The following is a 71,799-nucleotide window of genomic DNA, read 5'->3' on the forward strand; positions in this document are numbered from 1 at the left end:
AGTTGTGGTTCACCTCCCTGTACAGAGTTCTGGGCCATGGACTGAGAAATACAAGGGTGCATGAGGCTTATACCTTCTGTGTATCCAGAGAAGCACCCATCTTATTAGCCTCATGTGGGCTCTTGAGGTGAAAGCCAACATCAGCCAGAGCAGAGGCCACGAAGGAGCTAGCTAATATGGCTGACACAGCTCCTTCACAGACTTTGACAGTGCACCACAAATTCCATTGGTTAAAAGCTCGGGGGAACATTTACTCCTGACAGCAATCACACAACTGTCACCTCCAAACTTACAAAGATGGGAAGTTACAGGCAAGTCCACTGTGGGCTATTGAGAAATCTTCTTGGAACACAACAGGCTGAGGGAGCTGATAATCACCAATGAAGAAACTTCTCCCTCTACCTCATTAACACCTCAGTGTTTTGTAACAACCCTTTCTCATATCCTTCTGGTGCTGAGTACAGACAGCATTAAGGCATCCCCCACCACCCAACCCCAGGCTGGCAGAGGGAAGACCCCTGCAGGAGGTACACTGGATATTCTGTGTAGACCCCCTGAGTGATTTTTATTTTTTTGGCCACAGGTGGCACCTGATTTTGGCCTGGGCACTGTCCCTCAGCTCTTCAGCTCAAGGCTAGTGTTCTATCACTTGAGCCACAGTGCCATGTCCGGCTTTTTCTACTTATGTAGTGCTGAGGAATCGAACCAAGGGCCTCATGCATGAGAGGCAAGCACTCTACCACTGAGCCACCTTCCCAGCCCCATGAGTAATTCTTGTACACATTCAATATGTAATCTAGAATCCATGGAGGGACATACATGATGCCACAGAACACAGCACAGTAGTGTCAAATTCACCCTCTAATTATGGCTCTTCATGAAACAGCATGTACCTACCCAGGTTATAAAGAACAAAGCAATAAGAGGGAGAGAGACAAATTTCCTAGGTAGCAGGACAACACATCAGTCATCTCTCTGGTATTTCTGCCCCAAATGCAAAGCCCAAAACTAATTTGTGGAATAGGTCAGAAAATCTCAAACTATTTTCCATAATATAGTTGTCATATATTCTACAAAGATGTCACAGAAAGCAAATGAAGACTAAGGGGTTGTTCCCAATGACTGGAGACTAGAAAGTCATGCCAATAAACATAACATATAGCCCTGGATGGAATAATAGACTGTAGAAAAATTTAGAAGAAAAAGAAAAAACTCACTTGAGAAAATCAATTAAAGTGATGTTGGCCAGGTACTGGTGGCACACCTGTAATCCTTGCTACTCAGGAGGCTGACAGCTGAATATTGCAGTTCAAAGCCAGTCAGGGCAAGAAAGCCATGACACTCTTATCTCCAATTAACCCCAGAAAACCAGAAGTGGTACTGTGGGCTCAAAGTGGTAGAGTGCTAGCCTCGAGCAAAAAAAGCTCAGGGAAAGCGCACAGGCCCTGAGTTCAAGCCCCACAACTAAAAAAAAAAAAAAAATGTAATAAAATTAAAAAAATAATAAAGTGGTGTTGGTGTGCTAATGACATCTCTTTGCCAACAAACCCCCCAAATATACCTTCCTTTACATTCAAGGGTTAGTTCCCAAAATTGCCCAGTATCATTTAGTGCTTCTTTGAATTCTCACCCTACTATATCATTTCTGCATTCAATCAGATAATATACCCAGGAAGAAAATACCATAGAATTTTGAAGCAGCATGGCGACCATAAAGAATAGAGTTACCATGATATTCAAATTGGGAAAATGAAGAAAACCACCTAGAATCTTACATTAGAGGTTTCTCAAACCTGTAAGTGGATATTAAGTCTCAACCTCTCTTTCCTTCCATCATTACCACAGCATACCCCAAGGAGGGCAAAGCTAAGCTTCTGAGACCATCTGTCACCCAACAGTGACTGAGAACTAGATCACAAGCCATCACACAGTACTCAAGCCAAAGGATCTCTCACAGCTCAACCCTCTCTCACAAACCTTTAGGATATTTTTCATTCAGTAAACATTTCCTGAATGTCCCATGCACATAGAACAACCTGTTAGACCAACACATACTAAATTTTATGCTAACAATAAAATTACAATTGCCTGGGATCCAAGACTAGAGTCCCTCAAAGTTAATCTCATTGTAAAGCTTTTAATATGAACAAGTAACAATGCACTAATTTGGCTACTTCTCCAACAAGTGAAGAATGATTAACCTGGACTAGTGCTTCATGCCTCTGAATTCTAGCTCTTCAGAAAGCTGAGATCTGAGGATCATGGTTCAAAGCCAGCCCAGGCATGAAAGTCCATGTGACTCTTTATCTCCAACGAACCCCAAGAAAACCAGAAGTGGTGCTGTGGCTCAAAGTGGTAGCGTGCCTTTGAATTCAAGCCCCAAGATCCACAAAAAAACAAAATAATGTCATCTGACAAACCTTTCTTAAAGGACACACACACACACACACACACACACACACACACACACACACACACAGGGCCTTTCCCCAGAGCAGCTGTGCACCTGGAGGAAGATGCTTAACTTGACTATTGTGTTTAGAAGTGGAGTTGCTGGAAGAAGGGGATACTTGAAATAGCTAAGTATATCAAGGTAGAATGTTGGTGATTTTATAAGAAGAGGAGATCAAAAGACATCCAGTCAGGGTTTCCAGTGACCACGGAAAAGTTCCAGAAGATCAAAGCATTACTGTGGCTCCAAAGAAAGAAGGGCTTGTGTGGGTAGGGAGACCGGTGAGCTTTGGGTTCACGTCTGTCTCCAGTTTCAGGATGCATAATTAGAACAGAAATGATCCCCAGAGTTGCCCCTGATCTACAGGATGGATAATTAGCACATATACACCCTCAGCCACAGCAGCACCCCCAACCCTGAGAGAGCAAAAGGCCCTGGGAGAGGCAGGAGACCCAAGGGCCCAGATTTGCTCTGCTTCCAGAGTGAACTCAAAGACTCAACTTTGGGGTTGGCTGTGTGTGCTGCTTGGTTTCAAAGAAGTGGGAGCAGCCCAACCACTCAAGCATCAGGATAAAGCAGAGCGGCCTGGAAAGAGCCAAGATAAGATCAAGTTTCCACAGCTCACGTTTCCATAGCTCACTGAAGCCCTTGATGGCTGCTAAGAAAATAATATGCAATTATAGCTTAGAGACATAAATGACTGAGGCCATGGTGCCCTCCATGTGGATAACCACATGTGTAGAAGCCCCCACCCTACCCTGGCATGGTTAAAGATGCCTGCTTCACCCAAAGAAGCTGATGGGGAGGGGGAAAAAGAAGCAGGCTGGTCGAGGATGGGTACACAGGACAGGAATGGGGCTTGACCCAGAAATGCCTCTGTCCTCTGGAGCTCTGGTATTCTCACCTGCATGGTGTGCATATGCAGGTCTGTGAGCAGGAGGCAGATTGTCCTGAAGACCTCTGCTTTTCTCCTCCAGGGGCTCCTGTGGTCCAGGACACTGGGAAACAGCAGAGCCACACCAAGATGGTGACAGAGGCCTGTGGGAGAAGAGGACACCAGGACCTCAGATCTGACACAAACTCTGGCCCACAGCCTGAAGCTCTCCCCTGACACGGTGACAGTGGGCAGGGTGTGTCTTCAGCAAAAATGGGTAAAAAGGGCAGTCACATGGCAGGCAGGCAAGCTGGAGAGCAGAGAGGTGTGCCTGGCTCTCCTGGAAAGGCTCTCTATAATGGTCACAGAGCCTCATACCTGGGCATCAGTGCTTCCTTCTACAACCTTCACTGGCTCCACAGGACACAGGATACACCTGCCAGTCCTACAGACTGCTGGGAGTCACCAGCCATGAGTCTTGGAGCAAGTCAGCCTGACAAGGCATTTTGAGGAATAAGGATGGAGCACTAGGAAATCCTGGAAAGCTCCCAGGAGGAGACAACTGAGTGGCATGTCAGACACTAAGTGAAGTTGTGGGTCCCAGTTCTTCACTTAGAAAGGAAGCTGGTTTTCTTCTGCTAACCTGCTAAACTGCTTGCTACCTTCATGTGCTTTTTAGTTTTAAGTACAAGAGATCAAACTCAGAGCCTTGTGCTTGCTAAGCAGGTGCTCTACTGTTGAGCCATGCTTCTAAACCTTTTTGTGCTAATATTAAAATAGGGTCTTGCTTCCTTCCTGGGTGTATACCTGGGCCTCCATCCTCATATACTAGGATTCTCATTGTGACTGAGATGACAGCCACATACCACCACACCCAATGCTCACTTGAAAAGGGATCTTGTGAATGTTTCTGCCCAGGCTGGCAGAAACATGATCCTCCCAATCTGGCCCTCCCAAGTCACTAAGATTACAGGCATGAGCTGCAGTGTCCATCTGCATGACTTTTCTGCCCTTGCTGTATTTTTGCCATTAATATTCAATTCTCCCTGGCTTTACCCAACTAGAAATTCTGGGCTCCCCATACTGACTTGCTAGGGAACAGCCTGAATCTCAGCCTTACCACCACACTTCTAAGACAAACCTGGAGACAATCAAGGGAACAGAGAAGTTAAAGAGAGCCATCCCTCCCCGAGAAAAATTTTCCAGTTCTCCTGGGTCCTTCCAATCTCTGCAAGCAATTCCCTACTGCAGCAATTCTGAGCTGAGCTCAGCCTCCTGCTCCAGACAGTAAAACAGAGCAGAGCCTCCCTATCCCACTCCTCATCAGACTCCTCCTCCTCCTCCTCCCTCCCTGCCTGACCATCTCACCCCTACTCACAGAGAACTACTTCTCCCATAGAGGTGGCAAACTAAGAAGTAAAATATCTGAGATGCAGTCAGGGTGAGCCAAGGAGTCGGGAAACCTGCAGAAGGAAAGGATTAGAAAATAAATTAGAAGAAACTCAAAAGGTCTTAGAATGGATTCCTCAAGTGCAATGGAAGAAAATCCTGCCCAGAATTGGACACACAGGTCCAGCTTTAAACCCAGGCAGCATCAAGCTTGCACTGCTAAGACACTCCCTGGAGACTCACAATTCCTTGGGCCCATTTCTTGGTGATGCTTCTCAACGAGACTGATTAAAATCTGGTTCTTGTACATCTCATTGTTGCAATGGATCCACCTGTATCCCTATTTAAACTATTTGCTTTTTCCCTTTCCCTCCACAAATTATACTAACCTCAAATACAGTGAAAGCAGGGGTTATAACATGGGGGAGGGACATACAAAGCAACAAAAAAAAACCATCTTATAAATGTGTTAGAAACAATCACCTGAAAGAAACATTTGAATACATATCTTAGGGTTCATTTCCCTAACATCAACTTATCTGACCTTTTCTGCTTGACTCAGACATATACTAGTTATTGCAAATTAGGGAAACCATGGGACCTATGTTTCTTTGGACCTGGCTTACTTCACTTAATATAATTTTTTCCAAGTCTTTCCATTTCCTAGCAAATGGGACAATGTCATTCTTTCTGATGGAGGCATAGAATTCCATTGTGTATATATACCACGTTTTCTTGATCCATTCATCTACTCAGGGGCATCTGGGTTGGTTCCATATCTTAGCTATGGTAAATAATGCTGCAATAAACATAGTCGTGCTGGTGGCTTTAGTGTGGCCTTGTTTGTGATCATTTGGGCAAATGCCCAAAAGTGGGATTGCTGGGTCATAGGGGAGCTCTATGTGGAGTCTTTTGAGGAACCTCCATACTGCTTTCCAAAGTGGTTGAACAAGTTTACACTCCCACCAACAATGCAGAAAGGTTCCCTTCTGTCCACATCCCCTCCAGCATCAGTTGTTATTAAAGTTCTTGATTATAGCCATTCTAACTGGGGTGAGGTGGTATCTCAATGTTGTTTGCATTATCTTGCCCATGTAATTGTAACCCCTCTGTACAGTATTTTCACAATAAAAAAAATGTACTCATTACCTTGCTCATGTAATTGTAACTCCTCTGTGTAGTATTTTTCACAATAAAAAACATCAATAAAAAAGAAAAAACTCTGGGTTCTTGGCCAAAGCTTGCTTGGATGAAATTTGAGCCAACTTACTGTAAAAATGATATACACAACAGAAAATGGGATTCAGTGGCTGACAGTATTCTTTCTCTGCTGCTAACTACCTTCTGTTGGAAGTATAACTGCTTGAATGAGTGTAGATTGTGTGTCTGACACACTCCGCACCTATTTATCACCTAGCATATGGAAGAGTCTCATTCCCCCAAGTCAAAAGAGTTTAATAAGAAAGTGGTGACTTCCATAAATGGTCACAGAAAGAACTAGGCCGTGAATCCACTGGAAAAGTCTGGGCCATGGTGAGGCAGCATGGATCAGTGTGGGCAAGAGTCATGGAGAAACCATCTTTACCAAGTCCTATTGGAATTCACTTCTTGCTCAGCCAAAAAAGGTGCCATCTGCCCCAAACCTTTCAACTGGCTCTACCTCCCAAGCCACAGGATTCCTGAAGGGCCCAGGACAAGGCCACCTGTGGGTATACATTTAGGTTAAAGAGCCCCAACACACACACACACACACACACACACACACATACACACACACACACACACAAACACACACACACACACACATTATTTGGAATTGCATTACACTTCAAAATTTAAGCTTATTGTGTGTAGCAGCCTGGAAAAAAAAAAACTCACACAGGATTTCAGAGTCACTGAACCCCAGAACCCTAAACCCTGGAAATTTCAAACTGAAAATGAAAAGATTCAGAGGACTAAAGGAAGGGTAGAGGATTGGTATGGGGTTGTGACTTTTGAGGAGCCTGCTTGGGGAGGCTCAGCTAATCAACAGTCTAAGGATGCAGCTTAAGCCACCAAATTCAACAGCCAGAGAGAGAAGGTAAACAAAAGGCATGTCATTATATAAGAAAAGAGTCAATCTCAATCTCCAAAGGCAAACTGGGTAAAGATTTTATACAAAAGGTGGCCACTTGCTGGTGGCTTATACTTGTAATCCTAACTACTTAGGAAGGTGAGGTTGAGAATCACACTTCAAAGCCAGCCTGGACAGAATAGTCCATGAGACTCTTAGCTCCAATTAACAAGCAAAAAGCCAGGAGCCAGAGGTAAAGGTATTCCTCAAGTGGTAGAGCACCAGCCTTGAAAGAATAAAGCTCAAGCCCCAGTGTCAACCCAAAATAATTAATTAATTTAATTAAATGAAGTACACAAGTATCTCTAGGCTTCTGCTGCAATATTTTGGGGACACTAACCAAGTTCCAATATCCATTACTACCCAGCTAGCCAAGAGGACTTGAGAGACAGAGATAAAGGTGGCCCTTAAGTCACTGCCCCTGTCCTATACATGTCTTTCTTTTCCGACTCAGGCCACTAAGCCATGCTGGGCCAGTTACCCACCCTCCTCCATCCATCTTATTCTTAGCCTCTGAAGGCGGCTATCAACTCAGTCACCAGCACTCAGAATCCAAACCTTGTTAAAAAATAAGACTCAAACTCACCAGTCACCGCTTCTCCCTTCCACCATCATATAGGTAAGTAAGAGAAAGAAACAGGAAGGTTGAAATTGCAAAGCACTTAGGGAGTGTTAGGAAGACAATGAATAGCCTTTTAGGAGTGAAGAAAACTGGGGAGGAAATGTGAAGAACCTATGGAAAAATAAAGCAACACGAAGGGCAAAGCACCCAAGGAAAATTAAGTGAACACTAAGGGCAAATCCACCATGTGGGAATCTTCTATAGGGGAATCCTCCTTTTAGGCTCCTAAGAATGAAAGCGGAGCTTACACCTGCTGCAGAAAATCTAGATGCTCTGATATCACACAACTGCTCACTTCTTTTTTTTTTTTTTTGATAGAAACATTCTTTTCATTATTATTATTATCTTTAAGTAGTTGTACAAAGAAGTTTCCATTCTATAAAACAGTGTATGAGTACAAAGTGTCTGACAACAATGTCTCCCATCTCTCAATTAATTAATCTCTTAATTAATATGGTGACTGCTCAGCATAAAATAGGAAACAAAAGGCATGACAGAGTAACTTTCCAAAGATCTCCAAAGTTCTAAACTAGCACACAGATATACTTCTAAGTGCAGTAACTAAGTAATTCTGTATCACCACAGTGAAAAGCATGTCCTTGCATCTCTGATGCCTCCAGGAGGGTGATGTTTGGGCCTAGCACACTGCTGTGTTCCATAAGCAGACAGAAAAATCGGGAGGATCAAGGGTTCAGGTCAGCCCCAAGCCAAAAAGTTGTTGAGATCCCACCTCAACAGAAAATTCAGCAGGGAGCAGCAATGTGCACCTGCCAGCCTAGGACCAGCAGTCCATGCCAACAGGGATGAAAAGTGAGATGCTATCTCAAAAAATAACTACAGAAAATAAAGAAATAAGGGCCTGGGTCCCATGGTAGCATGCCTGCCTTGCAACACAAAGTGCTGACTTCAAACTCCAGTGTAGAAGAAAAAACTTGCCTCAAAAGAGGCATTTTTTAAAGTTAAGCCAATGACTGACACTTACTGCTGCTGCTTCAACCTTTAGAAATAGTGACTTTTACAGATTAAACCAACAGGACGTGGTCTACAGAACACAGCTATGTCTTTCTTATGTCAATATTCTCACAGAGTCACTACAAAGTTGATAAAAAAAAAAGTATAAATTCCTAGAAGTTCCTGGATTATTTTTTTTAAAAAGAGTTAAAAAAGCAGGGGCCTAGAATAAGGCTTTGTGGTACAGTGATTGCTAAGCATGCATGAAGCCCTGGGTTTGATTCCTCACTAACACATAAACAGAAAGAGCCAGAAGTGGTGCTGTGGCTCAAGTGGTAGATTAATTGCCTTCAACAAAAGAAGCTCAGTAACAGTGGGCAGGCCCTGAGGTCAAGCCCAAAGACTGGCCAAAAAAGTAAAGAAAAGAAAAGACACATTGCTGCTCTTACCTAAAATTCTAGCTGCTAAAGAGGCTGAGAGCTAAGAATCGAGGTCTGGAGCCAGCATTAGCAGACAAATTCCAAGCAATATCACAAGGCTCTGAGTTTAAATCCCAGCATGGTATTAAACACACACACACAAACACACACACACACACACACACACACACACACTCACACCACATATCAAGCCATACATTGGTCAGTAAGATGGAGTGAATGCACAGAGTGACACCAGGAGGATATTCTTAGGAGAGGGTCACAGAGGCTCAACAACTATGTACATCTGGTCATATAAAATAATATTTATCAAAATGAACTCCAGGAAAAATGTCTTTGTTGCTATTTTCATTTTCCTTTCCTCTTGTCTTGTTCATTTATCTGTCTTTGGGAGGGTAAGGTGGAACACCAAAATGGAGGGACAAAGAGTGAACAAACGCAGCAGAAGTATTCAATAGGCAATGTTGAAAATGGACTCTACAACTTATTGGGTGGGGACTAGAGGGAAAAGTGGGGAGAACGCAAGAGAAGGGATGACATTGTCCAAAAAGGAATGCACTCGTTACCTGACTTATGTAACTGTGACCCCTCTCTACATCACCTTTACGGTAATAATATTTTTTTAAAAAAACCTCAGTGTATATTTTGTGAAACAATTTCTCCTCTGCTCACCTCCACTGCAGGTTTTATCATTTGGTTTTCTTTGTTTATTGTGCCAGTACTGGGGCTTTAATTAGGTCCCAGGCCCTGTCCCTTGTGTTGGTGCTCTAACCCTTGAGAGCCACACCTCCACTTTAGGCTTTTTGATGTTTAATTGGAGATAAGGTTCTCTTGGATTCTCCTGCTTGTGCTGGCCTCAAACCTTTGTCCTCAGATCTCAGATCTCTCCTGAATAGTTAGAATTACAGACATGAATACCTATGCTGGGCCTACTACATGTGTTAGTCAAAGCTAGTCTGAACCAACCAAATTAGTATTATCACGTCACATACTCCTTAAGCTTGCAAGCCCTAGCCTAGTAGACAGAAGCCAGACTGAATGTGCCCAGCTGTCCCAAGCACCTTCTGCTCTGCAAGGTGGACCCATTGCAACAATGAGATGTACAAGTCGTCATGTCAAAAATGAACTTTACAATTTTAGTAGGGGAGGGGGAGGATTGGGTGGGGGGGGTGCAGGGAGAATGGGAAGGGATGGGAAGGGGAAACAAAGGAGGAGGCTACAATGCTTGATAAGAAATGTACTCATTACCTTGCCCATGTAATTCTAACCCCTCTATATGGTATTTTTACAAAAAAAAAAAAAAAAGGCAGCCAGGTTCAACAATTTCCAACCTTTTCCAATTTCAACAGGATGTCTGCTAAGACAAGCCATCTGCTTGGTGGTTGGGGACACTCAAATGTGGTTGCTGAGCTTCAGTCTACTCCAGGCTGCTGTTCTACCATATGAGACACACTTCCACTTCAGCTTTTTTCTGGCTAATTGGAGGTAAGAACCTCAAGGACTTTCTTCCTCAGGATACTTTTGAACTGAGATCCTCAGATTTTGGCCTCTCAAGTAGCTAGGATTGGAGGCATGAGCCACAGACACCTGACTTCTAGTAGCTGTTTTAGATGGAATGGTCAGAGAAACTTTGCAAACCCACAATTCAGCAGACTAAAGTAATGGAAATAAGAGAAAGCAACTCACGTGCAAATACAGAATGTGCAAAGGCCCTGGTGCCTTTGAACAAGAAAAATGGGATGTGCTCAGCATGGCTGTACTGGACACATGCCATCCAGCACTGCAGCCAGTAGCAGGTCCTGAGTTTCCCCAGACTGCGGCCTGAGCCTAGCCCTGGCTCACACCACCCACGAGTCTGGTTCCTACCTTTCCCCACAAGTCCAGCCCCAGCCCCAGCCCCACCTGGAGTCCTCATCCTTATTCTTTCACAGACTACCAGTTCACCTAATTAACAACAAGCACACCAGAAACTGAGGACATGTGTAATGGGAAAGGCAGCAGGCCACACGATCTGTTCAATCTACACTTCAATACATAGGACAGAGATTACTGAGGGTTAAAATTAAGTGTACTGAAGATCTGACCTGCTAACTTAGCAGGCTCCCCGGTTCTACAAATGATGCGACAAAAATCCTTGAAACAACCTTGGAACCATGCAAACCTGGAGCAGAGAAGGCCTCAATAGCTTCTGGCAGCCTTTGCAATCTCCAGGTGCAGAGAACTGGACCAGGCCCTCAGGTCCCTAAATTGCTCTCAGAGACTGCAGACTCGGTTACTCTTGTTTTCTAGCTATCTTCTTTCAATGCTCAAATTTTCCCACTGTCCCTAACCTCAAGTCACAGGCAGGAGCCTTTGCCTCTGGGCCACAACCCCCTCTCTAGGGTTCTGGGACATCCTACCCCTGACAGTGAGATCCAAGAGTCCCTAGCAGAGGTGGGAGGCCTGTGCAAGCTTAGGCCTGGGGAGCTGTCCAGGGTCCTGGGCTGGCCCTGCTGCAGGAAGGCCCTTTGGCAATAAGCCAGGGCTGCTCCTGAAACCAAAGGCTCCTGACCCTCCTGACCAACTTCCAGGGGCGACAGGATCAGTGGGAGGGGAGGCCCTGGCGGCAGAGCCCCCTGTGTGGTCAGCCAGCCTTGTGCACCCGCCTCCTAGCGCGCTCCTGCCAGGGCTCGGCCTCGGACCAGAGTCGTTATGTTTCTCAGCCCTCAAAGCCGCCCCAGGGTCACCAGGCCGCGCTTCTGCTCGGGCTCCGGGAACGCTAGCGCGGCGGCCTCGTCCTGCGGGGCGCGCCCGCCGGGTCCACGCCCACCCCGGACCAGGCCCCCTCCCGCCGCTCCCCAGACCCTGCCCCGCTCCAGTCCCTCCATTCCGCCTGGAGCCTCCAGCCCGCCATCCCGACCGGCCCACGCCGGTCCCCGCCCCTCGCACCCCGGAGCCCTCAGCGCCCAACCCCGGCCCCGGCCCCTCCTCGCCGGCCCCGGCAGCCGTCTCCCCTCCCCGCTGGCCCGAGGTCAGCGACCCCGCGCGGCGCCTCAGGGTCTCCGGACAGCGGCGGCGGCTGCGGAGGCGGAGGCGGGGCTCCCGGCATGCTGAGCCTAACGACTCCACGCGCAGTGAATTGCCAACTCGCGGCTCAGCGCGCCGGGAGGCCGGCGAATCGCTGCTCCCCGCCGGTCCTGCCGCTCCACTCTGCGGGTCGGGCAGCGCCGCGGTTCTCACCTCCCCTTCCTCGGCCGCAGCCTCCGTCTGCACCCGCGCAGAGCACCGCGCGCTCCCCGGCGAACTCCCGCCAACCGCCGGCCCCGCCCTCCCTCCCCGCGCTCGCGCCCCCGCCCGCAGCCCACCGCGCCGAGGGCGGGGCCCGACTTCCCCACGTCCCCACCTCACACAGAGGGAACCGCCACAGCCCGCGCCCAGACTGCGCGCACGCACCGAGGGCGCAGGGAGAAGGCCGGCCACCATCCACCTCCGACCCCGGGGCCGCCGGGGCCGCCTGGGCCACCAGCAGCGCCTGCAGCTCTGCACAGGCTTCCATTCAACCTCGCACTCGGAGACGACTGCGGGGCTTCACTCAGCTTCTCCCCTTCGGCAGAGCAGAAACAACACAGAGCCGGTTGCCCTGCGTGTGCTCAGTCACTGCAACCACCAGCATGTCCACCTGCCTGCCCTCCTGCCAGAAAAACACCGCTGGAACTAGCCAATCAGAGGGCAGCTGGAAAGTCGGGAAAGGACCAGATGTTCCCAATAGTTAACTTTGCGGTCAGGCAGACTAGGAGCCACCAATGGGAAGAGAGCATTATTTGTTTTGTAAATGTCAACCAATCCTGTATTTGCCAAACTGGAAACCCCCTTTACTTGTTTGTACCCCATTATAAAAAATCCTGTGTGAACTGAGCTCGGGGTCTTCGCCTTTGGCTGCATCCATGCTGGCGTTGGTCTGGGCTCAAGCTTGCTAGTAAAAGGCTCTTTGCTTTTGCAATGGACTTAACTACTCTGTGTCTTTGGGGGGTCTCAGATTTGGGTGTTACAATATGCTAAATTGAAACCCTTTTGCATAACTACTTGAAAGTGGTAATAGAGTCTAAAAAATGTAATAGAATAACTTTTAAAACAAATACAAAACCTAAGAATCCTTCCAACTTTACAATAAATGTTAACAAATAGACTGACCATCCATTCTTATCAGAGAAATTATGCAGAATATTTCAAGGCCCAGGTATTGGGGGGGGACACGGTGGAAATCCCACCTGCACTTGTAGCCAAGTGACATTGGACATCTTTTTAGGCTTTGTCTTTTCTTCTAAGCTCTAAGATGAGAGATGTTAGGATCCGAATGCTTCTCTCAGACAGTGCTGAGCTTATTTTAATTGCCCAACAGATGGAGCCAATGGGAAAATGTATTTATAATGGCTATTAATGTATTGTAGGAATACCCAGTAAAGATCTCAGTACTCCTTAGGCAGTATGTCTTTTGTAAAAAGTAGAGAAATAACTCACGGGAAGGGACTGGGGAAGAAACTGAAGGAAAGTGAAAGAAATAGTGACATTGTCTAAAAGAAGTGACATTGTCTAAAAAAAGAACATGTAACTAACCTGTTTCATTTGTAGCCACCTTGGGCTGCTTTCCAAAGGCCTGGTGTCCTGTAGTAACTTCTTCTAAGCCTGACAATCTGTTCTCGAATGAGTCTACAATTTCGGGCATGAGTGAGCCAAGTCAAGAGTAAGGAAAAATCACTAGGCTGTTTGTTTTCTGCCTGAAGGCAGAATACTTAAATAGCATATTATATCCATGAGCAAAGGGTTTTGTACACACACACACAAACACCGCCTCACACACACACAAAAAGAAGAGAGGCCTTCTTTTAGAAAACTACACTATGGATTTGAAAAGAAGAAAGAGGTAGATTACTTTAATGGCAAAGTTACATTATCTTAAATAATCATCATTTGCATATTCATTTATGGAAAATAGGAAAGTTTTGTAATATTTGGGAAAGATATTTCTGTAGTTTATGTCAAAGAGACTAATTATAAAGGAAAAGGAATTCAGCATCCAGGCAGGCAGTGTGTTGTGGCTATGTTGCTTTTTAATAAGGTAAATAATAATGAAACACTGCAGACACTAACATTCCTGTCTGAAACTTTACATCTGAAGATGTAAGAATGAAGTAAAGAAAAGGTTTCTTTTATTGAAGTCCAATTCCACAGCAACCCGAGGAAAGATCTTCCATTATACCCATTTTATAAATGAAATAGCCGAAGAGGTTAAGTGGCTTGCCCAAATGACAGTGTTATCAAGTGGCAGAATGAAAGTGAAGTCAGATTTCTCAGTTCCAAGCCAGTGACTCTCATGCTGCAATAGCGTCATACAGAAATGGACCCAGTCTCATGGAGACTGCAGAGTCTTCCAGCCAGAGACTGTCACATGACTAAACTGGACCTGGGGAAAAATCTTTCCTGTCATAGAAGAAAGCAGAATTGGCAAGTGACTGTAGATTATAGACACACAGATTACTGAACATGAACTAATTTGATATTAGTAGGTACATACTTAGTGTCATTTAGGAGCAGGGACTGTGCTTCAACAAGACAAGACCCCTGTTGTATTTTAGTACATTCCATATGGGAAGGAAACAAGGGAATTACATGTATTTATTTACTAAAACATCCGTTGAGTAAGGCTGGTCATCTTATTTGTGTGTGTATGGCCTGGGCACTGTCCCTCAGGTTTTGTGCTCAAGACTAGCATTCTACCACTTGAGTCACAGCTCCACTTTCAGAGGGTTTTTCAGGTGGTCTATTGGAGATAAGAGTCTCACTGACTGTGCTGCCCAGACTGGCTTCCAACCACACATCTTGGCTTCCTGAGTAGCTAGGATTACAGGTGTGATCCATGGGTGCCCAGCCACCTTACTTTTTCAGTAAAGCAAACCACCACTGTGGTAACAGTTTTGTAAGAATCACAGGGATGGGATAGGGTGTTTGGATGGGGTGCATCCCTCAAAGGCCGGTGTTCTGAAGGCTTGGTCAGCAGTCTGTGTTGCTATTGAGAGCCTCTGGGAGGTGTGGCCTCATGGAAGGAAGTTAGGTAATTGGGGGCGAGCCCTGAGGAACCCCAAGCCATCTGTGTGTGTGCCTCTCTCTGTCTCTGTCTTCCTATATCTCTCTGTCTGCCCTCTGTCTGTCTCTCTGTCTCTGTTTCTGTCTCTCTCTGTCTGTGTATCTCTCTCTCAATCCTCTTGTCCTCAGCTGCCACGAGATGAACAGCTTTGTTCCTCTATTCTACAAACCATTCTACAGTCCCTGAAACAGTAAAAGCCAAGCACATGGACAGAAGCCTCTGCACCCATGAGTCAAAATAAACCTTTTCCTCACTCATTTCAGGTAGGTTATCACAGCCACAAAAAGCTGACAGAGATGTTAGGTATGGATGAATGTGAAGGCGAAAGATTATACTCTGATTATACTACTTCTTGGCCTCTGCTTTCAGTGACATATATGAAGCCATCTCAGTGTTAATAAATGAAGTTTCATCTGAATTAATTACTTCACAGGATTTCATATCAGGAACTAATAAAAAAATTCTTCATTATCAATGATAATCCAATGAACATCTTTGCATATACAGCTTAAGCATTTTTCTATTATTTTATGTACATATTCTCTATTTTATCCCATTGTTTATTTCCAAAAATATCCTAAAATTCATTTGGGCTTTGGCTCAGTGATAGAGAACTTGTGTAGCATGAGAGGCCCCAGGTTCAATATCCAGAACCAAAACATTAACATGTTATTTAAAAAAACCAAAAACCTTCAGTGCTTGGCACTGGTGATTCACACTTGTAATCCTAGCTACTCAGGAGGCTAAGATCTGAGGATCACAGTTCAAAGCCAGACTGGGCAAGACAGTCCGTGAGACTCTTATCTCCAGTTAACCTCCAGAAAACCAGAAGTGGTGCTGTGGCTCAAGTGGTACAGTGTTAGCCTTGAGCAGAATAGCTCAGGGATACCACCCAGGCCCAGAGCTCAAGTCCCACAGCTAACAAAAACTAAACTAAACAAAGAAAACCTTTGGGGCTGGGAAGGTAGCTTAGTGGTAGAGTACTTGCCTAGCATGCATGAAGCGAGGGGTTCAATTCATCACTACCACATAAACAGAAAAGGCTGGAAGTGGCACTGTGGCTCAAGTGGTAGAGTGCTAGCTTGAGTAAACAAAGTTCAGAGACAGTGCCCAAGGCCTGAATTCAAGCCCCATGACTGACAAAAACAACAACAACACAAAAGCCCTTCAGACTGATTGTTGAGTCAAAACATGGATGTGTTGAATATGTTGCTACATATAATTGTCTATTGGCAATATAATAGCAATAAATTAATAAGTGAGCTTCCTATTCACATCTGTCTCTCTTTCTAAATTCCCATTGCACATTTTTAGGCCAATATTTCCTGTCAGTTATTGTATTAATTTCTAAAACTTTAAAAGTTACCCACTATCTACAAATGCTTCCAAGCACTGGCTAACACTCATTCCCTTCCAGTCCTAGGCCAGCCTGCCCCTTATGGCTTTAACTCTGGTTTTTCAGTATGATTGCACACTTTGGCTACATTGGCTTCCACACAGGTGTAACATTCTCAGTGCACCCACAGAATGAAATGTTAAACAGCTCTGAACAGAAGTCTGTCTGGATATTACTTGCTAAATGAAAAAAATATATACTCAGAGTATCAGAGCTCTCCATATGAATTGTGTTTGTTTGACTTCTATCCTTTGTAATTGAAATGGGCACATATTTTCTTTGAAAATTGAAAATGTCGTCTATAACACCTTGGCCATCAGCCTTTCTGGACATATCATTTTTCCTTTCAGTCTCCTCACTTCCTGTTTGAGTGTCTGTCACTCCAGTGGCACTTGGCAAATAAATTAATGCAACCAACTCCCCCATGAAAACCATAAATTCATGCACAGGTGCTTCTGTGCAATGCTATGTGATCCATAAAACCCCAAAATCATTTACCAGAAAAAATGACTATTTGTGTGGATGGTGGCTTGCCTGTCTGCCTGCCTACCTTAAACATTCTGCATGACTGAGTTGTCCCCTTTGCTCTCAGAATAGAACAGCTACTGTACACAGCTGAATGGCATTTGTCTTGCTTGAGGAGGCAACTGTTCTGGGCAGGCCTCATCTCCCAACTTCCTTTCTCTTTTCCCATTGAGTGCACATTGAGTGAGCTCTTAAGCAAAGGATGGATTTCAGCTTTTCTTATCAGAATTTGCCTTCAAGGCTGACGCAAGGGATTGCTCAAAGGTTAGTAAAATGTTCAAGGAACCCACTGGTACTTGTTTTGTTTTGTTTTAAGCCACTCCCACAGGCTATTCCAATAGGCACATTTTCATAAATCCAGTACGCAGGAATAGATGACTTGCACTTAGATACTTCCTTTTTGGACATCTTGAGCATAGAGTCAGAGACTATATTGAGAACATTTAGTCTAAAATATTCCAGATTCAGAGGAGGGTATTAACTATAGTTCTTCAGTACTCCTCCTACTTGCATGAAAAAAAATCACATGTAGGGCTGGGAAGGTGGCTCAGTGGTAGAGTGCTTGCCTTGTATGCATGAGGCCATGGGTGCCATTCCTTAGTACTACATAAACAGAAAAATCCAGAAGTGGCACTGTTGCTCAAGTAGTAGTGTGCTAACATTGAGCTGATGAGCTGAGGGATAGCGCCCAGGCCCACAGTTTAGGCACCACAACCAACAAAAATAAATAATCAATTAAATAAAATAAAATAGAAAATAAAATAATCATATGGAAGTGATGTGTTCTCAGCTATCAGCAAGATTATCTAAATTACTGGTAAAGGTTATCTAACATAGACATGTCTTTTGCTACCAAATCATTAGCAAAATGGGCATGGTTATGATTCTAATTTTTATACTGTCTCTTGCCCTTAGTTCTTATTTCTCCCCCCAAAGCTCTAACTAAATGTTTGACTTAAACTTATATGCTGGTGCATGTTTAATTCAGTCTGCATGTAATAAGAAAGGTTTCTCATAGTGAGTTTCATAGGGCAAACAACTGTGGCTCCTTGGGAGTTCGCTTACATCTCTTTTTTTTTAATTTGTGTATGCATTGTATTAAATTTTATTTTATGTTTTAAATGAATAAATATATGCTTACTGTAGAAAACATATTTTCAGGAATTTCAATTGAACAAATCTGTTTATAAATGCAGTGCATCTTGATCAATATCACCCCTTCCATCATTCTCCCCTCTCTCAATCCCATCCATATAAAAAATACTTATAAAAATTAGGACATTTTCTTTTTTCTTTTTTCTTTTTTTTTTTTGTCAGTCATGGGGCTTGAACTCTGGGCCTGGGCGCTGTCCCTATGCTCTTCAGCTCAAGGCGAGTGCTCTACTGCTTGAGCCACAGCACCACTTCCGGTTTTCTAGCAGTTTATTGGAGATAAGAGTCTCACGAACTTTCCTGCCCAGGCTGGCTTTGAACTGCGATCCTCAGATCTCAGCCTCCTGAGTAGCTAGGATTACAGGCATGAGCCACTGGCGCCCGGCTAATTAGGACATTTTCAATTAGATGTGTATGTGCTATTTTGTTTGTTTGTTTGTTTGCCAGTTCTGGGGCTTGAACTCAGGGCCTGGGCACTGTCCCTGAACTTATTTTGTTCAAGGCTAGCACTCTACCACTTGAGCCACAGTGCCACTTCTGGCTTTTTCTGGATACATAGTATGGAGGAATCAAATCCAGGGCTTCATGCATGCTAGGCAAGCACTTTACCACTAAGCCAGATTCCCATCCCTAGATGTGCTCATTAGATGAGTTTGAGAAAAAATTCATTTTAGCTCCAATACTCCTAAAACATTATTTTATAAATTATATTCAATGCCAGATTAATTACTGGGCCTTATTGTCCTCCCTTATTTTGGGTGTCAATAGCATTCATGACCATCTTAACCAAATGTAATCTAATAAGTCTCTTTCATAAACATCTGATTTACTTCAAGGTAAAACCTGTGCTTTTCTCACTCTGGTGCAGAGCAAATAGCCAGCATCCTTGAACATCTGTGTGAATTTCTGAACAGAATGATAAAAGGTATGAGTATTGAGATGTTGTGCTGTCAATACTCAAGTCTTGGGACTCCTAATAGTAGCTTTTAACCCCAAAGATTGCTTCTCTTTTCATTTGGCTGTAACCATGATTTCAAAATACTTGATTAACTAAAAGATTGCAGTTCCTGAGAGTTAAGTCATTTGGTAAACAAGAATAACGATGGTGATATGTTCCCCACATGGCAGAGAGGAGTAGACTGACAAAGGTGCTTGCAACCTGCTCTGGGAGGAGGTGAGTGGAGAGTGAAGTATGGTTAATGGTCATCGGCATGTGAGCTCTTCCTGCTCAGAGTTTGGCTCTCTTGGGTAAAGCATTATACATAGCTGGAAGGTAATCCAAAAGTCAGATCAAACAGAATGAGGGTACCTCTAGGCTCCTGGCATTCTGACTGAGCTCCATCCTCTGGCAATCAATAATGCAAAAGGAATCCCAGAACACCACAGAGCAGGGCAGTGATTTGTGACACATAATCCTCTACTTTCTGGGAATAATTTTATTTTCTTTATAAAGAAACTTCATCTGCCATCACTACAGCAATTCATTTCTACGAGAACATTAAAATCAGAAGATTTTTAAACCTTTACAACATATTGACAAAAGGTGCACTGAGTTATGTAAATAACTGGGGTTGTTCTTGAAATATCAACCTATGTGGAGATGGCAAATAATGCAAGAAAAGTTGTTGAAGGGGACAAACAAAAAAGCATTGTGCCAGGGACTTTGGACTGAAGATATGTTAGTCTGAGCACATTTATATGTCAGGGGATGGAGATGCACTGAAGGGAGGGGGTGGTAGCTCTGTTCAAACACTGTGAAAAGTAATAGAGCACTGTAAGCAGGATCTGTGTGTGAGCTGGGGTTGGCTTGGAGCAAACTGGCTTTGTGAGATGGAGCTGCACTGATGGATTGATGCATGAGAAGATGGATGTTGCTCAAACAGCATTGATCTGTAGCACCTGGTCAGAGTCATTCTGAATTCATTCCTCTTTAAGGAATATTTTTACTTGGTGCCCCAATGTCAATACCTACATTGACAACACCTCCTATACATACACCAAATAGTATTCATCGCCCAGAGTCCCATGTAGACGAGGGCAGGTATGTAAGCCCCTTTTAAAGATTTGGAGGACTTCTTGTTCCTCCCACTCTGATGTTGCCTTAACCTCTGTCTCCTTCCAGTCAAACCCTTACCTCTCCATTAAGCGTTACTCCAAATGCTTGGCGAAGCCCCTTGTGTTTCCATTTCAGTACAACTGACTTAAACCTATGACAGCTACTTTTATTTGGTGAGGTGAGCAAAGGCCTAAGAGGGACCTATACTAAATACTTCAGGTTTGTAAGCCACACATTAACAGCTGGAGCTAGTTGGCAGGATGGCTGTAGTGTGCAAAATCCCAAGAGCACTGGCTGTAATAAAATAAAGCTCTAACTTAGAACAAGTTGACTCCTGTACAGTACTAAAGACTAGATGACAACTTTAAAAACTGCAGAGCTGACATACCTGTGGCTCATACCTGAAATCCTAGCTACTCGGGAGGCTGAGATCTGAGGACTGCGGTTCAAAGCCAGCCCACATAGAAAGTTTTGTGAGACTCTTATCTCTAATTAACCACTACAAAAACAAGCCAGAAGTGGAACTGTGGCTCAAGTGATAGAGCACTAGCCTTAAGCCAAAGAGCTCAGAAACAGCACCCAGGATTCGAGTTCCAGGATTGGCATCAAAAACAAAACAGCAAAACATACCAAAACAACTAATTGCAGTATAATAGAGGGAAATACACACCTGGGTTTGAAAAAATTCTGGAGGTACCAGCACTTCTCCCCTAGAGTTTTCATTTAAAATTTAGCCCTAGGGGCTGGGAAGGTGGCTCAGTGGTAGAGTGCTTGCCTCTCATGCATGAGGCCCTGGGTTCGATTCCTCAGTACCACATAAGCAGAAAAAGCTGGAAGTGGCGCTGTGGCTCAAGTGGTAGAGCACTAGCCTTGAGCTGAAGAGCTGAGGGACAGCGCCCAGGCCCAGAGTTCAGGCCCCATGACTGGCAAAAAAGAAAAAGAAAAAAGAAAAAATTAAAAGCAAACAAAAACAAAAATAAAATAAACCCAAACAAAAATCCCCAAACAACCAGTGACAAACAGTCCCTTATGCCAACCCTTCCAAAAACAACAAGAGCCAAGAATTTATGGAGAAAGAATCTTAGCCATGGCTGTACTCTGAACAGGAGAACTCATCCCTTTGGCAAAGGCCTTAGGCAAGAACAAAACAATGACTATTTCTTTTGACTCCAAATGTGAATGTAGGCATCCATACTTGTGGAGTTATGTAACAGAGGCTCTCTGTGCAATTTATTTAATCAAGTATTTCTGACTTGGACTCCCTTTGATATTCTGTTTTAGCATGGTGTTTCTAGTTTTATAAACCTTTTAGATGATACCCCTTCAACCCTTTATGGTGTGTTCCTTTCTCATGGAAAAGATACCTACAAAGCCAGATTCCCCCTGAGTAGGCTGACAGTCTAATTTAATCAAGGTTGAGGAGTGGGCACCACAAGGGGGAATTACCATACACAGGTAGAAGCTGCTTTTGCTGCAAGGGTTGAGCATTACTTGGACCCACATGTTGAGTGTAGACGGCATTATCAGCAAGGCAACTCTGATTCCATTTTCCATCTGCCTTGACACTAAGACTTGGAGCCATCTTGAATCCAAGAAGGACAAGACTGATCAATAACATCTTGTGACCAGAGTCAACACCATTCTCAGCCACAATGAATGACTTTCTCATCCTGACCAAAGCTCAGATGCTGACCTCCAGACCCCACCAGTGATGGGAACTGCAGAATCATCATTCAGCCCTCCTTCCCCAGCCTCAGTTCTTCCTCTGTTGAAATCTAAAGGTCATATCTGTAGCCTGAAGATGGATCAGAATGTTTACCTGCCTCTTTCCATGGTATGGCCAGGCTGCAAAATAAACTTCCTTTCCTGGCCATCGCTGTTACTCATCTGTTCGTTTGACTTGCTGGGAAGATGTGTTAGGAATCTTGGAGTGAGGCCTCTGGTCTAGAACTCTAATTACTGTCATGTCCCTTAAAACTTATATGAAATAAATTTGTATTCTTAGAAAAGAAGGTCATTACTAAGTCAATGAGTGACTGCTTGATTGTCTTTTGCCATCATTATTATAGATATTAATTATGCATCAATGCTATAGTAGAATTGTACAATAACTTGTTGTAGGATGAGATGAGCAGACAGAAATGTCCTTCTATTCATTCAGTCAGTGTTTCAGGACATGGTGTGCCTGTGATGGTATGGGAAGTTCACTTCTGTCCTCTGAGAGCAGGAGACAAATACTCCATTGAACATCAGGATCCACTGTGGTGGTTTTTACAATAAAGATGGCAAGTGGACTTTCTGGTCATGGGTAGGAACCTCCTAATCCCCATGATGTGTGGACCTCTCCGGAACCCCCACAACATGTGGGTTGGTTCCTAGGCTATTACTATAACAGAATAGCACAGACTGGGTAATTTACAAAGAAAATAAGCATTTGCAGTGTGGAGAATGCAATATCAAGGTTCTGAAATCTGGTCACGGTCCATACTCCAGCAGCCATGACAAAGGCAGAAAGGCAAAACAGCCCATGAGAGACAGAGGAGAGGAGAGCCAAAGCTGTGTTTACAGGAAGTTCACTCAAGATAACTCACCCGCTCTCTTCAGGATGACATTAATCCATCCACAATGCAGAAAGCTTGGAACCTAATCACATCTCATTAAGCCTTGTCTCCTAACACCACTGCCCTAGAAATTAACTTTCAAACAAGTGAAATTGGACATAGGCAAACCTGGACACCTTTGTAAAGTGCAGATTCGGGATTTCCAGGAGCAAGGAGACCCAGTGATACCCAGTATCCCTCCTGTGGCTTCCGAAGCAGTCTCAAACCACTAGGTGAAATTAAGTGAATAGTCTGAACGGAACACTAGTTCTTGGACACTGCTCCAATAAAGAGGAAGATACCACTCCCCTGTTGTTCTTTCATGACTGCTCTAATAGATAGGACCCAAGGAAGAGGACCCTCTGCCAGTTCCCAGGCACCAGCCTTGATTGCCCTTCCCATTTTCTATCTTGAGAACCCTGAACTCCCAGGGAAGCATCTGCCTCTGTGGCTGGAAAGAGCTCCTGGGAATGCAGAGCAGCATGGAGGGGAGGCGTGGTCAGTCTTCCAGTGGAAACAGCAGGCACTGGAATAAGCCAGCCAACCTAGGTGACTGAACACCAGTGGCCTCCGCCCCTACTGCATGACACACAAAACCTGCCTCCATCACATTGTGCGCACCCATCACATTGTGAGATACAATTGAACAGCTCCTAGGCTAGACAACAGCCCTTCACTATCACATAGAGAATAGCAAGCTTTCCAGTTACCATAGTAAAGAATTAAAGCGAGCTGTCCTCCCTGAGCTCAGCCGCCAGTGACCTTGGTGTTAGAGGTAAGCGTGAGTCATTTGAGGAAAATGCTCAGGTTGTGGCTCCTTGAGGATCCCTCTGCCAATCTCCTCAGACCCTATCCATGTTCCTTCTGCACCAAACTTCTAGAATTCTCCATCTTTTCTGTGATTCTCACCTATGTGTCAACACATGTTGCCCAGTTCCAAAAAAAAAAGAAGAACAAATGTTTGAAAGGCCTGTGAAGTAGACATCTGAGCTAACTTTGCATTAAAGAAAAAAATGTCATGGATTTATTTATTTATTTATTTATTTATTTTTGTTGTTGTTGTTGTTGGCCATGGAGCTTGAACTCTGGGCCTGGGCGCTGTCCCTCAGCTCTTCAGCTCAAGGCTAGCATTCTACCACTTGAGCTACAGTGCCACTTCCCATGAATTTATTTTTATTTTTTATTATTTGCTGACAGACCTGCAAACCTGAGTCCACAGACTGGACTGCCCCCTGTGGCCACCATATCTGATCTCTGCCATCCAAACTTATGATTACTAATTTCTCCTTCCGTAAAAAGGTACGAGGTCTCTGGTACCCATCTCCAGATAGCCCTGAATCTGCTTTTGTGTGTGTGGTCTCTGCAACACTAAAACACCCTTGTGTTTTAAGAAGGGACTAAACGAATGGTCCTCTTTCAATATAAGCAACACTTTCCCTGCTGTTAGATCCTTATTTGATTGAGCTGTCCAGCACCCATGGACTGTGGACATCACACTCACTGCTTAGTTTATTTCCTCCTTGTCTTTGGTAGAACAGGATGGGGATGGCTTACTCAACTCGGCTACCTCTAGAGTGAGCTGGAGCGGGGATTTCCATGGACTGTGTGTAGTGAAATGATTGGTGACATTCCATGTATGTGGAATGAAAGTGTGGTTTCACAGTGCTGATGGTCCTTGTAATAGTGACAATAATATACCAAGGAAGACACACCTGTTTGGAAGGTTGTAAGAGGTTCATCTATAGTTTTCTTTTTTTTATACCAGCTGCAATTCAACCTCCTCTATCTGGATCTCTTTGCATCTTGTTAAAGATTTTGCATCATTACTTTTGATTTTTGGTCCCAGGCCTTAGGTTTGAACTCAGGGCCTGGGTGCTGTCCCTGAGCTCTTGTTGCTCAAGGCTAATGCTTGTTGTACCACTTGAGCCACAGCTCCGCTTCTGGCATTTTTAGTGGTTAATAGGAAATAAGAGTTTCATAGACTTTCCTGCTTGGGCTGGCTTGAAACTGTCAGTCTCAGGTCTCAGCTTCCTGAGTAGCTAGAATTATACACAGCAAGATCTGCGAGGATTTCAAGTCCAAAGGATAGATGGTGTTCCATTCTATGCGAGTGTATCAGAACAGTCAGGTCAGAAGCACAAAACGTGAATATATGTAAGATGTACAACACACACACACACACACACACACACACACACACACTTTCTGGTTCCACCTAGGTCTTCCCCCTCCTGACCATTTCCTACCTCCCAAGATGGTAAACTAGAGCAATTCTACATCTCACCTGGTTTCTAGCTCTCGTTGATCATTCTCATCTTTTGCTTCTTTATATTTAATGTCTTGAAAAACATTGTTACTTGTGTCATGTCTTTTATTATTTCCGGTGGGAAATTACAAGAATTTAACATATATGTATATGACACCTCCTTTCTGAGAAAGTGGACTAAGAAAGTTCTTGTGTTGAATGTGGTTGTACCATCTGCAATCCACCTACTGGGGAGGTACAGATAGAAGCATCACTGTCCAAGGCTAGCCCTGGAAAAAACACAAGACCCTATCTAAAAAAAGAATTACAGACCTTTCCATAAAGAAACAAATTAGGGCTGGGAACGTGGCTCAGTGGTAGAGCACTTGCCTTGCATCCATGAGGCCTGGGGTTCAATTCCTCACCACATAAGCAGAAAAAAGAAGCCAGACGTGGCACTGTGGCTCAAGTGGTAGAGCACTAGCCTTGAGCTGAAGAGCTGAGGGACAGCGCCCAGACCCAGAGTTCAGGCCCCATGACCAAAAACAAAAACAAACAAACAAAAAGAAACAAATTAGGGAACATCTGGTCTCAGGATCACTTGTGAAATTACAGATCAAGAGCATCATGAATATTTCACCCACCTGTGCAATTTTGTTACTGAGGTTTAATGAACAACAGGAACAACAGTGCTGAGCTCTGGAAGCAAAGCTCAGAGCTATTTCTGTCATCAGTGGCTCTGAGTGGGATGCTTGTAAGGAGCTGGGGCAGGAAGGCTTGGAGGCCTGAAGTGATCACAGATGATTCAATGCTTTCAGCCCTACCTCTCAACTCCCAAGACAGCAGTGCACACTGCCCCCTGCTGGCAGCCCTGAGAAAATGCAAATGAGTGCTTTAGCCAGCAAATTTAAATAGACTAGAAAATACAAGCAATAGTCACAAATGGAAAATTCATACAAGGGCTTCAATGTCGGTGCCCTGCATCTTGTATATACAATTCTCTAATTCGGGGAGGGGAAGAGAAAAAACAAAATGCTTAAATCAGGATACAGGTTGACCCATTGTAACAATGAGATGTACAAAACACTATGTTGAAAATGAACTTTACAACTGGGTGTGGGGGTGGAGTAGTTGTGGAGGTGGGAAGGAAGGCATGGTAGGGGGAAAACAAAGGAGGAGGCAACAATGCTCAATAGGAAATGTACTCACTACATTGCTCATGTAACTGTAACCCCCTCTATACAGCATTTTTACAATAAAAAACATGCCAAAAAAAAGATACTGAAAGAAATAAAATAAAATAACATGAAGCATCTGGGTTTAGAAGTCACTGAATAAATTATATAACAATAGGAAGAGAAAATTCTCAGGACTCTTAAGAATTTTACCATGTAGAAATTGAGGTCTTTTAAAAATAGAATCCATTTTCAAGCTCCACGACCAACAAAAAATTTGAAAAAGGAATCCATGAACTTCTGAGAAAATTTTGTCACAATATCAACTTTCAGTTATTATACAAATTAGGCATTAAAAACCTTCTTGAGGTGCTTAGGATGGAGGAAGTTTGAGGCCTAGTAAAAGTCCAGGAGCTCTTATCTCAACCACCTAACGATGAGAAGGGAGGCTGAGGCTCAAAGTGGTAGAGTGTTAGCCTTGAGCAAAAAAGCCTCAGAGACAGTGCCCAGGCCCTGAATTCAACCCCCCAACCAAAACATGATCGGGGAAAGTGGATTTAAAAGTTTTTTGTAGGTATATATGTTATCGCTTTTTTGTAAAAATAAATACAATCCCACAAAAATGGGAAATACAGAAAAGTATAAGAATTTGAAAATGAGGGCTGGGAAGGTAGCTCAGCGGTAGAGTGCATGCCTTGCAAGCATGAGACCCTGGGTTCAATTCCTCAGCACCACATAAACAGAAAAAGCCGGAAGTGGCGCTGTGGCTCCAGTGGTAGAGCGCTAGCCTTGAGCTGAAGAGCTGAGGGACAGCGCTCAGGCCCAGAGTTCAGGCCCCATGACCGGCAAATAAATAAATAAAAATAAAATGATTGCAAATAATTTTGCCACTATTTATTAATGAGCAACAACTCCAGTGCAACAAGATACTCTGAACAAGATGTTTTCAACCAAAGAGCATCCCAGATTGGAGTAGGAAAGCAACTATGGAGCTCCCAGCTGGATCCTGAAGAGAGAGAGAGAGAGAGAGAGAGTGTGTGTGTGTGTGTGTGTGTGTGTGTGTGTGTGTGTGTGTGTGTGTGTGTTTATAACTTATTTCTGTTAGACAGAAGCATAATGACATCAGCTAGGCCTGAAATGCAGAAGCAGATAACTGACTTGTATGCCCTTAATTCCTTATCTCTAAAGGCCTTAGTGTGTAAAGACCACCAACCACTGGAAGCTCTCCTGAGTGGTGCCTTCCACAGCACCTGCTGCAGATCTTGGAATGAGTTTGCTCATTGACCGCAACTTGTCTTTGACTGTCCGTGCATTCCTGCAGGCACCTTCTTTAACCTCCTTGATTTAAAGTTGTGATGGACCTGGAAAATATTCTGTTCAGTGAAGTAACTGAGGCTCAGAGAGACAAAGGACATATGTTCCATCTCATGTGCGGAAGTTAGATCTACCTTATAAATAAATATGTGAACATAGACAGTGACATATTCTTACACGTATATACAAACATGGCAACTAAAGTAGAGTCGATGCAGGGGAGGATTACATGGAGTAACTCCTTTGAACAGCTAACTTAAGCTTAACAAAAGGAAATCCATGAAGATGGAGCATGTACTTTTGAGGGACAGAGCGCAGTCAAGGGGATGGGGATGAGCAAGTAGATGAGGAATGGGTGAATGCAGTTGAACTGTTCAATGTGCATGTGTGGAAATGGCGCTAGAGAAATAGAGGGGATGGATGGGGTTTTGAGAAATGGGGAGAATAATGACCAAAGATGTTGGGTACTCAAATTGTCATGATGAATTGAAACCCCTTTATGCAGTTGTTTAAAGATAACTTTCAAAAAGTTATAAATAACATCACTTGAGTTAAAAATGCCTAGAAACTGCCTCTTGCTATTTTGGTGTTTAAGAGTTGGCTACTCACAGTAAAGCTGTTTCGTCCAGAGTGATGTGCCTTCTGACATGTTTAATTCTATGTTAACTAAAAGTATTTACTATTAATAATATAATCGCCCTCATATTATGTGTAATACAGATGGACCTTGATTTGCTCCTCAGGATTTTAATGACCGGACCTTTGCCAGCATGACGTCAAATCTCTTTCCTTGCCTCTTAATTCCTTTCTCTTAAATGATAAGGCTTGCCAGGCTCTGGTTTGCCTGCTCAGCAGCTCTGATGGAGATGCTATGAGATCACACAGGTCTTTGAACTCTTCTTGCCATTGACTCAGGCTGGACCAGACAGCACTGCTCAGCTAGCTCCATGAGAACTAGGTCCACTTGGATGTGCACACACTCAATGGGGAAGTGTTAGCCACTGTGCTTACTATTATGCACTGTACTTACTATGATGTTGAAGTGTCACTGAACACTTCATCTTTTGCTGTGTTTACATTCAAACAAAATACACTCACAACCAACAAACCCTAAATCCTCTAGACCTCTAAAATGAGCTCCCTCTGCTGGGCATTTATTTTTCTGCAGTTAGTCAAACAATTGGGACCCTTTGGGAAACAATTTAAATTCAAACCTGCATGATTGATTATCTCATAGATGCCATCTTCAGTTAACAACAATCATTATAAATTTTTCTGCCATACCAGATTTGGAAAGAATAGCAGCAAACAATAAATATAGCTACAGTGGATCCTTGCAGTCCTGGGTGGATTGAAGGTTGATTTTCCTAGTGTAAAATGAGGTAAGGTTTGCAAATAGCCTGTATGTGGAATCTACATGCCTGGTTATGTCTAACTGAATGCAGTACAATGTCAGCAGTTAGTATGTTGCCTTTACAAGAAAAGACTGTCAAAGAAAACTGTACATGTTCAGAATAGGAGTAAACATTCTCTGGTATTTTCTACACGTCATTGGGCTGAACCTGTGGATCCAGACCCCATAAATTTGGAATGCTTACTACATATGCGATCTGTATATATGAACGCAAATGTATAAATATATTAACTGGATGTATATGGCATAGCAAAAAGAATATATGCAAAAATCAATACATAGTGCTTCTCACACTATATTATTCAACCCCTAACATCGTAATGATGATGCACACAGCCCACTTGTCAATACAATGTCTACCTCTTATACTTTGGTATTGTAGACTCATCCCTTCCAGCCTCCTTCTTTGTTCTTTTGAAAGCATGCAAAATTCTAGTTTCCAAGAAAATTTTCTAGAGCAAAGCTTAGAAAGGAGTTCCCACACACCCCTGTTGCTGACCAGGGTATGAGGGAACCTTGCGTGGATGTCCTTCACCAGCCTGGGCTGCAGAAACCCTGCTTGGATAGTGGTGGGCTTAGGTGACAGAACCAGACTCTATTTCCACAGGCAAAACCCTGACCCCACTGAGTTGGTGTTTGGAGCCTCTGGAAGGCAATCAGCCAAAGCCCTTATCAAAAGTGAAGCTTAGCCAAACACCTGTGCTCAAGTCTGTCATCCTAGCCAATTAGGAGGCTGAGATCTGAGAATGGAGGTTCAGAGCCCCCTTGGCAGCAAGGTCCCTGAAACCTTTATCTCCAATTAACAACCCAGAAGCCAGAAATAGAGCTGCGACTCAAGTGGTAGAGCACTAGCCTTGAACAATCGGGATCAGAGTTGAAGCCCTAGGACAAACACCAAAACATAAGACAACGAAAAGAGTTATTTTGATATTTCTTCCAAGCAAGGGTTTACCAGGAAGAAAGTGTTCACTGAGATGCTGACCATGCCAGCATGCTGAACTCTACTGACTTCAACCTCTAAAACTGAGAAATGTTCCTCGCTATGACTGGTTATTATAGCAGCTGGAAGGAACTATGCTCACACTTACATAAGACCCCTGTCTGCACCAGCAATGCTGTTAACATGGCTGACAGCACTGCTAAATAGCAGTGTCAATGGTTATTTGTTGTCAATGGTAATTACAAATGGTTATTTGACATAAAATTGGGACCACTTGAAATCTGTCAGAAAATTTTAAGAAAATTCCAAACGTGGAAAAAAAAGCATCTAAAACTTCAAGACTTGACAACTAAACCTTACAAGAAGCGTTTGTGAGCTCCATTTGGTATTTATGCTGAGACTGAGGCCTAGGAAGGACTGAGACAGGAGAGAGGGAGCGGAACACACTCCATCTGTACCCTGTGCTGTTCTCCTAACCAAGCAGATGAGACCGGCTGACATGCCCCTAGCAGGGCATCAAAAGAAACAACAGGTGTCCTGGGAACCCTGGACAAGTGCACTGTGCAGGAGGGAAGGAGAGCCCTCTGGGAGGAAGGAACTCAGGCTGGGTTGGAAAAGGAATGGCAGAGCCAGGCAATGAAAAACAGAAAGACAAATAGATGAGTGTGGCTGAGGCTGGGGACCATAAGGGATGGGGCTAGTGTAAGAAAGGGAAGGTGACAGAAACCCAGGCAGGACTGGAATTTCCAGTACATGCTATTTGATCCTTATTATAAGCAGTACATACCCAGAAACTACTGCTGCAAATGTAAATTTTGCCTCTATCTCTGTTTCACTTAGTGTAACAAATGAGCATAGTTTTCTTCATATTATAGAATATAATGGACATGCTAATTCCTGCAGGCAAAAGCTGACAACACGTAACGCTGAAGCCATTCAGAGATAAATGTGAGCCTCTCTTTCTCTTCAGTCTGGAGAGTCTTCATTATTTTATGTGAGCAGCAGATTGTGGTTTGTAATAAAGGAACAGAAGGCACGTGAATGTACTATGGAATTGTTTCCTGGTGATCACGCCTGAATATTGCTTGCCTTATCTCTGATTGCCTATTAATCTATTTTGTAATTTGAAATATAGGAACATAAAATTGATAATGTTATGTAGACTCCATACACCGGAATGATAAGAGAAAGGAAAAATAAGATTGTGCTTATGTTAGAGAACTCACGAAGGATTTGTACAACTATCAAGTATTCCCGGAAATGAATCACTGGAAATTTCTCAGATACTTTGAGGGAGAGAATTGATTATATTTATGTACACCTACACAAGAAAATATCTATATGATCACTATTTAGTAATACGTAACACTTTTCTCTCCATGATCACAAATGCACAGAAAGAATTCAAGAAGGATTCACCAAGATGTTACAGAAGTTTTATACGTGTTGGGAAAAATCTATAATTATTTTCTTCATGTTTTCCTGTGATGAAAATACAACTTTGAGTTTTCTTTGCCATTTAAAAATAATTATACAATGTCAATTTATGGGTACAAGGCATCCTGACCAATATTACCCCTTTCATCCTTCTCCCCCATCTCTCCCAACCCTACCTGTCCCCTATAGCTTCCTGATTCCATTTTCATATTTGCATGCTGAATATTATGGCTGCATTTTCCCATCCTTCCTCTCTCCATTCATCTAGACCCCTTCTCTTGACCTCACTCCCCCAATATCACATGTCTCATCTTCCTGGTCTTCAGCTAGCTTATTGTTTAATACCCCATACAGTGGCTTCTCATTATTGGTTATGGTTCTTAGGAGACAAAAAGTTCATTCTAGCAGATTTCAGTAGGAAGAGGTGTTTTTTAAATAACATTTCCCCCCTTAATTTATGAAAGATTCCTTCACTGAGAAATAGAAATTAGAATTTTCAGTTCCATTTAAGTAGTTCTTAATTGGGGTTTTCCCTTTGACATTTGGAAATAATTAAATCTTTTCATTTTCTAGAACTACCATTGCTTTTCAGTATCATGATAATATGTTTGTGTACATGTGCCACCCATTCTATACCACCTCACCGATAAATTGGCTCCAGGAGTTTGTGTTTGTTTTCTAATTCTTTCCATCCCATAACCCCTCATTCAATCTGATTTTTGTCTGCTTATTCCCCACAAAGTGACATCAATAATATGGGTAGTTAGCTGCTCTAGGATAAACTAAATGGCCATCTTTTAGTTGGTTATTATTTTGTGCTGCCGGAATACAGTTCAGTGGTGACTGTGCCCTCAGATTTAAAGCAGGGGTGACTAAGGTGAGTCACGTGACTGTTCCTGTAGGGTGAGGACTCTCTTTGAGGTACTAGGGGATGCCACCACACCTTCCGTTGAAGGCAGACAGAAATATTGGAAGTGTGGAAACCAAGAGTTGGGTTTATAAACTTTCACACTATTATTATCTTACTTTAATATTGAGATTACAGTAACCAAAGAGGATGTGTGAAATAAGGAGCAGGGAGGGGAATAGTCCAGATCAGTGTTAATTATTGGTATATTCTGAAAACCAAATGCTTTCCTATTTTCCTCTCTCCTGCAGAATAGTAAAATCATTGCAAAAGAGCTGGGTACAAACGCACTGCTTCTCAATAGAAAGATCAGTGAAGAGAGAAACGGATGAATGATAAAACGGCTCACCCTCAGGTCATGTAATATAGCCTGTATTTTTTATTTAAATTGCATCAATGTGGCTTTATTCCTGCCCCTTCTTCTGTTTTTCTCCTTTGCCTAGTTTTATTCTCAAGCGTTATTTTTTCCAAAAACATTTCATTCCAATTCTTAATATCTTTTTAGATCATGGACTATTATCCCAGCTCCTTTTCTCACCTACTCTTCTTGAAATCGTGGTAATATTGCTTTTACTGGGGATCTGCTGTTATTATTTCCTTGGCTGCATTATCCGTCAGTTGTGGAACTGCTACTCAAGTTCATTTTCCTCTTTCTTGGGGCTGGATATAGGCCCAGTGCCTTGAGCATGTTGGTTGTTTTGATCTACAACCTCTGTCTTGTCTAGAGAAACTGCCAGCCACCTTACCACAACCTAGTTATTCCTCCAAACTTTGGCAAATTCTTCAACAAAAATAATACAGCAGATAGGAGTTGAAGACTTTTAGCCAAAGACTTGTCCCCAGCTGTGCAAATGGCAATACGAAAATACACTCACACGTGTAACCTTGTTCAACCACTTTGGAAAGTAATATGGAGGTTCCTCAAAAGACTCCACATAGAGCTCCCCTATGACCCAGCAATGCTACTTTTGGGCATTTACCCAAATGTTCACAAACAAGACCACACTAAAGCTACCAGCACAACTATGTCTATTGCAGCCTTATTTACCATAGCTAAGATATGGAACCAACCCAGATGCCCCTCAGTAGATGAATGCATCAAGAAAATGTAGTATATATACACAGTGGAATTCTATGCCTCCATCAGAAAGAATGACATTGCCCCATTTGTTAGGAAATGGAAAGACTTGGAAAAAATTGTATTAAGTGAAGTAAACCAGGCCCAAAGAAACATAGGTCCCATGGTTTCCCTTATTTGCAATAACTAGTATATATCTGAGACAAGCAGAAAAGGTCAGATAAGTTGATATTAGGGAAATGAACCCTAAGATATGTATTCAAATGTTTTTCTCTTTCATGTGATTGTTTCTAACACATTTATAAGATTATTTCCTTGGGGGTTGGGAAGGTGGCTCAGTGGTAGAGCGCTTGCCTTGCATGCCTGAGGCCCTGGGTTCGATTCCTCAGCACCACATAAGCAAAAAACAAAAAAAGCTGGAAGTGGCGCTGTGGCTCAAGTGGTAGAGCGCTAGCTGTGAGCTGAAGAGCTGAGGGACAGCGCCCAGGCCCAGCGTTCAGGCCCCATGACTGGAATCCCCCCCCCCCAAAAAAAGATTATTTCTTTGTTGCTTCGTATATCCCTCCCCCACGGTATAACCCCTGCTTTCACTGTATTTGATGTTGTTATAATTTGTGGAGGGGAAGGGGAAAAAATCGTTTAAATAGGGATACAGGTGGACCCATTGCAACAATGAGACATACAAGTCGTTATGTCGAAAACGAACTTTACAACTTTGGTGGGGGGGAGGGGAGGAGGGTTAGGTGAGGGACGATGGGGCGAGGATGGGATGAGAAGGGGAAACAAAGGAGGAGGCTACAATGCTTGAAAGAAATGCACTCATTATCTTGCCCATGTAATTGTAACCCCTCTGTACAGTATTTTCACAATAAAAAAAAGAAAATACACTCACACGTGTGCGCATATGCATTGTTAGGAAATAATAAGACAACATGGCTCTTAAAATGTTGCCAGGAAATGGTGGCCCATGCCTGTATTCCTAGCTACTCAGGTGACTGAGATCTGAGAATCATGGTTCAAAGCCAGCCCAGGCAGGAAAGTCCATGAGATTCTTATCTCCAATTAACCACCAGACACCCAAAAGTGGCAGTGTGGCTCCAGTGGTACAGCACTAGCCTTGACCTGAAGAGCGCAGGTACAGTACCAAGCCCAAATTTCAAGCCCCATGACAAACAAGGAAAAAAAGGAGGGGCTGGGAAGGTGGCTCAGTGGTAGATTGTTTGCCTTGCATGCATGAGGCCCTGGGTTCGATTCCTCAGCACCACATAAGCAAAAAAAAAAAAAAAAAGCCAGAGGTGGTGCTGTGGCTCAAGTGGTAGAGCCCTGAAGAGCTGAGGGACAGCGCCCAGGCCCAGAGTTCAGGCCCCACGACCGGACCTCCCCCCTCCCCCAAAAAAAAGGAAAAAAGAAAAAAAATGTTAACAATTTCACAGCAACTGTTTGTCATGATGTCAATTAGAGGAAATTCCATTCAAAAGAACGATTCGAAGAATGATGAACATAAACACACACAATGTTCTTACCTCTGCCTCCCAAGTAGCCTGGATTACAGGTAAGTCTCAGTATGCTTACTTTCCCCAGAGAGTTGATGAGGTCTTTACATGATATGCATGTAAATCTGGGTGCTTTAATCGTGCCTGTACATAACCAGCCTTTACTTGTGTCCCATGTGATCTCACATCACATCTATCTCTGTCTTGACTCTGTCAATGAAGATTACCAATACAGGCTTTGTCAAGAAGCCGAAGAGAAAAAGATGCTCGCTGGGAAAGGATTTCTTCAGTCAAATGGCAGAGGAGGTGAGAGGGCTTTGAAATGAGCTGTTGTGTATTCAAAAACACCCAGGGATTCTTAGGAGCCTTCAATCTTGAGGACAGAAAAGCAAAGCACTATGATCAAAGAAGTGAGCCTCAGGTGTTTCTGAACCTGTTCACGTTCTGGTGTTGAGCAGATGGCATTTCTGGGGAGATCTCCATTAGAAATAAGGACACCCTGACAAAACTGAATGTGTGGCTCTGTGCTTTGTGGAAGACTTCTTCTCCTCTGCAAGTGAGGAGGCAGTCATTTCCTACGCTCTTGTACCCTGGACTAAAGGCTCTCTGGTCAATGTCCCAAGAATGCTTCCACCCATTCTTTATCCAAGTCCTTTCTCTCAGATAGGGTTATGAACACGAAATCTGCTCAAGTCCAATAATGGTAAATATTCCCACTCTCCATGGCTCCAGTGTTGAGTACCCAACTGTGGTTGTGGGGTTGCAGAGCATCACAGAAGGTTTTTAACGGCAGAAAGTCCTACTGGCCAGCTATGTGCAGATTCATCTGGCTAGGCTACTCAAGCTATGTTTTCTGCCTCGTTTCCACATGTAGCACACAAAAAGTTAGACCAATCCCACAGCACCAGCTGTGATGTCTTGAGAAAAACCAGCTCAAAGACTTGAGCCAGAAACGACCACTTTTGTCATCTTCTGTGGCTGTGACCAAACACCTGACCAAAGCCTGTAAAAGGACAAAAGGATCCTTTTGGTCCAAGGTTTTATGGATTTCCATCCATGGTCACTTGGCCCCCTCTCTTTGAGCCTGTGGGGAGGCAGAAATCATGACAAAGCTGTTGAGCTGGTGATGGTCAGGAAGCAGAAACGACATAATGGCAAAGCCAAGGTCCCAACAACCCTTCCCATGGGGACCCCATGACTTCACTTCCTTTTGCTTCTTAAGTAACACCAGAGGCTAGTGGCCAGCCTTGAGCACATGGGCTCTGAAGCAATTTCAGTTCCAGGTATTCATAGATATTGGATGGAGCTCAGAAGGTTGTATGCTAACATTCCCTGAAGAGTCTTACAGATCTCCGACCTTCCCCCTTCCCCCTTCCTCATGCCTGATAAACATTACATTAGATTGGACACATGACTCATGCATGCAGTCCCAGCTAGTGGGGAGGCAGCAATCGGGAGGAACACAATTCAGGGCCAGGCTGAATAAAACTGTTAGTATGACCCTACCTCAAACAGTAAGCTGGGTGTGGTGTGGCGGCATGCACCTGTGCGTGTAGCTCCATGGATGACTGCAGGTTCAAAGGATCCTGGTCCAACCTGAACTAGGAAAAACTAGGAAGGGATATGATAGATTTGCCTGAGAGAAGAGTAGGGAGTAAATTACCAGTGTGGTATGTCACCAACAATGATAAAAACTAACATCATATAGGGCACTGGTGGCTCATGCCTATAATCCTAGCTCCTCAGGAAGCTGAGATCTGATGAGTGCAGTTCAAAGTCAATCTGGGTGGGAAAGTCCGAGAGACTCTTACCTAAAATGAACCACGAAAAAGCCAGAAATAATAGCCTTGAGCATAAAGTTTAGGGGCAGTGCCTATGCCCTGGGTTCAAACCCCAGGATCAACACACACACACACACACACACACACACAAATTATGACACAACTAACCTCACATCTCAGTATATAAGAATTAGGAAAAGGGGCTGGGAAGTTGGCTCAGTGGTGGAGCGCTTGTCTTGCATGCCTGAGGCCCTGGGTTCGATTCCTCAGCACCACATAAGCAAAAAGAAAAAAGCCGGAAGTGGTACTGTGGCTCCAGTGGTAGAGCGCTAGCCTTGAGCTGAAGAGCGGAGGGACAGCACCCAGGCCCAGAGTTGAGGCCCCATGACCGGACCCCCCCCAAAAAAATAGGAAAAATATTTTATCTTAATGACAAATATATTAGTAGATTAAAATAAGAATTTGTATGCTATAGACAGTGGATAACAAGTCATCTGTAGTAGATGCAATGGCAATACACAATTTTATTGATCTCAAATACATTTTTTCTTTTTTCTTTTCAGGTAAGGCATAGGTTTATTCATCCTTCTGGCTGACACCTGGCCATCTTGACCCTCGGTGGGGGGTGGGAGGGGAGGAGAAAGACCTGGGAAAGAGCTAGAAAAAGCGCTAAATTTTTTCTTATAAAAGCTCTACGAAAAGATTGTAAATTGTGGTACATATTTGCTGCTTATAATCCAATAAAACTGGAAATTCCCGATAAATGGCTGAACCAAAATATCCACTTAAAAGGATACTTCTTTCTCAATGATCTTTGAAGACAAAATAAGGAAAGCTATCTGAAAGCTCCTCACAGGAGAAAGGAAACATTTCTCTTTACAACGAAACATTGTATCTTCAGCTTTGTTTCCCCTCTCATCACATCCAGCACTGATGCTGTTAGGTCATTCATTTGGGCAGTGATTCCATTAGGAAGTTGGGTTGACTATTCTATTCTTGCATCTGATAGAATTTACCATTTCATGAAATGTAGCTTTCATGCAAAATCTGAACTCCACTGTATGGTCATGGATATGAAAGCTTATATTTTGACCGTCTTAGGTTTCAACAGTCTGCAAGGATATCTGGAATGACAGTGTGTATCTCAGTTGTAGAAGGTTGAAGATCTCAGGCTCCTGAGACACTGAAATTGCAGATGTGAGTCACAAGCACCTGGCAGGTAATTTACAGTAGAGGATTGAAACAACATTAAGTGCATTAACCTCTATTGATCTCTTGCTGGGCTCCTTTGCTACTGCTCTGTGGAGGAGTCTAGAAGCATAGTCCCCACTTTCCTTCCTGGTCATGTGTGTCTGCTTGGCCAGATGGAATTTTGTTCACTGCAACTCTGGTATTGTAAACACAAAGGGGAAGTGCTCTTGCCATGGCTTTCTTCAACTGTGTAATGGAGAAAAGATAATATATCTTCTTCCTGTAACTGGCATGAGAGCTCAGGAGGGCAACTATTGAAGAATTACTTGAACTCAAAGAAATGATGAGTCAAGAGGGTTTATATTCCCTTAGGAAACTGAGTGGCTCTGGCATTTGACTGATGTGCTTTCTGTGATCTGTATCTTCTCCTTTACATGTTTCCCTGGGTTTCCCTTTATCAGTGTGCTTATAGTTTTAGGCAGGTACTTGCTTTGGAAGAACTGTGATTTTGGTCTGACTACGTTTAGCGATTCTTGCAGCTCAGCAGTGTCTCCCTCCCTGAAGCACTGCCCTGGGTCTGGTGTGGCCTCATTTGATTTCCCCCCAGGGTCCTGCATGGTGACTCCAGTCCCTCCCAGCAGGTTGAGGTGGATTCCCTGCCTGCACAGGAGCCAGCAGCTTCCCACACAGATGATGGCTGTTGCAAAGGAGACATTTCAACACTCAGATTTCCAGGCGTGTGGAACAGTTCATGAGAACACCTGACTGAAAGCCTAGCCCCTAGAGGGACCTGCTCTTGCTCATTCTGCAGGAAAAAAATGAGCTCAAAGCCTGAAAGGATTTCTTCTTAGAACAGAATATGCAGAAGTCTCTGCCATTAAGGAAGGCAAAGAAAAGCACCCACCAAAACCTTGCTCTTGTAAAGAAATGGTTTTAACACGCTATTAGTGTTTCCACATAGGTTTTTAATCTAAATGACCTGACATTTGAGTCTTTGTGCATTGTGCAACGCATTTCCCATAACTCATTGGAGAATATGATTTTCTCTGGTTGGGGTGCACCCATCTTGGCTGAAGAAAGGACAGCCTAGGATACAGCCCCATGCCCAGCTCTCCGGGAGGGCTGGGGGCTCAGGAACGGCAAGATTCCCTCATATTCTGTCATCTTTGCCATGCAGATGTTTGGGGCCGACTGAAATAATCGGTTGCAGTGTGAAGAAGGCTTGGGTGAGCAGCCCAAGTGCATGCTGGGTGCATGGCTGCCATTCCCACCGCTGAGCTGCTCATTTGTCTCCAACTGGGAACTGCCATTGTTGCTGAGCTCTCTTGTCAAAGCCTGGCAACTGAATGGAGGGACTGCCTTAATTCCAGGGCTTCCCTGAACCACAGGGCTGTCCCACACCCACTGCCCCCTGGGCTTGAGGCAGCCTTCCTTACTGTTCATTTTCAAGGAGCCATATGCCCAATCCTCTGAGGACCACCGTGGGACCCCAATGAAGGAAGTGAGGTGGGCAGAGCTCAGGCCACACCACCCAGACAAAGGCTTGTGTGGCAGGTGGTGGGATGGCAGCCCCAGCTCATCAGGCTGCCTGTCCCACCACCCAGACCCTGGGGAGTCCCTGGCCCCTGGGCCAATGTACTTACTTTCCTGAGCGCTTCCTCAGGGGAGGGCTCCTCTTGTTGTTCCTGCTCAGGACAAGTACCCGGCGGGGAGGCTCCAGCTCCCTGGATAGCTTGGAGCTAAGACAAGAAGTAGCTGGTTGGACAGCAGGCTCCACCCTGGGGGTTCCCTCCCAGGGGCCCTGGGGACTCAGGAGCTCATACACCCTTCCTTCAACAGGTCTGGTGGGAGGCTGACTCAGACAACAGGCTCTCATGGACTGGTGCTGGGGATTCCCATGTTTGTTGCCCCCACTGCCTACCCCAGCTCACCTTTCCAACTCATTTAGGCGGTTCATGTTGTTAAACCAAGATACGAAGTTCATGTCAGGAACCACCTGGAGCTCCTGACATGAGCCCTTTAGCTCCTTCATTAGTGCCATCACCTTGAATTCCTGGTTGAGAGAAAGGACACAGTGCTGATGGACCTGGACCAGGGCAAGGCAGGCCAGGCAGCTGACTTCGGGTCTTCACTTGGCTTCACTCTTGTCTCTCCCCAACACACTCGCCTTTCTCTACTGAGATCCAGTGCCCAACCCCAGCACGCTGTCCTAGATCCCCAGCTCAAGGCCCCATCTCCTGACCTCTGGAGGACAAGTGATGTGACCATCCACATCAGAGGGAAGGAAGGACCTAAGGGACCCGCACAGCTGGCTGCCTGCAGAGGAAGGTGTCATTTTCTCACCTCTCGTCTTCTTTTTACATTCAGCCAAGAGCCCTGCAAAGCAAAGAATATGTAATTGCTAAGAAAATGCTGTTTCCACTTGGCGCCCTACCAAGTCCTTCCAGCAGAGGGCAGGCTGGGTGCACAGCTGGACTAGGATTGCTCTCAGTCTAGGGCAGGGAGGCCTAGGTCCTGAGGACAGGGAGCTCACTGCTCAACTCTCTGTGCACGTGGCAGAGACTTGAGGCTTCCAGTGACAAGGCCATGCTATTAGCTTGAGCACCTGCTGTCACACTGCCACCCTTGCTCACCACCCTCTGAGACATGGCCCATGTCATCAGCAGCACTGAGGTCTGAGGGCATAGGGCATCACAAGTAGGATTGCTGTGGTGCTTGGCACTCTGGGGCTGGGGAGGACGTGGGCTCTTGCTGGAGGTCAAGGGGCAGGGAGAGGCTCTTTGTCCCCAATCTGCTTTGCCAGGGCTGGGGCCCTGTTCACTCACATCCTTGGAATCTTGGTCTTTGTGCAGTGAGGCCAGGTGTGTGAGGACGGTGCCCAGGTAAGGGACTGTGCCCTCGGGATAGTCCTGTGGCATTGGGTGCAGAAAGATCAGAAGAGTCCTGTTAAGCTCCTCGCAAGAACCTGACTTACCCCAGTCCCATGGAACCATCTATCTAGCAGAACTTGGGGCAAGACAGGCTCATTCCTCAATGATCCACCCTCTACCCCATACCAAAGACACAGCCCTGCATGGGGAAATCTATCTAGGTCTGGGCCCCTCCAGGGCTGGCACTTGACACACGGGCAAGGTCTGTGGCCCTGCCCTTCACCTGCTCCTCTACTCTTGTGCAGGCCTTAGTGCTGTGGCTGCAACTCATTGCTGCAACATGCCATCTGAGCAGAGGCCAGGTGTGATGGGGCATTAAGGGAGTGGGCCAACAGGTCGGTTGGGTTGGGGGACCCCCCTCAACTACTCCTTCTAGAAAGCCCCTGGCCTCAGGCATGTACACTCACCAATTGTTGAGGCTTCTTGCAGCCTCTCTTGAGTTTCTTCCAGAAGCTCTTGTATCTGGACTCTCGCCCCTGGCAGCAGTTAGCATGGATGTAGAACATACTCCTTCTCTAACCATTCAACCCTCCAAAGTCCCCTCTTGCCGCAAATGTGGTGTGACAGCCATGGCTTGGGCCCTAGGATCTCAGGCTCCCTGTGACCATCAGCACTGTATCCCTGGGCAGGCCAGAGCATATGCCAAGGCCTGTCTCCATGGTGGATGTGGCCATTTGCATCCCCTAAAAGATGTTTCTGGGGCTGCTTGATCTGAAGGGACATCTTGACCTCACATGACTGGCTAGGCTTCCCTCCTGGGACGGGAAGGCCACCCAGAAATAGAGCCAGGGCATGGCTTGGGCGTGCCAGGCTGGCGGGGTGTAGAGAGGCAGCCTCAACACAGGCCACACTCAGGAGGAAGCTTGACAGGAAATCTCAGCAGCAACCTTGACAACCCAACCCTGTCACTTTCTCCACCCTCCTCAGACACCCAGGTGGCCTCCTCCACTCACTCCACGGGGTCCCCAGGGACCTCCTGTTCCCCATACGATCTGTCCCCCACCCAAGCCCACGACGGATGCTTCTCCTAGCTATGTTGGATATGCTCCTTGAATTCCATCAGAGAGAAAATTTCCCTCGCCTCCGTCCGAGGGTCAAATCTTATTCCGGGGCTCATACAACCTTGTACACTTGCTCCTGGCAGTGTATCCTCCTCAGCTCCTGATAGACAGCTACTCTCTCCCTGGACGATGGGCAGAGACAAGGTGACAGATGGGAGAGGAAGGGAGAGGAGGAGTGTGAATGGATTTCCCATTTGGAGGCAGGACTTTATGCTAATGGGCACAGGGCTGTGCAGGGAGAGCCACTGTGACCCTTAGGTCACATGGTTAGGAACAAAGTCTTGAGGGGAAACCTCCAGCTCCACCCCAATTCCCAGAGTGGTTTTGCTTGGAAGAGCACTGCACAGACTGGTGTAGCTGTGATGTCTCTGAAGGAAAACGTCCCCAAGGGCCTTGTGCAATGTATGGCAGAAGAGGAATCCCAACCTAGCAGGCAAATCCTAGGCAAGGCCATAGAGCTGTGGTCTCTGCCATGGGGCACTGCCATTGGGCTCCCAGAAGATGGACGCTAAGCTGAGGAAGCAAGGGTTGCCCAGGAGAAAGGTGCACCCACCTGCAAACCAATCTCCACGTCTTCTTCAGGCCTTGGAGCTGGCTGCTCTGCAGAGCACACACGATTGCAAATAAGGTGGAGATATTTTTTCGTAGGTGGCACTCCTAGGAGTGAAGAATGGGTGAGGAGAGCTGTGGAGGAAACTCCTGGGCTCCTGCTTGGCCTGGGGCTGGGCCTTTGTTACTAGGCTGAACTGGGACAGCTTGGGGGAGGGGAATGACAGTGGAAGCAGGGCAGGAATGCACACAGCCCAAGTGAGGGCAGAGTAGGAGGAGGGCTTTAAGGCTAGGCAGTGGCTGTGAGTGAGCAGGCAGCCACTTGGTGGGAGTGGGAAAGGGAAGAAGGGTCCCTGGGCCCCTCCTGCTCATACCAGAGCCACCTCTATCCAGTGCTGCACCACTTGGGCTCTCTCTGCTGCCTCCATGCTGTGGTCCCCGAGGCACGTGGTGATCACACAACTGGAGACCTGCTCACAGTGCTCCAGTATGGGAATCAGAGTGGGTGCCAGGCGCTCCAGACACTCCTCCTGGTCAGCTTGTACATACACGTAACTCAAAAGGTGGTAAGGGATGAGTCTTTTGAACAGTTTCTGAAAAGATGAAATGAATGGTCAGCATGACTCTGCCCTGAGGCAGGTGTGGCAGTAGAGGTGCAAAGGAAAGCCCGCACGCCCAGCCCTGCCAAGCTACTTACGACGGCCATGATGGAGAACTGATCTGCCTTCTCTTCGGGCAGCCAATCTAGCACTCGAGCTGTCTCCTCATCACTGTCTAACTCTAGCATGGACATCCGGGATGGCCCCCTGGAGGAAATCTGCACATCCTCCATCTCCACGCACTCCCAGGGAGCCGGGTCTATTTCCGCAGGCCTGTCTGCCTCGCTAGCTGGTGGGCGAGCAGGCTCTTGCTCGGCAGCACAGGTCAGAGCACCATCGGCGTCTTCAGCCACTGGCGGCTCATAGTATTTGTCAAAATAAGTAACTGGAGGAATGTCCCCTCCTAAGCCTGTGTCAGCTTCCAGCTGCACAGATGGGACGGGTGCTACATCCCGGCTGGGCGGCAGAGGCTCCTGTACGGGTGGCTCTGGCTGCTCAGCAACAGACTCAAGGCAGTCAGCCTCTCCAGCAAGCGGGCAACACTGCACTTGCTTCCCAGATGGACCGAGAGACTCCCCTTGCTCCCCAGATGGACCGAGAGACTCCCCTTGCTCCCCAGACGGACCGAGAGACTCCCCTTGCTCCCCAAATGGACCGAGAGACTCCACTTGCTCCCCAGACGGACCCAGAGACTCCACTTGCTCCCCAGATGGACCGAGAACAGACTCCAGGCTTTCATCTCCTGGAGCCTCTAGCTCTGGCCCTGAGCTGCTCACTACAATAGGTTTGGAGGGCTCTGGTTGAACTGCAGATGCGTCTCCTTCTTGGGCGGGTTGCAGAATTGGGTCACACTGGCCTTCAGGCAGCTGGGCTTCTGGAGTGGGCACTGGCATACCCTCATCACTGGCATGTATTGGTGCATCAATGGCTGGCTCTAGAGCCATTGCTACCACTGGGCTAAGTGCCCCTGGCACTGAGGGATCAGCCACTCTTTCTTCATTTGAGTATTGCAGGTCAAGATCCAGACTTGGTGCTGGAGATGGTGCAAGGCTGTGGGCCATTGGCTGACCTGCAGGTGGATTGATCTCTTCGGTCACAGTTGACGGAGGTGAGTCAGAACATCCGTCTGCATGGGGTTCTTGTTGGAGCTCCACTGCAGCTCCTGGAGCTGAGGGGGCCTCTGAGGCTACAGCTAGTTCCAGCTCTGACTGACATGGTAGTACTGCTTCTACGCAGGGTGTTGGATCCAGTGGGTGTACAGTGGTTTTCTCATAAAGCCTGGCAGTTGGTGGAACAGCTGCAAGAAAAGATCCCCTACAGCACTGCCTTCCCCTCAGTCATTCCTATGGCCACGAGACCCCTGCCTGCTGAGAAGCCCTAGTCCCTGGACTCCACCCCAGGAAGCCCTGCCAGGACAGGTTTCATGCCAAGGCATCCAGGTTCCCTGGCTGTCCTGTTGATGGCCCCATGGTAGCATGGGAGCTGCCTTCAGGTGGACAAAGCTTGGAATCCCACACCTGTTCTCTCCTTTGCCAGCCCATGCTACTCACCCTCCAGCTCTGGCTTCTTGAGAAGCATGTGCTCCAGCTGACTGAGCAGAAGGCGGGCCTGCTGTTCCTCAACAGAGCCAGGCATATTGAGGTGTAGATATGTTACCAGGTGTTGCAGGCAGGACGTGTCCGGTGCTCCAGTGAAGTCTTCTGGGTACTCCCTCATCCAGGAGCCCAGTATGAAGGAGAAGGCTCTAGGTGCAGAGGGAGAAGCAGCAGAGTCAGAGGCTGGGCCTACCCTCCTTTCAGACCCCCTCAAACACAGGTGTATGAATTGGGCTCCTGGGCCTGCCCATGCCCATAGCCCATAACGGGCCTGGTCACCTGGCTGCACTACACACATTGTCTACACGAGCGATGTGACAAGACCTACATCACAGATGAAACCATCCCACCCACACCCACCGCCTGGTGTCCCTGGGCATGCTCCCCAAACTGTCATCTCTGGGGTGCTTTGTCCTGTTGCTTGTTATCTCCAGAACCCAGAATCTCCTCACTTGGGCAGCCTCTAGTGGCCTCTAGTGGCCTCCTGTTCACATAGAGCCAGGTGTCAACAGTCTTGTCCTGACTCTCAACCCAAACAGCACATCCTGGCCCTTGAGCACTCACTGAGGCCCCTGGAATCTCAGGGGATTGTCCATGATGGCGCAGTGTCGCCATCCCCGTTCTGTGTGGTCCTGAGGATTCCCAGGGCAGGCAAATGGGACTGGGTTGGTCACATGCCAGAGGCTTCTCCCACCCTCCATAGGCACACAACAAGCACACACAATCCCTGCAGGGACACATTTCTACCTTGACTTGAGCCTTCCCCTTAGGAATCTCAATTTCCCTTTGCCCAGGCCTCCCAAAGCCAGCTCTTTGCAACCACCCCTAAGACACATGCCCTCCCTCCTACCCCAGGCACACTCACCGCTGCAGGTGCTCCTGCGCGCCTGCCTTCTCCTCCTCATATTCAAGGAAATGACTGTATCTAGGGGACACCATGAGAATGTCAAACATACTGTGTCTGCACATGATGTCTACAGTCCCAATGGTCTCTCTGAGCACAGGATGGAGCTCAGGATGACAAGGATTTCCCTGTTCTTTCACTGAGTGGTGTCAAGCGTCTGGAAATGCATCCCCACACAAGATGATGAGCCCATTAGCTTCCTCCCCCACACACACCTCAATGGGCATGAGGTCTCTCAGTATTTCCCCTGGGCTTCCTAGTGAGGTTCAGGTAGGTCATGATGCCCAGATGGAACATCAACCACCACTGTCAATTTGGAAAATGCTTTTCTTGAGGTCTTATTCATAGGAGGCCTCGATGTAGAGAGGAGTTCTTCATGAGAGAGGGGCTTCTCCCAGCTCCGCCCACATCCCTGCGCTCCCTAGTGTGTAAGGTCATGATGTGGACAGGCCTGTTCAGGACCCATCCCACCCCTCCAGCCTCAGGCAGTGAGGATGTTGCTCCTAGCATGCCAGTAGTCAGGATCCAAGCAGATCCTTACTGGTGCAGCACATGCCAAGGCCTAGCCAATGGACCCATCCCTAGGATCAGAGGTGGCACTTACCTGTTGAACAGCAGGTTCAACACGTGATGGGCAGTCGTGAAAGTGCGGTATGTCCCCAGAAACACTGGGACAAACACAGCATCTCCGAAGAGCAGGGCAGGCACTAAGTGGTCTACTAGCTTCTCCACTTTGCCTCCCTGCAGGTATCCTGCTTTGCAGGGATCAGGAAGGGTGGGGGCTAACACCCACTCTAACTGCTGTGGAGAAATGAGACACAGTTCAAACATAGAAACAGCAGCACACTGGGAAAAGGCTCAGGGCCATACAATGAAAATAACCTGGGGACACACACACGCACACACACACACACACACACACACACACACACACACACACACACACACACACAAACTCATGTATTTACACCCCACTCAAGAATGTAAACACATGGCATCTGAGGCTGCCAGAAGGTAGTAGGTTAGGGGACTCGCCCTCCCTCCGCACCCTTCTTCTTCCTTGATTCACCCGTGAAATACGTGGTGTAGTTCTTCTCAGGCGACTGGGACAAGGGATGACCCAGCATCTTCGAACAATATCGAACTCGCTTTGTGGCGCTGTTCTGTGGAATAGCGGGCAACAGCAGGAGAACATCCTGCTGTCCCTCCGCTTTCCATACAGCTCAGCAGGTTCAGCTGATAACCAGCACCAACTCCTGCTGGCCCTTTGTGACATCATCTCTGGAGATATCATCATCAATGAAGGGAAGTCCCCTCTTCTGAACTCAGCCTCAGACCAGACCTCTGCAAATGTCCCCTGGGTGCTAGCTGGGCCCCATGGCAGGGCAGGAGCCAAACTAGACACACTCCACATACACAACCAACTGTCCTCTGTCTAGTTAATGTCATGGTTATGAGGACACACTTAATGAGTTCCCACCAGATCCCTCCTACCAGTTTAAATGTCTCCTCATGTACAAGTGCCTGTGCTTGCCTGCCTCCCCCAGTCACCCATTCATTCCTAGTGCTTCCACCCAGCACCTGCTTGAGCAAATCATACACTGAATAAGACCCAGTATCTATCCAATGCTTGGGAACCCTACAGCTGGTGTCAGTCATTTTCACTGCACTCTTGTAGAGATTCAGTCCCTGCACATGGTGTCTAGACAGAGAATAAACTGCAAACCACTTGTCCTTGCCTAGGCCTCTCTTTCCTGTAGTAGGAGCCTCCAGGAGGAGGATACCAAGTTCAAGGAGGATAACTAGGCAAGAGATTCTATCTCAAATCCATGCAAGCCAACAATGAACGACAAAGAAAAAGGAAAGGCAACATCTGAGCTCTATGTGGGGGTGAGCATTTCACAAGTGCACACACAGATGAGGTCTTCTCTATTGGGAAGCCTACCCATGAGAGACTCCCTTGTTCAACACACCTATTGAGAGAGGTACACACATGACCTCACATGGACACATAGACACAGATTCATCCACACAGGCACGGTGGCACACGTCTGTGTTCATTCATATGGGTCCTCACATGCGCATACTGGAGCTCTACCTGCCACAAGGTCTGTGTGCGAATGAGAGGGTGGGTGAGAGATGGGAAGCTGAAAAGAATGGGGAGTTTGTTCAGTGTCCTGTATCCTCAGCTCTCTACTCTTCTGGAGAGTCAGAGAGTGTGGCAGCCTGGGATCCAAGAGAATTTGAGGCCAATCTCTGGGCTCATTTGGTGGGCTGATGGAGTGACCAGTGTGGGCATGGAGAGCCAGTGATTTCTGCACCATGTTCACTGAGGTAGAGGTGGAAAGGGCACAAAGGGATCGGGCTACCACAGTGGATTGGGCACCACTCAGCTCCTAGGGCTGAGAATTTTCTGCTGCCACTGCACATAGGAAGAGGAGTTAGAGTGAGAGCAGCCTGGACGTGGAGTTGGTTGATGTGGAGAAAAGTGGAGATGGGAGGCCTTCACTTTTCAAGCAACAGGGAAGTGGACAGGCGCCTCCACCACGGGGATCCTGGCAGGGGAGGGAGAACCTTGGCATCCTTTGCCTCTAGATTCCTAGGTGTGCCCTTCCCTGTCTGCTCCTTCCCTAGGTCCACCATCTCCCTTGCTCAAGATGTCACAGTCAGGGCTGAGAAGGTAGCTCAGTGGTACAGTGCTTGCCTTGCATGCCTGAGTCCCTGGGTTCGAATCCTCAGGACCACATAAGCAGAAAAAGCCAGAGGTGGCGCTATGGCTCAATTTGTAGAGCACTAGCCTTTAGCTGAAGAGCTGAGGTACAGCACAGAGGCCAAGTTCAGGCCCCATGACTGAAAACAAAAATGTCACAGTCAGTGCCCAAGACTCTGATGATGGCAACTTATGCTCACTGGCATGGTTCGTGCATGCAGGGCCAAGGAGGTCTATGCATTCAGCCTGACTGGGAGCCATGGTGGGGGCTTATTCATGGGAAACAGAGGCCAGGGTTTCCTGCTCTAAAGCCACCCAACAGAAGCCCTTGAGGTAACCCTCCAATGTGGTTTCCACCTCCATCACCAGGACCATGTTACTGGTCCTGCCGACCATGGCGCTGATCCTGCCATCTATCCTGAAGACACAGTCCCTGACTCCTCCTGCCTGCTCTGAGGAAGTGACCACTGTGTGAGGGCTGCAGGTAGAATCCAGGCCTATGACATTGATTTGATATATCTGTGCTTATTATTTTATACCATTATAGACTTAACCATTTTTAATTTCCAAAGGCTAATATACCAGTGACAATTGTCCACCTCTTAGGATGGTGGGGAACAACTAATGGAACCAGAAGTATGGCACAATCAATTCAGCTCCACCATGGTATGGACTTTCTTTGTACACAACTCCAAATCTCACTCCCACGATTGGTAGCGGCATACTCATCCTCTTTCTCCAACATGTTTAATGGTAAGAATGGAAGCAAACAGCCAATTACATCCAACTGTGATGTGGTGCTGGTGGTACCCACTGCTTCTTCTCCTACTGCTCCAAGCAGCAGCACCTCTGCACCACCTCTGCCAGCACCAGGCAGTGCAGGATGAGCTTCCTTTCTGCAGCCAGTTCCTTCTAAAGACCTGGCCCCAGAGCTTCTGCACAAACAGATTTGACTCTTTCTGGAACCTGTTCTTGCTGACACCTCCACTTGGTACATTCTCCAGGGATCCAGATTTGAAATGGAACCTTCAACGTCTGTTTCTTTGAAGACAGGCCCTTTCTCCTCAAGCCAGGTTAGCAGATTGTAAAAAGACAGGAGAAGCCTCACTTTAGACAGCGCATGGTGGGGAGCAGGTGGGGAGGCTTCCCACCTTCTTCAGACATGGCCTCACTGTGCACTCAGCTTCCTTGCAGCTGTGGCTCAATGTGGCAGCTCAGTGACAGCCAGATGTCCATCACGCCACAGGCCATCAGAATTCTTAGTGCTCTTCTCATCACATTCTCATGACTCTCTCAACCTAAACATGCCAGAAAATACCAACAATTGGGCCCAAAGCAGACAGGGTCCTCTGTTTCCCTTCTGTTTCCCACTGAAGCTCCCATCAGAGCTCCTGAAAACCTACAAAGTATGTAAAACGCCACTTCTCCAAATTGTGACCCCTTTCTCTGGGTTGTTTCTCTTCCGATAGCAGGGAAGAGCTACGATGTCTGCCTGTGCAACAGTGAGGACATTTTCCTGGGTAAATTCTGTCCTAAAGGAAGGGTCTGGTTCATTCATAACCTGAGTATGTATGGCAACTGATGCTACCCAGTCCACTGGAGCCAGGCCTGGGCTCACTGAGGGGGTTCCTCTTTGACATCACTCATGAATATTTACAAATGCAACTACTCACCAACCAGGGCACTGGCAATTCATTCTTCTCTTTGCAGGAAGCCACATCCACACCTGTGTCAGCATGTCAGCACATGCTTTGTAGGCATGGCCAAGGTGGCGATTCTGGAGCAAGTCCTGAAGAACCAGACAGGGCCTGTGCCTCCTTCCACAGCATCCTGAGGACCTAAATACAGGTGTTTTTGTCACTACTTCTAAATTGGATATCTGCGTGAGTGGGTCTTGAACAAACTGAATACATACTTTGACAAAATTTAAACACAGCCAATAAATTAGTAAGGACTATGGTATGTGAGGACTGTGAGAAGATGCAGACAGTACCATGTGTGGTCTATACTTGTTTCTGTGTGCTTCCCGCATGGCTGGGGAGAATGCACACAGTGTGAGGACCGCAGAAAGGCAACTGGAGTGAGGACTGAAAATCCCTGGATCAGTTACTAGTTGAATAGCAAATGTTGCCTTGGTCCTTTGCTTGTGGACTTAGCTGGGGAGGTACTGGGAACTTAGCAGTTGGGACCTAGTGCAATAGATCACTGGTTAAGTGTCTGTCCTGCCCCTTCCTGTACTGTGCAGCCTGCTTTGGCTGCATGAGAGAAGCAGCCTCTGCCATTGCTCACTGCTGATGAGATGATGTCTGACTTACCACCAAGCCTGGACTGAAGAGGCCGGAAGCAAGCCAAAACACTCCTTTCCTCCTTGAAACAGTTTCTCTCCGTCACTTGTTGTAGACAAGGAAAGTCTAACAACATCCTTGCGAAGTTTCTTGACTTCTGTGCCTCAGTTGCCCCTTCAAGGAGTCAGTATACAGACTGAGTCAGAAAACACTTGTAAAAGGCCAGACCATTCCGGAGCAGGTTAATATGTAAGGATTCCACTTCTGAGCATTCACCCAAATGATCACAAACAAAACCATACGAAGGCTACCAGCACAAATATGTTTATCGCAACATTATTCACCATAGCTGAGATATGGAACTAACCCAGATGTCCCTCAGTAGATGAATTGATCAAGAAAATGTGATATATATACATATATACATATATATATATGTATATACATATACACATATTTAAAATGGAATTCTATGCTTCCATCAGAAAGAATGACACTAACCATTAGTTAGGAAATGGAAAGACTTGGAAAAATCATATTCACTGAAGCAAGCCAGACCCAAAGAAATATAGGCCCCATCATTTCCCTCATATGCAATTCTTAATATACATCTAGCATTATTTTGTCAGATGAGCAGAAAAGCTCAACAGCTATATACATATGACCATAGAAGATGATGCTAGGTGAAATGAACCCCAAGATATGGACCCAAGAGGTCTTCCTTTATTGTAGTTTTTAATGCATTATGTGATTATTTGGTTTCTTTTGTATGTTCTTCCCCCTATGGTATATCCCCTGTTTGTCACTCTACTTGATTTTGGTACCCTGAATCTTTTTTTTTTTCACCTGTACCCTGAATCTTCTATATACATTTGTATAATTTGGGGAGGGGAAGGGAAATAACAAATCGCTGAAACAAGGACACAGGATGACCCATTGGAACAATGATACTCATAGGACAGTATATTGGAAATGAAATTTACAACTTTCCTTCTGGGGAGGACTGAGGGAGGTGGGGATGGCAAGGGATAGTGAGAGAAGAAGGGCAGGGGTAACAATGCTCGACAAGAAATGTACTCATTGCCTTACTCATATAACTGTAACCCCTCTGTACAGCATCTTTATCATAAAATAAATAAAATAAAATATAAAAAAGAATTGAAAAGGCCAGGCCATGCTACTCATGAGACATTGCCTCCTACTGCATTTGTATAGCAGGGATTGGAGGGATGACCCCTGCTTTTCCAGGCAATTCGTGTGTGTGTGTGTGTGTGAGTGTGTGTGTGTGTGTGTGTGTGTGTGTCATGGGGCTTGAACTCTGGGAGTGGGCACTATCCCTCAGCAATTCAGCTCAAGGCGTGCACTCTACCACTTGAGTCACATGCCAATTCCGGTTTTCTGAGACTCAAGGGGTGTCCTGCCCAGGATTGGCTTTGAACCTCGATCCTCAGATCTCAGCCTCCTGGGTAGCTAGGATTACAGGTGTTAGCCACCGATGCCCGGCTTTTTCTAGGCATTTTATGGGCTACTATCATAATCAGCCTGTGTCCTCATTCACTCAACTATACTATCTGAAAGTAACTTAAGGAATTCTGTCCCAAGACAACAGTTATCAGTAGCTCTTAAGGTGTGATGATAAGGTCCAGACAGATGCCATGTTTGAGCTCAAATATCTCCTTCTAGCAGAATGGGATAAGCTGGAGGGAGAGAGAAAATAACTGGAAACATGTGAAAGCATTCCTCCAAGGCACCATCAGAAGCCAGGAGTGTAGTCATTGGCTATGACAGCTAAAAGACATTGGACGTAAATAAACTTTAGGTAATATAAACAGTCTGATCTATCTCAGAATGTTTATCATGTCTTCAGATATGAGGCAGTGAAGAATGGCAACACGTTTCTCACACCTCCATTTCTTCATCAGTAAAGCTACGTGAAGGGAGCGGAGAGCAGGGGTGCAGGCCTAGAGTCCCAGTTACTGGGAAGGCCGAGGTTATGAGGATCACTTGAGTCAACTACATCAGGATCCTCCTGGGAAATGCAGAGAGAGGCCAATCTCTAAATTGAGTATGCAAATAAAGAAGTATACAGTAAAGATTCTAGTATTTGACCTCCGCAACATGCTTCAATTCTATAAGCAACTATTCACTTACTGGACAATGGAGGCAACACAAGTGGGACTACTTTCTAGTCTTTGCAAGCTGTCAGCTCTGCTGCACCTGGACAACTGGCTGTGTCCCTTGGGGTTTTCTCTGTTGTCACCCTTACATATAGTGGACACAGCCTGAAGTCTCCTTCTCATAGGTTTCTCATGACTTACATCTGTCCTTGGTCTCTAGGTACACAGTGATTTACATATACTGCTCCTCTTCTTGCTCTGCCAAAGTAGCAGACACCAGGAAATGCTTACCCAAGAAGGAAACCAGCCAGGTCAGGCAAGAGATGCCACTAAATGCAGGAAAGCCAAACTGCTCTTCGTCCATTGGCCAGCTGTGGGCAATCACAAATGCTGTGAGGACTAGGAAGAAGAGAATGCCTGACAAAGAGCAGGACCCAGGTACATGGGAGAGCGCATGGACACAGGGACCTTGCCTTACCAGGCAGCCAAATGTAGCCTCAACTAAGAAAGCCTCTTGTAGGTTTGAACTTCAATTTTGCTAGTAAAATGAGACATGCTTCTGGCAATAGCACACAATTCAGCTAAACAGTATGATGAAAAGATCTAGGCTTTAAATATAGGAAGTTTACATGTACTTAGGTAGACAGCTACCCTCCACACCCCCAAAAAAAAACGCCTCTACAATAAATGATTTAAAGTCACCCACAATCCAGGCACAGTAGAGCAAACCGTAATACAAGCTACTTGGGACATGGACACTGGATGAGTGTGGTTCAAGACCAGCAGTCTGGACAAAAGTTACTGAGGTTCTATATCAAAGTCTATATCAAAGTATAAGGGCTTGTGGTCCCAGTACTCACAGGCAGGACTAGGAAGGTCACTGACTGGATCTGGCACCAGGTAAATGTTCAGGACCCTCTGACAAACAAACTAAGGCAAAAGGTGCTGAGGCATAGCTCATGTGTAGCAGGTAGAGAGTCCTGAGTTACTTGCCACTGCCACCAATAATGTTAAAGTCTTCTGGCAAGAGGAGAACAACCATGGTCTGCTAAGCTCCTGAAACCCAGATTCTTATCAACTCCATGTGAAATGGCGCACATCATGAAAATGGAAATAGAGAAAACAGCAACACTGGTCAGCTAGTTCAAGAGCATCAAGTTGATGGAGTGCTAAATATTCCCTTCTCTCTTCACAAAACCACACTCTGGAGAGTGTATGCACTAGAATTTCTGCCTGATTATGAAGCTGACTGCTCATCTTCGTCTTTAGCCCAAATCTTAAACAAAACCTAAACTTAAGACTTCATATACGTTATATTAAATTTGTCAATCATTTCTTATGATTCTCACATTAACACTTAAAACATTGAGCGTGTTCTACAGAATGACATATACAAGTTGTAGCTGGGTGCTGGCAGCTCATGTCTAGAATCAGCTACTTGGGAGACTGCAATCTGGAATCATGGTGTGAAGTCCATTGGGTCAGGAAAGCCTGTGACGCTCATGTTCATGAACCACAGAAAGCCAGAAATGGAGCTGTGGCACATGGTGGAGTGCTAGCCCTGTGAGGAAAAGCTAAGGGAGAGCACACAGACCCTGAGCTCAAGCCCCAGCCTTGACACACAGAAAAATTCTGAGGAAGCACACATAAAAATTCATGGAGGCACTAGGACCTAAATGAAGCATCAAACTTAGAAGCAAAATCAGCTCCCTCCAGGCTGCTCACCATCTCCTGAAGTCCATCTCCTCTGAACACCTTACACAACAGCTCCTACCACCTCCTGCCACAAACTGAATCTAACCTGGTTCTGTCACATGACTGGTGTGTGAGCTCAATGCCTGTGACCTTCTATTGCTTTACCTGTTCTGAGGGGAAGAATTACCAACTTTACATGGCTATTATGTGAGTTTCTGACACATATTGTTTTCCTTCTTGTCATAAGTCTCCTACATCATTTTCAAACATCTGGACAATGATATTCCATTGTTTTGAAACTCATGAGGAGATAAAGCATCTTATCACCCATCAAAGTCGAGGATCCTAAAGATCTCCTTCTCTAATAAAAGCCACTCAGATGGTCCTGATACCCATATGAGCATCCATCCAACCACAGGAGCAGGTATCTCTAACAGGGTCCTTTTCTACTGTTCTTGCTCAAAGAATGACCACCATACAATAAATGATCCGATGTACAATACATGAAATACTGTGCACCCAGCCAATGTTCCTCTAACTTCCCGGACAAGGAAAGGAGCTGAGTGTTCAATGAGTCTGCAGACTAAAACTGACCTGTGAAGAGAAGGGACCCCTTGAGCAGTTCTTTCCCCAGCACTTCTCTTTGCAGGACTGCAAATTCCTCCATCAAGAGTTCTCTGTGTTCTTTCTGTATGACTTTTCCTGTCATGACAAAAATCGGGTATACAAGCCAGTTTGGAGTACTGGGTACAGGTGCACATCTTGAGAGGCTGTGTCAGCCTCAGGACAGGACAGGACACGTGTCCCTTACAACTATTTCTCTTAGGAAGGTCCCAGTGTCTCACTACTATAATCCAAGCTACTCTGTAGGCTGCGATCCTTGGACCAGCACAGAAACAAGTACTATCCTGGCCAGGTGTCTAGGCTCTCCCCATACCTCCTCCCACATGGCAGCTGAAGGAGACTCCAGGTGGAAGCTCAAAACAAATAAAACTCTAAGAAAGCACGACGGTAGCCACCTGTCTCCAAAGACACCATGAAACTTCAGAAGTGTCTTGAGAGCCCACAAGGGGTTAAACTGGGTTCTGGAAAGGATTCAGTTACACACACACACACACACACACACACACACACACACACACACAAACACACACACACACACACACACACATATACACACACACAAGCACATCTATGACCTGAACAGGAAGAAGTGAGACAAACTAGAGGAAGGGAGAGAATGTGCGACTCTATTGAAACTGAAGGAACCATGATTTATCAAATGATCGTGTCTTCAGGATCACTGAGAAACATTTATAATTCAAATCTTCAGTTGTACAAGTAAGATGTTAACAGTTTTTGATGTGTGTTGGAATATTCATATCAGGTGTGATGTTTCCCTGTATGTAAAACAAACAGGCTCACAGGTTGTTTGAGTTACACAAATTATCTAGAATAAAATAGAACACACAGGCAGGCACCAAAGACTCACAACTATAATTCTAGCTACTCAGGAAGCTGAGATCTGAAGATCAAGGTTCAAAGTCAGCCCAGACAGTAAAGCCCAGGTAGTATAGTTCTGTCCAATTAACTACTAAAAATAGTCACAAGTGGAGCTGTGGCTCCAGTGGTAGAGTGCTAGCCTTGAGAAAAGAAGCTCAGAGATAGTGCCTTCCCCCTGAGTTCAAGCCACAGGAATGGCACAAAAAGAAAAAAGGATTGCAATCTGTTCACAATGTGTTCTTTTATTTCACACTTGCCTGTGTGTTGGGGAAACGGGAATCATATGGGACAGGCCCCCTGGGACTCAATGTCAGGCTCCTTCACTGGAATTAGGGACTCAGTAAGATAGTTATTGGCGTGATGGTAGTGAAAACACAAGACTGGTTGAATCACAGCCCTATAATGTCTTGCAATACCAGAAGCTTTACAAAGGACGAGCAAGTGTCCAGCGGCCTCCAGGGCCAGTACAAATGTTACTCCATACTACGACATCATGACCTAGCTGGTCCCAACAGCTGGCCTCTGGGAGGCTGCACTCAAGAGGGCTAACCTCCAGAGCATCAGGCAAAATGTGCTAGGGAACCCATCCCTATAAGGACAAAGCCAATACTTACTGCTCCTTATCAGTCGTTCCCAGTTGACTGCAGCCACAGGCAGAAGCAGGAAAGGCAGTGCCAGCTGCAGAGATGAGATACCTCTTGGCCTCAGAAGTATTTGCAGCCTGCGATGAGGACCCTGTAAGCCACGTAGTGCATTAGAGTCGGTTCCATCATTTTGCAAACATTTGACCTCCCTCCCTCCTTCCCTGTCAAAACAAGGAAGCTCACAAATATGGTAAACAATCTTGTTCTTGGGGTGAAAAACACCGATGGCCAGGGGGAAATCTGTGCTGTTGAAGTTTCATCATTTTCTCTCCTTGTAATTTTCCACCTTTGCTGCCTGTATCCAACACTTCTACTACTGCATGAGATGCTGAACTCAGTAGGCTAGAACAACAAGGGGCAGAGGAAGTTAAATGTAACCTCCTTAGGAAAGAAAAGAAAAAGTAGTAAGGAAATAAGGAAACAGTCTCACTCTTAGTTTTGGCATCTCTAAGAGGTAATGTTGAGTGGATCGTCTCAAAGATCCTCCCAATATGATAACATGACTCACTAGTCATCAGCAAAAAGGAAGGTAGAATACAATAAAATGCCAGGTTCACCCTTCCAATGAGAAAAGCACAAAGAATACAATAATACCATGCATCAACAAAAATATGGCATAAGCCAGATACTGGTGGCTTGTTCCTGTAATCCCAGCTACTCAGGAAGCTAATCTGAGGTAGCAGGGTTTCCCAGTGAGCCTAAGCAGGATAGTTCATGAGTCTTTGCTGACTAATTAACCATCAAAAAGCCAGAAGTGGAGGTATGGCTTAAGTGACAGAACACAAACCTTGAGTGTAAAAGCCAAGAGAGAGTTTAAGGTCCCAAGTTCAAGGCCCAGTATCAGAATACACATGCGCACAAAAACACATGGAATGACCAAGATCACATACACAATGCTAAATGAAGTGTAAATTAGCATAACCTGTGTGGAGAACAATTCACTTACTAGAATAAAGTTGAACAAATTCAACAGGGCCTTTATTCAGAGTCCAGGATAACCCGTTTGGGTTAAATACATAAAAATATGAATTACCAAATGCTTCTTTCAGTGGAATTAAAAACAATTTCCGGGGCTGGGAAGGTGGCTCAGTGGTAGAGCGCTTGCCTTGCATGCATGAGGCCCTGGGTTCGATTTCTGAGCACCCCATAAGCAAAAAGAAAAAAGCCGGAAGTGGCGCTGTGGCTCAAGTGGTAGAGCACTCGCCGTGAGCTGAAGAGCTGAGGGACAGCGCCCAGGACCACAGTTCAGGCCCCACGACCGGACCTAAAAAAAAAACAAAAAAAACAATTTCCATGTCTAGCAGTGAATAAGAGAAGGACAATGCACTTGGGTGGTCTAACAGCTTAGTCTTCTTTGCGTTGCTGAAACAAATGCTTGAGGTGAATCAGCTTATACAGGAGAAAGGTATTATTTCAGTTTAGTTTTGGAGGTTCCAGTTCAGGGTCATTTGGCCCTTTGCAGGTCTGTGGCAAGGAGTACCACCATAGTGGGACTATACACATAATAGCCAAGGAGAGAAAAAGACAAGGGCCCAAGATCCCAGGATCCACTTCAAAAGCAAGCTGCTGCCCACGCCCCCACCATTGACCTACCTTCCCTTCCATCAGGCTCTTCCTCCTGAAGGTTCCACTTCTCTTTCCTAGTGCCTCTGACTTGTCACTTGGCCTTTCACACATGAGCTTTATACGACATTCCAGATACAAACTCTAGTATCCAATTCACAGCAGTTAAAGGGATAAATAGTACTTGTATAGCTCCTCGTTATGTTTTTCCAAAGAACAGATAAAATAAGAAGTTGATCAATATGTAGATCATTCCTGAGAATCAGAAAAGAAAGCAAAGCAGAGAAAAGAAAAGAAAAGAGGGAAAAGACTTTAAAAACCAAGTAATTGGACTGGGAAGGTGACTCAGTGGTAGAGCGCTTGCCTTGCATGCCTGAGGCCCTGGGTTCAATTCCTCAGCACCACATAAGCAAAAAGAAAAAAGCCAGAAGTGGCGCTGTGGCTCAAGTGGTAGAGCGCTAACCTTGAGCTGAAGAGCTGAGGGACAGCGTCCAGGCCCAGTGTTCAGGCCCCACAACCGGACCCAAAAAAAGAAAACCAAATAATTTTCTGACCCAGGAAAGGACATAGAGTTCAGCAGAATCTCGGCAGAAAACACTTCCAGGATGCTCACACACAATAGGGTTTTACAAATAACAAATAAAGTTCCCTAAAACCTACTGTATACTATTGATGATTTCTATTAAAACTTACTTATTAGTAACACAAATTATTTTAAAAGCTATCATTACTGGAAAGCTACTTTTCGTGCTCATTTACATGCATTATTTCATGGACTCTTCTTAGTGACTTTCTATGACAAGCATCTCAGTTATATATTACTTCATGAAAACAATCCTAAAACCCAGTAGTTTCAAACAATAACGATAGTTTAAGTCCTCTTATAAAAGGGCCAGGGTTGGTGTGTATTCAAGCAGAGTCAACTAAACCCAGGCTTACTGGATGATCCACTTGCAAGACTGTCATTCACATGGTCAGGATTGGTCCCAGGCATTTACCAAGAGCTCAGCCAGGCCTGAGGGCCACAGGGCTCAATGATTCCTACATAGGTGTGGGCTTCCTCACAGCATGGCGGCTGGATTCCAACAGCAATACATGTCTAGGTGCTTAGCATTTTCATCATAGAGCTTTGCTAGGAATATAATAATCAATTTCACTACAGTCTGTCTGTCAGTCAAGGCTGTCACAACATAATCCTGGAGACCAAAGAGAAGACACATCAACCCTACCACAAGGTGAGAGGAGTAAAAAGGGAGCAGTGTGGGAAATGTGTGTCCAGAGATCCTTGTATGGCTATCTTTGGAAAATTCAATATGCTACAGAGTCCTTGGTATCATCTCCATTTGGAAAATGGAGAAACTGTGTCCTACACAGACTCAGACACAGTTTTCTAGGCACACACACAGCTCACAAGGCAGAGTCCTTGCCAGCAACTCTCCAGCTTTCTAGTTCTTCTAACATTTCTCCTGTAATTAATCTGGCCTGGATCATCTCTCCGTTCCTTTTCTGGGAAGGGTCTATGTCATGTCACTAACAGGAAGATGAAGGTAAACTTCCCATTATGGGAGATTTTGCTAAATGAGATACCTGTCCTTTCTCCTCAACTAAAATCTGAACTGCTTGGAGGACAGGAAGCAGCTCAGTAATACCTGGTATCCTCTTGAAATTTGATCTGGTTCCATGGGCACAACAGGAGTTCAATGAACTCCTATTTGAGATGCACCTACTTATTTCCAGCCTGTGTCTCTGACTCTCCACCACACTGTGAATGAAAGGCACAAGGAGAGGGGCTGGATGCTTGGTTCTAAGCTCCTGCTCCAGGTCCTCAACCCTCAACTCACATATAGCCCCTCATGTTATATTCCTTGAATGAATTAAGGAATGTATGCATGCATGAATGAATGACAGATGGGTCTAAGTGGGGTAGTGTTCCAGGTTTATCATCACTTTCTTGATCCAAACTAGCAAAATCTAGCATAAGAGATAGACAATGCCTTCTCATTGAGACCTCCAAGCCTAAGACAAGGCAACCTGATGTTTTGGTGGAAAAGTAAACCCAGTGGGCCTCATGTAGGAAAGAAGCAGATAAAGATGCATCACACAGAGGATGGCAGTGCAAAGAGTTTTTAGCTGAAAGAGAGAAAGGATGTAAGCTTTGATGTTTTCATTTTATGCTGGTACTGGGACTTGAACACAGGATCTGTACACTGTCTCTTAGCTTATTCACTCAAGACTGGTGCTTTACTATGTGAACCACATCCCCATTTCTAGCATTTTGGTGGTTAATTGAAAATAAATGTATCATGTACTTTCTTGACCTGGCTGTCTTTGAACCGTGATCTTCATAGCATTATAGAGGTGAAACACTGACAGCCAGATAGAAAGCTGCAATCTTTAAGCCTGTTCATCTTCTCTGACATTTTCTAACACTCTCCTTACTGGGATCCTGTGGTTAAGTGCAGAAGACACAAGGAGAAGAGGAGGAGGAAGCAGTCAGTGTTCCCTGATGCCTCCTCTACTCCATGCTGTCTGCTGAGTAGAAGCTTGGGTGTTTACTCCTAGACAGTTTCATAATGAAGTGAAATGGGGCTGGGAGAAGGCAGCTGCAACTGGAAGTAGGGACAAGAAGTAGCTGAGATGCAGCAACCAATTCCAGTTCACCAAGATTCTACATTGGAAATCCCACAGTTATCCTGAACTGTTAATGGAGTAACTCAGAGGTTCATTCTCCTTTACCACACATCTCTGTAAATAAATAAAACCCTCGGGCTTCTACTTACCATGCCAATCTAAACCTGGTTTATCCCAGGTTTTTCCCATCTACCACACTTTCTTGGTTTGAAAAGAAATCACTGCCGGAAGGTACACACATTTTCGTTTCCCACAATGAGTGGCACAATGAATTGTAACTGTGGAGCAATTGTGGAGACATTTTTCTATTTTTTGCTTTGCCTTCTAGAGTTCCTCCAGCAAAAATTAATTTTGCTGAGTCTTGACCCTTAAGGGTCTTAGAGGGAGGTCATAAACTGACCTCAATTGAAATGCTGAACTGAAAACTCTTTGTACAACTACTTAATAAGATATGTATGTATGTATGTGGATTTATAAAACATTTACTAAATAGCATGCTGTGAAAATGAAGAAATAAGAGAGAGGTAATGCATTCTCTTGTCTAATTTCTCTATTGTGTTGAAAGGTATGTTTTCATAAACACAGTCTACCAAAATATTGGGTACTAGTACATCTGTAATCCTAGCTACTCAGGAGGCTGAGGTCTGAGGATCATGATTCCTAGCCAGCCCAGGCAGAAAAGTCCGTGAGACTCTTATCCTCAATTAACCATCCAAAAGCCAGAGGTGAAGGTGTGTGTGGTCAAGTAATAGAACTCCACCAGCCTTGAATGAAAAAAGCCAAGTGAGAGCTCCTGAGACCCTGAGTTTAAGACTGTTGAGAGAAAGATTCATATGATCAGTGAGCATAGTTTTTTCCTTGCCTGGTCTGTAGTAATTTGCTGTGCTTTATCAAAGGCACTCAACAAGCACCTCCACAGTCTGCACTTCTCAGCATGGTAGGGGAACAAAGTCCGTGCATGGCTGCAGCTGTGTGACTACTGAGGAGGGAGCTTGAGTCTTCCTCCACTGTGAGGCCCTGCCTGGGAATTCAGGTCCTGACACCTTATCAGCTGCCTGGCAACACCTCAGTTATGAGGTAAAGAAGGATATGTTAAGATGGTAACAGAGCTGGGAAATTCCTACCACCCAGTGATGTCCCAGGCTCAAACAGCAAGGCAGGCCTCAGTGTCTGTGATGACATGTGAGAGGCCAGGTGCCTGCAGGTACCATGGAAAGCCAGCACTCTCTCCACTCTATAAGCACACCACCCTGCTGTGCCCTGAATGCCTTTGCTCCTTTATGTGTTTACTACCTGGTACTTTCCAGCCCTTACAGCATGTTTCTTCTTCCATTAAAAAAAAAAACAAAAACAAAATCAGCTCCCATTCTATGATCACAGCCTCATACTTTTGAACAAGAACGCTAAGGGACAGCATCCAGGGTCTGAATTCAAGCCCCAATACTCTCCTGTGCATCAGTGCTGCCCATGCCTTTTCTAGACCCAATTATACTTCTACATCTCTTAAAGTCACTGCAGCTTAGTCTTATCTGAAGCAAGAATATCAGCTCCATCACAGGTCTGCTGTGCTCACTCTGCTTCATCAAATATGGGTTAACAGAAACAAATAAACAAACATTTAAGTATTCCTTTTAAGCCAGCAGGAAGGTCTCACACATTTCTTCCACATTCTGGGAACTGTTCACTCAGGTTCCTCATCCAGAATCCTATCCCTGAAAAATCTGTAGCTTCCTTTGGGAAAAATCTCAACACAATCTTTGTAAAGCCTCCCCTGAGCCTCCTAAGGCAGTGGAGAGAGTTCAGAACTCCAGGGATGTCTTTGGAAATGACCTTCAAGCCACTGACTGTCTACAGTGTGAACTCTGACAGCTCCCCACCCCCAGGCCTAAGTGTTAGGTCTGATGGCAGCCTGGAAGGTTCTAGAACATTAGCAAGAAGGGCTTAGTAGAAGGAAGTCAGGTCACTGGAGACTTGTCTAAGGGATGGTGGGACCCCACCCCTTCCTGTTCCTCTCTTTTTGCCTCCCGGCCACCATAAAGTAGGCAGCTTTGCTCCATCCTGTGCTTCCACCATGAGGACTTGCTTTGCCACAAGGTCCAAAGTCAAGGGGCAAAGACACCAAGACCCAAATCTCTACAACCCAGTGGCAGCAGGTAGCCTTAGTTTCCATGGCAACCCAGGGCACATCCCTCACAAACAACAGCGTTAATTTCTGTTGTTTGAGTTGTTTTTGTTTTTTTTTTATGATTCTGGGGACTGAAGCCAAGGTGGCATGCAACTTGAGCAACTCCCTCAGCTGAACCACACCAATTTCATCCTCATGATCCTCAGCTGCAGCCTTTGAGTAGCTGAGATTACAGGTGCTATTAACCACAGGTGCCCAATGAGCATTTGTATCAGCATGCATGATAATGATCCTCCCCAGAAACTAATGCAGGAAAAGTCTGACTCAAGCATCCTAGTCTCTGATGCTGGCAAGTCCAGGAAAATCAACAAGACAAACAATCAACCAGTGCATGCAGACATCAGGACGTAGAGGAAGAAAAAGGGTAGCAGAAAAAAGAATCAAAAGAATTGGCTTTAGGCTCAGATCTGCTCTCCAAATACCCCTGGGACATTTCACCCCTCCAAGCCATAGGTATAAGGACATTATGTACAGACTCTCCTGTGGCTTCCAAATTGCATGAGGGTAAAGGGTTCCTTCCCAGAGGAAGAATCAACTCCACGATGGGTCTCCAACCCATGTGCTAGTGCTTACCGACACACCATCCTGCCAAATACTGCTCTTTGTGCAGAAATACAGTTCTCTCAGGAGCACATCAAGTACCAAGTTTCCAGCATTTTCAACTGAGGAAAAGTTTTGTTGCTACATTATTAACTCTTAGAACTAAAATAGCCCAAACTGTAGCCTCAATTCTTAAAATTGTGGTTCCAATGATAACCTCGCTCCATTTCTGGAGGCCAGTGTTATGGGAATGCAGAGAAGAAAGGGGGCCTCAGAAACCTTGAGCAGCATCTCCCTCTATTATACATGTGATTCATTCCTCCGCTCACCACTATGCCAGGTTGTGCCTGAGGTTAATTCTATTTGGTGAGCTAGAGTTCCTGTGCCCACATGAACTTCTATCTCCTCCTATTCCACTCACATGTCACCGGCCTTCCCTCCCACAGCTTGAGGACAGTAACAAAACTCAGCTCAAATTATCCATGCACTGACTCTTGCAAAACATCAGAAGATATACTGCAAAGACACAGGCCATTAATTAAATTGTAGATCATGAGAAATGAACTCTGATAGGCTTCAGTTGTGGTTATGATAGGTGGGTCATGCTGGCTAAATTATGCTCAGCCTAAATTATGCTCAGAACTGACTGAGCAGAACAACCTCTGTGCATGCTGCACCTGAGCTTTGCTTCCTCCCCAAACACAATGCTGATATACTGGAAGGCTGGGGTCAGGTAATGTCCAGAGGCCACACTGGAACTTTCACATCCTTGTTTTGGACAGTGCTGAAGTTAGAAACCCTTAGCTTGCTTCTCTACATAAAGGGTCTCAAGTTCTGACTGGCTGAAATGCCTAACTGAATCATATATCGCAGCACAGTGACTGCTAGCAAGAGAGATTTGATAGGGTCTCTGCAAATCTCTTAATTAAAATCACAGATATGGTGACTGCTCAGCATAAAATAGGAAATGAAAGGCATGGCAGAGTAAATTTCCAAAGATCTCCAAAGTTCTAAACTAGCACACAGATATACTTCTAAGTGCAGTAACTAAGTAATTCTGTATCACCACAGTGAAAAGCATGTCCTTGCATCTCTGATGCCTCCAGGAGGGTGATGTTTGGGCCTAGCACACTGCTGTGTTCCATAAGCAGACAGAAAAATCAGGAGGATCAAGGGTTCAGGGCAGCCCCAGGCAAAAAGATGTTGAGATCCCACCTCAACAGAAAATTCAGCAGGGAGCAGCAGTGTGCACCTGCCAGCCCAGGACCAGGAGTCCATTCACACCAGCAGGGATGAAAAGTGAGAGCCTATCTCAAAAAAATAACTACAGAAAATAGAGAACTAAGAGCCTGGGTCAAATGGTAGTGTGCCTGCCTTGCAACACAAAGCCCTGACTTCAAACTCCAGTGTAGAAGAAAAAAATTGCCTTAAAAGAAGCATTTTTTTAAAGTTAAGCCAATGACTGACACTGCTGCTGCTTCAACCTTTAGAAATAGTGACTTTTACAGATTAAACCAACAGCACGTGCTATACAGGAAACAGCTATGTCTTTCTTATTTCAATATTCTCAGAGTCACTACAAAGTTGGTAGAAACTGTAGATTCCTAGAACTTCCTAGATTATTTAAAAAAAAAAAAGTTAATAAAGGAGGGGCCTAGAATGAGGCTTTGTGGTACAGTGCTTGAAGCCCTGGGTTTGATTCCTCAGTACCACATAAATAGAAAGAGCCAGAAGTGGTGCTGTGGCTCAAGTGGTAAATTAGTAGCCTCCAGCAAAAGAAGCTCAGGAGCAGTGGGCAGGCCTGAGTTCAAGCCCAGGATTGGCAAAAAAAAAAAAAAAAGGAAAATAAAGGGAAGAAAGAAAAGACACACTGCTGCTCACACCTATAATTCTAGCTGCTAAACAGGCTGAGAGCTGAGAATCGAGGTCTGGAGCCAGCATTAGCAGACAAATCCCAAGCAATATCACAAGGCTTTGAGTTTAAATCCCAGCATATTAAACACACACACACACACACACACACACACATCAAGCCATACATTGGTCAATAAGATGGAGTTTATGCACAGAGTTGACACTAGGAGGATATTCTTAGGAGTGAGTTCACAGAGGCTCAACAGCTATGTGCATCTGGTCATATAAAATAATATTTATCAAAATAACTACAGGAAAAGTGGAGGTTTTTTCCTTTGTTGCTGTTTTCATTTTCCTTTCCTCTGGTCTTCTTCATTTATCTGTCTTTGGGAGGGTAAGGTGGAACATCAAAATGGAAGGACAAAGAGTGAACAAATGCAGCAGGAGCATTCAATAGGCAATGTTGAAAATGGACTCTACAACTTATTGGGTGGGGACTAGAGGGAAAAGTGGGGAGAACGCAAGAGAAGGGATGACACTGTCCAAAAAGGAATGCACTCGTTACCTGACTTATGTAACTGTGACCCCTCTCTACATCACCTTTACGGTAATAATATTTTTTTTTAAAAAACCTCAGTGTATATTTTGTGAAACAATTTCTCCTCTGCTCACCTCCACTTCAGGTTTTATCATTTAGTTTTGTTTGTTTATTGTGCCAGTACTGGGGCTTTAATTAGGTCCCAGGCCCTGTCCCTTGTGTTGGTGCTCTAACCCTTGAGAGCCACACCTCCACTTTAGGCTTTTTGATGTTTAATTGGAGATAAGGTTCTCTTGGATTCTCCTGTTTGTGCTGGCCTCAAACCTTGGTCCTCAGATCTCAGCTTCCTGAATAGATCTCAGATCTTGGTCCTCAGATCTCAGCTTCCTGAATTAGAGACGTGAGCACCGAGGCTGGGCCTTCTGCATGTGTTAAATGGCTAGTCTGAACTGACAAAACTAGAATCAGCATGTCACATCCTCCTTAAGCGAGCAAGCCGTAGCCTAGTAGACAGAAGCCAAACTGAATGTGCCCAGCTGTCACAAACACCTGTTCTGCAAGGCAGCCAGGCTGAACAATTCCCAACCTTTTCCAAATTCAACAGGATGTCTGCTAAGACAAGCTCTCTGCTTGGTGGCTGGGGGCACTCCACTGTGGTTGCTGAGCTTCAGTCTGCTCCAGGCTGCTGTTCTACCATATGAGACACACTTCCACGTCAGGTTTTTTCTGGCTAATTGGAGGTAAGAACCTCAAGGACTTTCTTCCTCAGGATACCTTTGAACTGTGATCCTCAGATTTTGGCCTCCTGAGTAGCTAGGTTTGGAGGCATGAAGCACAGACATCTGACTTCTGGTAACAGTTTTAGATGGAATGGTCAGAGCAACCATGTAAACTCACAATCCAGCAGACCAAAGTAAAGGAAATAAGGGAATGTGCCACCTGGCCTTGTAGGAGAAAGCGACTCACACACAGAAACGGAATATGCAAAGGCCCTGGGCTGAGAACTCAGTGAACAAGAAAAATGGGATGTGCTCTGCATGGTTGTACTGGACAAGGGCTATGTGTGTTGTGGGGCACATGCCATCCAGCACTGGGACCATCCATTTTGCAGCTAGTTGCAAGTCCCTAGTTTCCCCAGACTACTGCCTGAGCCTGCAGCTGGCTGACACCTCCCAAGAGTCTGGTTCCTACCTTTCCCCACAAGTCCAGCCCCAGCCCCAGCTGGAGTACCCATCCTCATTCTTTCACAGATTACCAGTTCATTTAATTTAACAACAGCACAGGCAAGAAACCAAAATGGGAAAGGGAGCAGACCACAGGAACTTTTCAATCCCACACTTCAATACATAGGACAGATATTACTGGCAAGAACTGAGGATTAAAATTACTGTCAAGAGCTGAGGATTTAAAATTAAGTGTGTTGTATGTCTGCTGAACATCTGACCTGCTAACTTAGCAGGCTCCTCAGTTCTGCAAATGAGGGGACACAAATCCTTGAAACATGCAAACCTGGAGCAAAGAAGGCCCCAGTAGCTGCTGGCAGCCTTTGCAATCTACAAGTGCAGAGGACTGGCCCAGGCCCTTGGGGCCCTAAATTGCTCTCAGAGACTGCAGACTCTCAATTACTCTTGTTTTCTAGCTATCTCCTTTCAATTCTCAAATTTTCCCACTGTCTCTAACCTCAAGTCACAGGCAGGAGACTTTGCCTCTGGGCCACAACCCCTCTCTAGGGTTCTGGGACATCCTACCCCTGACAGTGAGATCCAAGAGTCCCCAGCAGAGGTGGGAGGCCTGTGCAGGCTGAGGCCTGGGGAGCTGTCCAGGGCCCTGGGCTGGCCCTGCTGGGACCTGCCCTGCTGCAGGAAGGTCCTTTGGCAATAAGCCAGGGCTGCTCCTGAAACCAAAGGCCCCTGACCCTCCTGACCAACTTCCATGGGTCCGGGGCTGACAGGATCAGTGGGAGGGGAGGCCCTGGCGGCAGAGCCCCCCATGCTCAGCCACACTTACGCACTGGCCTCCTCCAGCGCTCCTGTGCTCTGTTATGCAAGGACATTCCCGGGCCCAAGCTCAGCCCCGGAAAGAGGCGTTATTTCCTCAGCCCTGGAAGCCGCCCCAGGGCCACCGGGTCGCGCTCTCAGCTCTGCCTCCGGGGCCCCTTAGCGCTGCTGCCTCCTCCAGTCCTTGGTCACTTCGAGCCCGCGCCGCCCGCACGGACCCCAGAGGGCCCACGGCGCGTCCCCAGGAGGCGGGAGTTTGCGGGGATCGCAGCTGTCCACGGCGAGCCCTGCGCCCCACCACCACGGCCCTATCCACCGAGCCGGCCCGGAACGCGCTCGTGGGCGCTGCTCGGCTCCACACAACCCGGAGCCCGGCCCAGGTCCCCGCCAGCCGCGACGCCCCGCGCCGTGGCGCAGCCCCCGCGCCCCGCGAGCCAGTCCCGGTGCACACGTCTCACTGGGCCCCCGGCCCTGCGCCCCGGACGGAGACCTCGCACCTCGACCCTCGCCCTCGGCGCCCATACTTCCCCCCAGTCCGGAGCTCGGCGGGCGCGTCCCGGTCGTCGTCCCCTAGTCCAGGGAGGCGGCGGGGCGTCGGATGGGGGGAGGGGGCGGGAGGTTCCAGGCCCGCTCTGGCCCAGACCTCCTCTTCGCCGGCTCCGCAGCGCATGCCCGGCTCTGGCTCCGGCCTGTTCTCCCTGGAACCTCCTGCCTGCCACCCCCACCGGCCCACGCCGGCCCTGCGCCTCTGCTGGCCGCTCCGCTCCCACTCACTCTGCGGGTCGGGCGGCGCCGCGGCTCTCACCTCCTCTTCCTCCCGCCTGCCCGCCGCAGCCTCCGTCCGCACCTGCGCAGAGCACCGCGCGCTGCTCGGCGAACTCCCGCCAACCGCCGGCCCCGCCCGCCCGGCGCTCGCGCCCCCGCCCGCCGCCCACCGCGCCGAGGGCCGGGCACGACTTCCCCACGTCCCCACCTCATACAGAGGGAACCGCCACAGCCCGCGCCCAGGCTGCCCCGAGCCGCCTCCCTGACTTACGTCCCTGACATATTTTCAAGGCTAATGATCTACCACAGGACCCACAGCTCCACTTCCAGCTTTTTGTTAGTTAATTGGTGATAACAGTTTCATGGACTTTCCTGCCCAGGCTGGTTTGTAACTGTAACCCTTAGATCTCAGCGTCCAGTGTAGCTGGGATTACAGGTGTGAGCCACCATCTCCTGGCCTAATTGTCTTTTTTTTTTTTCTGATGTATTACAAAAAGTATATTCTCCCTGATCAGATTACTGTCAACCTGAACTACCCATTTCAAGCATTTCAGAAACCTTTTGCCAGTGATTTTAATGGTCATCAGCGCTCACCACCTGGAGTCCTGTCACAAAAGAACATATTCATGAGCTGAAGTGGAACATGTGCATATGTATGTAGGAACGTGTGTGTAGGTATGTGTGTATGTGTACATTTGGAGCTTTGACTTACAGTTTGCATAAGGTCACAGAACTAATGTTTCTTGGTCAGGATGATTCCTTAGCATCCTCCAATGGGGGTTCATTGAGCATTGTTTTGCTTTTCAGCAGAATCATTATGCATTCCTGGATTTAACATGTTGCATAGGTTTCAAGGCACTGCAGTTATTGCCCTTGTCAATAGTTCCATTATCCCATTTTGAAGACAAGTGGGGGCCCCTTCCAGTTCTCTTCTCATTCCTTTAGGTCTAATCCTGGTGATTTGCAGTGACTTCCTGACTTTCCCAATGGAAGATGTGGACTTATTTTGTGCATTTGTGACCACAGGCTTGAAGTCAGCAATTTCTCCAAGGTGCTCTGCTCTCTTTTATGCAGATTGGGACTTAGGGCCCATAGTCTGGCTACTTTAGACCACTGCTTGCTCTGAGCCTGTAATTTTACTAGAAACTTTCAGGGGACAAATAGAAAACATCCACTTTTTTTAAAGCAAAAGGATCAGATGTTTAAAAATCTCACTGATATTTAACCATTCAAATTTAAAGCTACACTGATTTATGCAAGTTCTCTGGCTTCATATTTATTTCTCTTTTTTCCTACACTGAAAGTATTGAATCCTAACAGCATTAATACAATATAATTTCTTTTACCCTAATATGTATAGGTAAGCACACACACATACAGATCTATATTTATATGTATATGTATATATATGCACACACAAATACTGGTTTAAAATAACAATCTCAATAGCAGTAAAACCATATTGCCGAAAAGCCTATAATTACATTGTCGTTATGGTTGCCCTTAGGTTATATTCCACAAGGAATATATTTATCAACTCACTGTGTTTTAAAAGTCTTTTAAGATGATCTTTCTTGGCTGATGCTGATGCTGTTTCTTAGTGGGAAGGATAAGGGGGTAACAAGAGGGGATGGAATTGATTGGAGTTTTAACAGTGAAATCTTCCCCTGAGTAGCAGGTATAAACCAATATTTTAGAAAGATAATCACTTGATAAAACAACCAACCCGTTCTAGAGTTAAGCTCATTGAAATCAGTTTGCCTCTTCTTATTTGAGTCAGTCTTGTTTTATAATTATGTAAAGAATGGGCATGATTCCAAAGTCAAAGTTGCTCAATAAGAAGCATGCTAAGAAATCATGTTCTACCTTTATCCTTTCTATAATATTTTCTCCACAACTAAAGAAAAACTTTCTTCTTATTGTTAGCTTTAGCCTCCCATTGGTTTTTTAATATAAGCAAATGCATATAGATATGAGTTTTGTATATACAAAGTGGTTTAAAAATGTGAATAGAGGCAAACAAGAAAGAAACAAGTAGACTTTGTCTCCTTTGTGAGCTATATCCTCTATCTCTTTGAATCCCAATCAAATTTATTATTCTTTTTTCTAGATGAAGAGACCAAAATCCAAAGAGTTTAAAAATCTAAAGAATTGGGGGCTGGGCATGTGGCTTAGTGGTAGAGTGCTTAACTAGCATGCATGAAGCCCTGGGTTTGATTCCTCAGCACCACATAAAGAGAAAAAGCTGCAAGTGGTGCTGTGGCTCAAGTGGTAGAGCGCCTGCCTTGAGCACAGAGAGGCTAAAGAACACTGCCTAGGCCCTAGTTCAAGCTCCAGGACCTGAAAAAAAAACCCAAAATCTGAATAATTTTGGAAAAGTGTATACCCCCAGTCTATGGCAATTTCTCTAAAGAAAGACTGGGTGAATAATTAAACTAAGTATCCAGGTAATTGAAACAAAATCACCTCGCTATGAGGAAAGGGATTGGGAGTGAAAACAGTGCTGATTTATTTATTATACATTTCCTTTTTTTCCTGAGTTATTCCAGATGACTACATCGATTGATTGGATTTGTATGCATCGAGTGCCCTTGAGAAATTTTATAGGTAGGGCCTCAACAGAACAACAGATGGGATCCTCCTGAGCAGGAAGGCAGGGGCAAACCAAAAGATGATATTGCTGCATTATTTGGCCTTTATGGAATAAGCCATGAGGAGCCTCAGGAAAATCGATTATTGATGTGGTATAATAAAGTGAGCTTTCTTTTCCTCTGGTCAACTCATGGTTTATTTTGTATAAACTGCTATGAAACATTGCCACTAAAGGTTGCTTTTCAGCACAAGGGAGCTGTATAGGATTTCACATGGGGTCTTTTCGCTGTTTGGCAAGAGCCCCTCGTGTTTTCTCAGTGAGGGTGCTGTCACATCATCACTTGATTTCTCATCAACATGGAAGCAGTGGATTCAGGGCTATTTTCTTTTCCCCTCCACTCCTCTCTTGTCCCATACTTTTAGTTCTCTTCAAGTGATTCCTGCTTAGTTTCTGCTTCTATATTTCAGTTATTCCATCTCTTTCTTTAATTAAAAAAATACTCTTTAATTGTACTACAGTTTAGAAAAGATACCTATTTAAGATAAATAAGTAGTTTTCTTTAAAGGGCTGACTGTACTTTGAAGATATATTTAAAATCTACAGCCCTGTTCTCTTTTTTTTGGTCGGGTTGTGGGGCCTGGGCACTGTCCCTCAGCTCTTGCCCTGTTCTCTTATTGTTCACACACCTGTAAAGTTCATGGCAAGTTGCTATGGAATATCAGGACAAACAAACTCAAAAATCCAAATGAAGAATTTTTTAATGTAGACTACCAATTAAATAAGAATAATTGATCCATTTTGGATGAAAAATTATTCATCAATACTGATGAATAATTTTAGTAATGATCTTCGGTAGATACATTACATAATGATTT

The 71,799-nt window shown here is 45.6% G+C and overlaps 2 protein-coding genes across 2 annotated transcripts; one reads left to right on the plus strand and one right to left on the minus strand.

The window, feature by feature from the left end:
* Window positions 1–10,540: 10,540 nt before the first annotated feature.
* On the plus strand, window positions 10,541–12,538 carry LOC122120817 (vegetative cell wall protein gp1-like). The gene is made up of 2 exons (XM_042695037.1): window positions 10,541–10,637; window positions 11,412–12,538. The coding sequence occupies exons 1-2, from the start codon at window positions 10,541–10,543 to the stop codon at window positions 12,536–12,538; spliced, it is 1,224 nt and encodes a 407-aa protein (XP_042550971.1).
* A 26,072-nt stretch (window positions 12,539–38,610) lies between these two features.
* On the minus strand, window positions 38,611–57,293 carry LOC122120818 (ral guanine nucleotide dissociation stimulator-like). The gene is made up of 20 exons (XM_042695038.1): window positions 57,205–57,293; window positions 56,229–56,349; window positions 54,706–54,813; window positions 52,708–52,787; window positions 50,330–50,473; window positions 49,688–49,852; window positions 48,796–49,312; window positions 45,909–46,105; window positions 45,266–45,325; window positions 44,356–44,549; window positions 42,904–44,102; window positions 42,581–42,799; window positions 42,211–42,314; window positions 41,719–41,779; window positions 41,004–41,072; window positions 40,492–40,575; window positions 40,010–40,042; window positions 39,598–39,719; window positions 39,310–39,405; window positions 38,611–39,008 (listed from the first exon to the last, which is right to left on the minus strand). Exons 7-20 carry the CDS (start codon window positions 49,009–49,011, stop codon window positions 38,753–38,755), a joined length of 2,910 nt encoding a protein of 969 aa, XP_042550972.1. The 5' UTR covers window positions 49,012–49,312; window positions 49,688–49,852; window positions 50,330–50,473; window positions 52,708–52,787; window positions 54,706–54,813; window positions 56,229–56,349; window positions 57,205–57,293; the 3' UTR covers window positions 38,611–38,752.
* Between the last annotated feature and the right edge of the window lie 14,506 nt (window positions 57,294–71,799).

This window comes from Dipodomys spectabilis, unplaced genomic scaffold, assembly GCF_019054845.1.
Source record: "Dipodomys spectabilis isolate Male_0828 unplaced genomic scaffold, ASM1905484v1 ptg000178l, whole genome shotgun sequence".
Lineage (NCBI taxonomy): Eukaryota > Metazoa > Chordata > Mammalia > Rodentia > Heteromyidae > Dipodomys > Dipodomys spectabilis.

Excerpts from the sequence above, each read along its gene's own strand:
- LOC122120817 (XM_042695037.1), top strand. The coding sequence starts at position 10,541 with ATGTGCAAAGGCCCTGGTGCCTTTGAACAAGAAAAATGGGATGTGCTC. Across the intron at positions 10,638-11,411 it reads AGCACTGCAGCCAGTAGCAG|GGGCGACAGGATCAGTGGGA; the intron begins GTCCTGAGTTTC and ends ACCAACTTCCAG.
- LOC122120818 (XM_042695038.1), bottom strand. The coding sequence starts at position 49,011 with ATGTACCAAGTGGAGGTGTCAGCAAGAACAGGTTCCAGAAAGAGTCAA. Across the intron at positions 44,103-44,355 it reads CAAGAAGCCAGAGCTGGAGG|CTGTTCCACCAACTGCCAGG; the intron begins GTGAGTAGCATG and ends CTTTTCTTGCAG. Across the intron at positions 41,780-42,210 it reads ACGTGGAGATTGGTTTGCAG|GGAGAGAGTAGCTGTCTATC; the intron begins GTGGGTGCACCT and ends CCCATCGTCCAG.